The 71796-nt window shown below is 39.0% G+C and overlaps 4 protein-coding genes across 6 annotated transcripts; 1 reads left to right on the forward strand and 3 right to left on the reverse strand.

Annotated features, from left to right (window-relative positions):
• The first annotated feature begins 15333 nt into the window (after positions 1 to 15333).
• LOC115739390 (kinesin-like protein KIN-14R) lies at positions 15334 to 23543 on the forward strand. Of its 2 annotated transcripts, none has more exons than XM_030672443.2 (19): positions 15334 to 15763; positions 17882 to 18180; positions 18280 to 18451; positions 18545 to 18615; positions 18703 to 18886; positions 19179 to 19288; positions 19381 to 19480; positions 19560 to 19646; positions 19715 to 19891; positions 19986 to 20259; positions 20466 to 20627; positions 20724 to 20939; positions 21022 to 21059; positions 21222 to 21385; positions 21557 to 21808; positions 21890 to 21955; positions 22143 to 22220; positions 22418 to 22486; positions 22913 to 23543. In XM_030672443.2, the coding sequence occupies exons 1-19, from the start codon at positions 15553 to 15555 to the stop codon at positions 23366 to 23368; spliced, it is 3186 nt and encodes a 1061-aa protein (XP_030528303.1). In that variant the 5' UTR covers positions 15334 to 15552; the 3' UTR covers positions 23369 to 23543. The 2 variants fall into 2 exon arrangements, with proteins under 2 accessions (XP_030528303.1, XP_030528304.1); XM_030672444.2 differs by having other exon boundaries at positions 15336 to 15763; positions 22146 to 22220.
• A 1655-nt stretch (positions 23544 to 25198) lies between these two features.
• Positions 25199 to 28488, reverse strand: LOC115739391 (protein GET1). Its single transcript, XM_030672445.2, has 7 exons — positions 28236 to 28488; positions 27980 to 28059; positions 27323 to 27393; positions 26427 to 26497; positions 26261 to 26342; positions 26014 to 26063; positions 25199 to 25545 (listed from the first exon to the last, which is right to left on the reverse strand). Exons 1-7 carry the CDS (start codon positions 28341 to 28343, stop codon positions 25477 to 25479), a joined length of 531 nt encoding a protein of 176 aa, XP_030528305.1. The 5' UTR covers positions 28344 to 28488; the 3' UTR covers positions 25199 to 25476.
• Positions 28489 to 41446: 12958 nt separating this feature from the next.
• On the reverse strand, positions 41447 to 43202 carry LOC115739450 (dof zinc finger protein DOF5.7). The gene has a single exon (XM_030672550.2). The coding sequence runs from the start codon at positions 42982 to 42984 to the stop codon at positions 41824 to 41826; it is 1161 nt and encodes a 386-aa protein (XP_030528410.1). The 5' UTR covers positions 42985 to 43202; the 3' UTR covers positions 41447 to 41823.
• Positions 43203 to 63394: 20192 nt separating this feature from the next.
• On the reverse strand, positions 63395 to 69675 carry LOC115739430 (probable mannitol dehydrogenase). 2 transcript variants are annotated; one of them, XR_007196951.1, is made up of 6 exons: positions 69470 to 69675; positions 69231 to 69344; positions 64201 to 64714; positions 63967 to 64120; positions 63574 to 63833; positions 63395 to 63531 (listed from the first exon to the last, which is right to left on the reverse strand). XR_007196951.1 is itself a non-coding variant. In XM_030672522.2 (5 exons), exons 1-5 carry the CDS (start codon positions 69565 to 69567, stop codon positions 63637 to 63639), a joined length of 1077 nt encoding a protein of 358 aa, XP_030528382.1. In that variant the 5' UTR covers positions 69568 to 69675; the 3' UTR covers positions 63395 to 63636. The 2 variants fall into 2 exon arrangements, 1 of the variants encoding a protein (XP_030528382.1); XM_030672522.2 differs by having other exon boundaries at positions 63395 to 63833.
• Between the last annotated feature and the right edge of the window lie 2121 nt (positions 69676 to 71796).

The following is a 71796-nucleotide window of genomic DNA, read 5'->3' on the forward strand; positions in this document are numbered from 1 at the left end:
AATTCTGTCCTTTAATGAGAGCAAAACAAACAATCGAGCAGACCAGAGGGTGATGGCCTGATGGGATATATGCTTGAATGTGAACCACGTGTGAGGGAAAGGATAGGAGTAGGGGAAGCCAGATGGGGGCTACATCACATGTTGTTCACGAGTCGTGTGCTTTCTCTTCTTCGAGGAACACAGATGCCTCCTTATATGTGGTCCACGCCGGCGGAGGCGCCGGGGGAGCACGCCGGCTTGGCGAGGGTGGGCCCTGGGTAGAGGGGTGTGGGGCCGATTTAGGATATTCATTTAGCATATAACATTTGAATTTGTTATTTCCATTATTTCAAGTATTTAAATCTGTTAAGATATTTTATCTTTGATGAAAGAAAATATGTTTTTAATTATTTCAGATTTGCTAGTATTTTGTTATATTCACATTACTTATTTTCCCATTACATTATTAATTAGTGATCTTCAGGAAAATTGCAAAGATAAATAAGATGAGAATGACAATCGGGGTATAAAGTCAATTCACTAGCGGTGAGTTAGAGTAGAATGAAAGGCAAAAACTTTAGTGGCAACTTAGGCTCTGTTTATTTCACGAAAAATATATTTTGTTAAAACATCTTCCTCATTTTTCGGGGTTTAGGTTTATTAGGAAAATGAGTCAACAAAAAATCTACACTTAAATTCAGAAAAATAATTCTCTTTAAAAAGTCGAAAATTATTTTTCAAACTATAATTAAATATAGACGCTTGAACCAAAAACTCTACCTTTGAGCACATGAACCCTAATGCTTGCTTTCAAGCCCTTAATAGTGGCCCCGAGCTAGGGATGGGTACGCTGGGGTCCATCGAAGGTGATCCCATGTCCAAAGAGGCTGGACCCGTAACTCCGGTGCCCTAGCCCGAGTCCATAGAGGTTGGGCTTGAGACCCCAATGGCTATGGCTGGGCCTAGGACTCTGATACCATTGGTCAACTCCCTCATGCAAAGATATCGGACCCAAGACCCTAGTGCTTGTGTCCGAATCTCTAACATCGGCTCCGAGTCCATTGAGTTCGGGCTTAGGTCCACAACCCCGGGCTTGACATCTCACGTCTAGGACCGGGCCCATCAAGGCCGAGATTGTGACCCCGATGCCGGTGCCAATGCCTGGTTCCCCGACTCTCGGCTTGTGTCCATCAAGGCCAGGCCCGGAACCTTAGCGTCCCTTGCGCCCGTGCCCATGTCCATCATGGCCCGATTTGGGACCTTAGTGGCAGTGCTTGGGATGGCGTCCTTGCTCGGGTTCTCGGTGCCCGTGTCGGGGACTCCAGCACCCATGCCTTGGTCTCAATGCCAGGGCCTAGGTCATGGGTCCATCGAGGCAAGGCCTAGGATGCCGACGCTCGCCCATGTTAATCAAGGTCAAGCTCAAGGCCCCAATGCCTACAATCAGGTCCATAGAGATCAACCCCGATACCTCAATACCCGAGTCGGGTCCTAGGCACTTATGCCCACGTCCATCGAGGCCAGGACCTGGACCCCACCTCGAGCACTAGGGACTTGGCCCTGGCCTCGATGGCCCAGGTCCCTAGTGCCCGGGGTGGGGTCCGGGTTCATCGAGGTCGAACTCGAATAATGTATGTCTATCTGGGAAAATCTTACCAAATGACAAAAAATATTTTTTAGTTTATTTTTAGGTTTCAGCCAAACATCAAAAAGATTGAAAAATAATTTTCTGAAAAATATTAACCCAAATTGTCACTTTTTCGCGAAATAACTCGAGCCAATGTTGCTAAAGTCGCAATTTTTGCCTCAGATGGTCCCTTGTCAAAATCAAATGTCATATGCTGGCAAAGGAGCGTTTGTTAACATGTGAGGCTCGTGGAACATGACATTACACAAGAAGTTCGAGAATCATGCAGGTCCATACACGTACCAGATATTCTTGAAAGCAACCCGTCAAAAAATATGGTTTTTGTGAGCTGTAAGGGCAAGAAGTCGGAGTCTTTTAATGCTCCCTTTTCAAGATTTGAAAGATTTCGGGCTTGAGGAAGGTTGTCAGAGTGAGCATCCTTTCCACGTCGATGGAGAGATTTTTTCGGGGAAAATCTCCTCTTATCTTGATTCAAGATTTAGACCTCATTTGTTTTTAAGAAAATGGATCATTCAAAAAATATTTTTTTATATTATTTGAAATAATTAGTTAGTAATTTTTTTCATTATCGATAATTTATATTTAAATATTTTTATAGATAATGAAAATATTTTTCGATTATTCATTTTTGTAAGCGATTAATGCAATCATTTTTAAATAGATATTATCAAATAATTTATTTTCTCCGAAATGAATGCACACTCTCGAGGAAAAACTTGAAGCCATAGAAACGAAAAGGACAGCGATCCATAAATACTGATTTTTGGATCAGCAGAATCCCTAATACTTACACCTGCAAGTCGTGGCGGTCGTCCTCGATCACAAAAGGACAGGAGATGGAAATCGCTTTTGGTCCGATATGCTTTGAGGAAGAATCTCGGCTATCAAATCCGTACAAAATTGCAAAGTGAGAGAATCTTGGAATTGAAAGTAGGAGAGGCATAACCCTTCAGCCACTTAGCAAGTGCTCTTGTCTCACATGGAGGTTCAACTCAATTCAAGAGAAAGGAACAAACAAAAGATAGATGCCTTTTGCCATCTTATCTTTGAAGCAGTCTCAGCAAAGAAAACGGACATAGTAGCTTTTACAAGGAGTTTGGCGAATATCGTACGGTTGTAACATTTTTACAACTACAGCCGCTTACAATAAGTTTTAGTGAGTTACGTTACCCGGCTTAGGTTTAAGGTGCTGCAACAGACATGATATATCCAAACATGTAATTACATAATGTCCGGTTCACAGCACAATTATAGCATAACACAAATCGCGTATAGCTATAGTTGTACCATACACTAGGGGTTATCGATTTTAGGATAGGAAGGTTTAGACTAAGCATGGTGAAACCAACCTTGTCAGAATCGTTTCCTAGTTCCTGGAACCGAGAATCGAACATGTCGACTATTAAACCGACCTACCTTTTTTTCTCTTTATGTTTTGTTTTTCTATTTAGCTGTATCATAACCTTTAATTATGGCCGTATGGCTTACAGAAGGCGCTTCGTCTTTTTCCCTTCATCTCCGCAAACAGCTTCTCTGAACAAGTTCCGTGAGGCTTGCTCCTTCCACCACCAGCCATGACGTGCATGTTCCACTCAGACTTCCTTTGGAGTAAATTTTCTCTTCATTTGTGCAGATATTCTATAGCCAAAACCGGTTCTACCCTAGTTGGTTCCCGAATAGAAGTGACTGATTCGGGGGTAAACCGAACTGATCAAGGCTAGTTTCCAAATTTTTTGCCAAGAAACCGAACCAATTCTGGTGTGAACTGGATGGATAAGGTCGGTTCCGTTTGATTCTTGAGTTGAACCGGCGCAATTACACACTCCTAGGATGAAAAACCTTAACTTTAACTATGTGTGTATTAATTGCATTCTCTTTTTTACGCGAATCCCTCAATTCAAGGATCAATTGGCATCCTTTGAAGCAAGATCCTTCATCAATAAAAGTATCTAAAAACTGCACTTGAATCACATAACCAGCGCCAACCAAAAGCCTCCATTCAATATTATTTTCTCTCTTTTCTACGTTGGAGAAAGTATCATATGACTGTAATATATACACAATATAAAATTCAGACCATGTGAAATGCGAACCGGATCCCACCATACATAACGATCCAAATTGAGTTAGGTATATGCATTATGGTGCATTTATTTCACGAAAAATTTAAGATTTAAAAAATATTTTTCAGAAAATGTTCAGTTATACTGCCTAAAAAAATTAGTAGATAACATTTTTATTATCAACAACGATTTATTCCTAACTATTTTCAAAAATGATAAAAATATTTTTCATTCATTTATTTTTATGAGTGGTATAACCGAATGATTTTTAGAAAATGTTTTCTAAATTTTAAATTTTTCATGAAATAAGCGTGTTGCTGATGAAAATTTTCTTTAATTTCCAAAGTAGTTGCAGCCATGGCGGCGGGGCTCAACTCCCAATCACATCGAAGTGTTTGTTTTTTTCTAATTATAAAAAGGATTGTCAGTTAAACAATAATTAAAATGGAGCGTGAAATGTTCTTTAATATAAATACAATATAGTAACAACGTGCAATTAGTTGGAAAAGGTACACAAAAACAAATTATAAAAACTAGGAGGCGACTGATTAGTATAAAAATAAAAATTCAGGGGAGGCAGAGTGGACATTAATGCTCATTAAAACCCATTTTCAATGATTGCGGGAAATTGACGCCAGGTTTCAGGTGGCGGAGATGGAAAGTTTCCATAACATTGACCGACGGTAGTTCGTCTTGCACTCCAACAAAAGGATAATGGGCATATCCAACGATCTGTCGGTTTGAAAAAGAAACATTTTCTCGGTGTTTAGGTGATAGAAAACTAATTGACTCATTAACGGTGGGCTTGGTTCGGCTTTGAAAATTGACTCCGAAGAAATGCAAATACCTTTAGTCTAATGGACTTTAAAGAAATACAAATGACGTTTGACAACTTTGTGTTAACTAGTGTTTGGCAAAAAAATTGCAAAGGGGCTTTCCTATAATATTTCTTTTTTAAATAAAAAAAGAAAAATCAAATCCTAGGGCTAAGGCCGCCGACGAGCCAAATTTGACTTTCCGGGCGTCCGTAGTCTAGGGTTTGATTATACTTTTTTTTTATTTTGTAATAAAAAAAGAAATAGCTCACCGGCAGCCTTAGCCTATGGTTTGATTTTAGTTTTTTTTTATTTTTAATAAAAAAATAAATAACATGGCAAAGAAGATGAGGGGCAAAATTGAAATTTGAAAGAATTGATGAGGGTTGTTTTGGAAAAAAAAACCCTTGGCCAACATTTGGCTGAATACTGAAAGCTCAATACTTCCCAATGCAAGCTTTCATCCCAAACCCCTTGGGAATAATTCCCAAATGCCCCACATTTTACCCAAGAGACTTTAGCGCTCCAAAGAGCTTTGGGAAAGTTGGACCAAACGCACCCTAAAAACCTTTTCCATGGACTGAAACAACAAGCCATTTTTATCATGAAGTTTTCAATGAAACAAATGTATTATAAATATCTTTTACTTTTAGGCATTTAACTGTATTGAAAAAATTTCCACTCTCGGGAACCGTGATGACATGGATAAATGGACAGGCATAAACCGGACTTTGGCTTTGAGACGGAAGTGTAGAAATATCTAATTAGGAAATCAAGTATAGGGTCCAGAAATATTTGAACTTGGGAACTTTATTCTAATACCATGTTCATTTTTATACTTATAGAAGAATACGTGATTTAATATTAAAATATTATAACTTTGTTTAATGAGGATCACTTAAAATCTTTCAAATAGCACAAATATTGACATGTAGAATCACATATATATATATATATATATTATATTATAAATTCAAATGGAAACATTCATAAGGATGTTTTACTTAGAAAAGCACAAACAAATAGACGTTTCATTCATGAGGCTAAATGGCTCTTTAATTAAAAAGCCTGAAAGCAAGAAAAGAGAAAGCAAAGCTATTGCATAAGCTCCAAGAAATAGGAAAATTATCAGAAAAGTCTTAAATTTATTACAATTATGTTAAATCAGTCATAAATCTTTTTTTTTTTTTTGCCAATTGAGTTTAAACCTTTTGCAATTATGTCAATTCAGTCCAAGTATATAAATTTTGGTCAGAAATTGCCGACATAGACATCGGCCATTTCACTTGGCACGGCTTGCGCTTGTATGGAAATTTTTTATAATATTTTATATGTTTTTACTTTAATTATTTATTTATGTTTGCATCTTTTCTTTTCTTTTCTTCTTTTTTTTCCTTCCTTCTTCCTCTAGCTGGTTGTTGGACCTTGGCGACCAACCGGAGGTGAACGCACACCATCGACCTCTAGCAAAGCTCGCTCCCGTCACTAGCTAGGGTGAGCCTCACTCGCCCCTGGTGAAGCTTGACCTCACCATTGCTGGCCCTTGGCGGTCCTCACCTCTAGTCGGTCGCCAAGGTTTAACGACGGGCTGGAGGAGGAAGAAAGAACGAAAGAAGAAGAAAAAAAAGGAAACAAATGATTTTGAAAAGCATTAAAATATGACTAAAAATTAATCACATCAACGCCGGCCGTATCATGTAGGATAGCCGACGTCTATGTCAATAATGTCCAGTCAAAATTTATCAAATGAACTGAATTGAGACGAATGCAAAAATTTTATAACTGAATTAATAAAAAAAAATTAGGACTTATTTTAGTTGGTCTCCCTCCGAGAAATAGAATCGACATCATTCTTGAAAGAGGTGGGGGGTTTTGTCGAGGTTGGTGGCCTAGTCTTTGATGGGCTGCAGTGATCGATTACTACTCTCTGACATTCAGTCCAATATGGGGCAGAGTACTTATGACTCAATTTGAGCTTTTGCAAGTAATGTGAAACTCTCGTTTTAACGCCAAGAAGGGGATGCTGGTACTTATAGTCTCTCCTCCACCCTCTTTTTTCCATTGGGAAAGAGGTAGTGTTCTTGGATTCCATCTTAAATTAGAAGACAATTTCTTTGGACCAAAAGAGAAGATAAAACACGGGGTGTGCTTTCCTCCGTCTATAACAATATTACAGTATCCCTCTTGTGTAAGTCTTTAACTGATGAGTCGTAAAAATGGACACACTTACCTGTAAATTCAACTGAAAATAAACATGGTTGTTGTCCTAAAATTTGCAACCCGCTAAAGCGGATTTCGCCGAGGGTCTTGATAGGTAATCAAGGACAACGTAGGTTGTATGCGCGGGTTTAGAGGTGCTTCTACAATCCATCGAGCAAACTGTCCCTCGGAGAGGTTGCAGTTGCGCGACGTTAAATTAAAAAAAAAAAAAAAAAAAAAAAGAGTTCGGTCCCCCAATTGAAAATTTGATTTTTTTTTTTCTTTTGGCATGTTACAACAATTTGTGTACAAATTACTACAAAATGCACCTGATTACTGTCTTGTTGGCCGGCATTGTGTCCGCCCCATCTCCGGCGCCCTGCTGGCCGCCACCATCTCCCTCTTTAATCTTGCTGCCACAAGCAAAGCCACCCAAGGAACATATGTGCCTTATATATTGTTGAGATGCACGTATGAGTTGTGTTTAAAAAGTCACATATTGAAAAAGTAGTGCGTTGTGGAGTAGTTTATTTGTCAAATAAACAAAAAGTGCATTTTCCTCGTCCCACATAGGATAGATTCGAAAGTGTGAAACACTTTATTAGTAAAATGCCATTATAGTCTTCTAAATGAAGAAATAGGTCAAGTGGACCAGACCCCACTACACCCGCTTGCTGGTTCGTGATTTCTTTTTCGCTAAGCATTAGCAACGATATCCTAGTTGTCCAGTGGGAAGAGTGGTGTGTGGTGGATTTAGGATATTCATTTAGCATATATTATTGGCATTTGTTATTTCCATAAATTTAGGTATTTAAATCTGTTAAGATAATTTATCTTTGATGGAAGAAAATGTAGAAATCTTTTTTTTTTTGTTTTTTGAGATTTAGCTAGTATTTTGTTATATTTTCATCATTTATCTTCCTATTACAGTACTAAGTAATATTTTTTTAGGCTCGAAGGGGTAACAGTACTTATTTGTTATGCTTTCCGAGAACATCCAATTGCCTGTTTTTAGAAATACAGAAATTCAAGAGATTTCTCTTTGTCTGCTTTGTACGTGTGCGTTCCGGGCGTGTTTGCGAGTTGTCATCAGAATGGAAGATCGTGGGAACTCGAAGTTTGGTAATATCGACTCTGGAGATCATCCTGTCACCAACAAATATCGAGAGGTGTAAGGTTCTTTCAATGAAAAGTAGTCCAAAAAAAATCATAAACCTATAGTACGGCGGTCAAATATAATGTACAAAAATATGTGGTACAAAAATATGTGGGGCCACAGTCGGAGAAGTTGCCATGGAGATTATGATGAGTGTCGCGGTCGTGACTGCTATGGCGATCGTGGTTGTTTGGAAGTTGTGATAAATAAGACGGGAATCCCAATCGGGGGATAAAGTCAATCAGAACCGCAATCACGATCGCTGGGTCTAGGATGCCGGCACCCGCTCGGGTCGGTCAAGGCCGGGCTCGAGGTCCCGGTGCCTGCACTCATGTCCATCGAGGTCGGACTCGGGACCTCGGTGTCCAAGCCGAGCCCTCGACACTCACACATGGGTCCATCAAGGCCAGGCCGAGGTCCCCGGCGCCCGAGTCGGGATCCATTGAGGTCAAACCCGGGTGCTCGTACCCAGCTCCCCACCTGCCTAAGCACAAGTCACCAATGCCTCAATAGCATATGTTTATTTATAAATCAAACGATAGAAAATATTTTTCTGTTCATTTTTAGGTTTTAGTCAAACACCAAAGATTATTGTCGTTTCCCTAGAAAATAATTTCTTAGTGAATATCTTCCAAAAATATCATTTTTTTCGCCAAATAAACGGAGCCTTTATCGAAAAAACGAATGCTATTAAAGTCGCAATTTTTGCCTCAACGTTATTAAGAATGTTGTTCCCTTGTCAACATCAAAGATCGTAAGAACATGTGAGGCTCGTGGAACATGACATTACACAAGAAGTTCGAGAACATGCAAATCCATGCACGTATCAGATGTTCATGAAAGCAACCCGTACTATGGTTTCAGAATGCCGTTTTTCGAGCTGTACGAGAAAGAAGTCGAAGTCTCTGGAATTCCCTTTTCACGATTTGAACGATTTCGAGCTTGAGGAAGAGTCTCAGAGTGAGCATGTTTTCCACATCGACAGAGAGATTTCTTTTTTTTCAGAAAAAAGCTCCTCTCATCTTGATTTAAGATGAGGTTTCATTTGTTTCGTAGAAAATAAATAATTTAAAAATTATTTTTTTATAAATAATTGTGTATATAGCCTTAAATAATTAGTCAATAAAAAATATTCTCATTATCTATAATAATTTATATCTAACCATTTTCGTAAACAATGATAATATTTTTTCGTTCATTCATTTTTATAAGTGACACACATGATCAATTTGAAAAATATATATTTTTCAAATCATTTGATTCCTAAAAAAAAAAAACGCACACTCCCGAGGAAAAACTTGAAGTGATTCAAAAGAAAAGGACAGCAATCGATACAATATTGGTTTCGCTAGAGGATTGCAACAAATTTGTTTGATCAGACATCTAGCATTTTAAAACTCGACGTAGAGTTATTTCCAACAAAAGAAAAATGATGCGAGGTGCCTCAAGCTTGGAAATATGTCTTTTCTTTGATTATTTTAGGATTTTGGAGTTGGAGGTGTTCTTTTTTAATTAAGTTAGCTTAGATCATTCGTATGTTATATAACATTTGAATTTATCTTTTCCATCATTTTTTTTTTATGACCGAGGTTCCGTGCGGCCGGCGAGCTTCGCTCAACACAGCGGTGGAGCATGACTAGTCCTCGGGAGGGGCTAGCGCAGGAGCCCACCACCATGACCCCCCACTTAAGACACCGGCGCCGAGGAGTTTTGAATTCGGGACTTCTCGTGAATTTCCATCATTTTAAGTTTTCTTAATTGGAGAAATTCCCACAATAGCCTTGGAAAATTTCATCTAACATCCAATCAAGTCCACAACTTTCGAAAATATGCAATCAAATTCTAAAAATTTTGATATGTAATCAAGTCACTCGAATAGCAATAACATTTTTTTATTACCTCTTTTGCAGCCAAATTTAGAGAATATGGCAGATAAGGCATCTCTAATTTTGTGACCCTTTTGTCTTTTTGGACGACTTTGTCCCATCGTCCGACTCAACCACAAGTTTTTAGATGCTTCAGCCTAGTCAATGCGACAAGAAGCACCCCATCTCACATCAACTCGATGTACTGCTGTTCTCTTCCTATGAACGTTGAAAAAATAGAAAAGAAAATGTGTGTCACAAGGCATTTGTACTTCGTTCATACAAAAATCATCCACGTGAAAGATAATAATTATGAAATTTATAAATAATTTATCGATGGTTGAGATTTGTTGAAAACACACGTCGAGCTACCGAATAAAAATAATTCAAAATATATATATTTTTAAAAGTGATATATCATATCAGTTAAAATAATTAACCACTGAAATATGCTTTTGTTATGAACAATAATTTACAACTTAACATTTACGTGAATTAATAAAACAATTATTAATTCATTTTGTAAGCAACACAAGTAATTATTTTTACAAAAAAAATTATATTATTCATTATTCGCAAAATAAATACATTATCATTGCCTGTGATTCCCCTTTATTTGCTTTCATATATGTGTGTGCGCGTGGGTATACCTTATTCGATAAGCCCTTTACTAGTTGAAAGATAGCAAGTGCTTTCAAATTATATGTGTGAGGTGGAGAGATAAAAAGGACTAAAATTGACATGGTGCAATTCCCACGTGAGATGTGCGTTCTTCAAAGTCTATGGCTTTATTCAAACAAGCATCTTTTCAGGAAAACGAGTTCAAAGATGCTCTCGAAGTGGTGTGAAACACAAACCTCACAATCCGACAATAGAGAGAAACATCACACGTATGTAGAACTACCCTGGCATCAATCCCTTTCTGTATAGTAATGTCACAAAATTTATTGTCATGGTATTTAAGGCCGGATTGTTGAAACATATATCCATCTCCTCGATTTTGTCCCGATACATCTTGGACGGGATCTAGGTATTGTGTCGCTACGACGAAAATTTTTGAAAGTTAATTGTGGACATATGACGCGAGTTGAAATACGTTAACGGGTGGAGTACCCGTTATTCCTTATGCGGTGATATTCTCGATTCGATGCGCTCCGAATAGGTCCGTAAAAATTAGATTATTAATGGTCATATTCTAAGAGGGATCGATGATTATTAGGTATTTATGCATGACACGACGTGAGTGTGAAAATAGCACAAGGCTGGCTCTATCATTGTGATTGACTCATCATCCATGTGCATCTCCCTCCCAATTTTGAAGTGATGGTGTTCTTCTTCTTTTTTTCAATCGGTACGATGGAGATGTTAAATGATGTCTTGGCGTTGAGCTAATTATTTTTCCATTTATTGAATTCGCGTATCACTCCCCTAGAAGGAAAAAAAAACAATGGGAAAAAGTGAGTTTAATAATAGGCATTAAAGATCTTCCAAACTTAAGGAGGGATAGTTATATCTACAAAAATTACCATGTTCAGTCATCGGTACATTTACTATTAAAATTTTTGTTATCCTCATTTTAACCCAAGTTCCTTTTGCTTTTCCTCGTAAAATTTTCTTCTTTTCCTCTTTCACCCTCCTTCTTCTTTTCAACAATCGCAACTTATGTGCATACCACCATCGCCTAATAGAGAAACCGAGATAACGAGTCCAATTTTTTGTAAGTGTAGTGAACCTTTTATTTCGAAATCGAAAACCTATATGCTTCGAGATATGTTTGGCGATATGGCTCCGCATAAGGCTCTCGATTCTCAAAATAATACGCTAATGATAAATTGAAACAAAAAGAAAAATGATCTTACCCTTCTAAATTTAGAGATCCCAATCTCTACTAGCAGTGGCGAAATGTAACGTTTCCTCGATAGTGTTGTAGACTTTTTGTCCTCAGGGCCCAAAAAGTCAAAAACCCTTCTGCTCTTATGGTCCTAGATAATATGGTTTGTCAAGTCCATCATTTCTTGTCTCCCACCCCCAACCCCACACCCCGTAGGCCCGAACCCATGAGTACAACTTATCATTTTTTGCACGTTTTTCTAACCAAAATAATGGGGTTTCATGCAGAGATTTTCGGTTCTATTTTCCATGTTTCCCCCCAGCATACTCAATGTCGGAGATTGAGCATGAGCAGTAGGTCTAATTTATCTAAGAAGAGCAAAATGTGAGTCCATTTGGCAAAACGCGAAAATGTTTAAAACTCAACTGATACAGCTAAAAGGTAAAGTTGGCAAAAATGCAACAGGTTTTAAGACTTTTTGGACAAATTTCTCCAAAATAATGAGGCTTCTTGTAGAGATTTAAGGTTTCATTTTCCCCTTTTTACCCTTATAAATTCAATGTTATAGGTGATGAGCATGAGCACAAGCATGAGCACGAGCATTAGGTATAATTTATAAGAAGAACAAAAGGTGAGTCCATCTATTTGAGCAAGAATCTGGTCACTACATCCACTAGAACTAAGATTAGAGAAGTTTAGGTTAATCACGGAAAGCAAGTTGATGCATCAATTGGGTTTATCGAACCTTAGAAAAGGTTAATTCGATTGATAAAACCTATTTCAAAACTAGCTCTTGCTCTGTAGGTTTTTGTGCAATTGTCGATGTCTCTTTGTCAATTGAAGACTTATTTAGGGTGCGTTTGTTTCGTGGGAAATGAATAATATGTAATACATTTTCTCTAAAAATGATTGCTTGTATCGTTTACAAAAATTGATGAACGAAAAATATTCTCTAGGTTGAAACATTATCTCAGTAAAATCAACCTTAGATGAATATGGGCTGTGCTTGTATAGGTAAGCTGAACCAAGTGTCTAGTCTAACTTCGAAACGTGAATCCTTTATTCCGTAAGGCGCTCTCCTTGCTGTCTCGACAAGTTCCGACCGTGGATTCATATCTCACTTACATTCATCAATGTACGAAATTGATTGAGACATGGAAAAAGAAGAACTTTTGTGGGGGTAGAGGATCTTTCATCCCTATTTTGTTTCGCAGGCCAACTCCCAAAAGTTGCATAAAATGTTTAGGTCTGGGTTTGTTCTTTGAAGAGTGTCAACTCGGGTTGGGCCATACTTTTTCTATTTTCAAGCCCATCCATTCGGGCTTAGGTGGGCCACAGGATGTCGCCAGGCCCATGGATAGGTCAGATTGATACCTACGAGGCTGTTATAATCTCAATTGAGCATGTTCACCTTTCTTTTCCCTTTTTTTTCTTTTTTTTTTGGTCGGAAACGGTTGTAACCTTTCATTCATAATAAGAAAACCTACAGTAGTTGGTGCTCATATAGTCGCAACATAACAGGTCCCATAGGGGTTGGGGTGGTTTAGCCATCCAGTCGGGAGGGAGCAAATTTTTTCGGTGATACATTTCCTTTTTCACAATTTGTTGTTTTTGAGACGGTTGTTTAATAGAGAATTATTCGAGTCTTTTATGCCCGTGGAAAGGAAACTTTTAAGAAAATGACGGAGACGAAAGAAACTAAGGGTGCGTTTTCCCCCGAAAAATGAATGATCTGAAAAATATTATCATAAGAATTATCGCTTGTATTGCTCACAAAAATAAATGAAAAATAATATTTTCATCGTCCACGAAAATGTTCAAACATAAATTATTGTCAATGATGAAAATAGTTTTGTTGACTAGTTATTTCAAGTGATACAAGTAATCGTTTTCGGGAAGATATTTTTTTTTTAATCATTCATTTTTTTCATGAAACTAGAAGGAAAGGTTGATTGACATGTGCAACAAAGCCAAGTCGAGTCGATACAGTGCGAAACTTGAACTCCACTCAACTCATTAAGTTGAGGCTCAGAACCAGACTCAACTTGATTGAGCATCAAATGTACAACTCGAGCTCGACTCAAATAGAAAATCAAAATAATACTCGAACTCAGCTTGATTATAATAGAGTTATATATGAATTTGAGCTCAAGCTGAATAAGCTTGAATGTTTCCCTTGTATATATGTGATTTTACAGACTCATATGTTTTTTTTTTTTCGCGTAACTCTTAAATATTTCGAAAAAAAAAAAAAACTAGAAGGTCGGTAAGACTCATGAGTTTGTCAAAGTAAGTATTTATGAGCTCGAACTTGACTCAACTAGAGACTCCAATAGTTGGAGCTCGTGCTCAACTCCACACTAGAAAGAGTAGCTCTCGAGTAATCATCAAACTGAGCTTGGGTTGCTCCCAAGTAGCTGAACTCAGATTCACCCCTAGTTGATTCAAACTGACAATATAAAGCTAAATCTAAAATGTTGCTGATTGTGTTAAGTTGTCTAGCCATCTCTAATGGTGCAACGAACAAGCCACTCTTGTAGCTTCTTAGGCTGCGTTTAATTATCGAGAGAAGAATTATGATATGACAGGATAAATTGAGGGAAAAAACTCCCCGAACATAGGATATGGACGTATATAATCCGATCGGGTGTTGGCACACCAAGGATATTATGAGAAAAAAAAAAAGGTCCATTGAAATACTGAAAGTAGAAAAGCACAAAAAAAGAATGAAAAATTTCAAAAAAGAGCATGAAGTGCTCTCGTTTTCTTAAATAAGAATCCGAAGTGAAGTTTGTTTCAAACAATAGCCTAAAGTACTCAAATTGTTTCAAAAAAAGGCATAATCGAAGGGCATTTTTGAGTTCTTTTATTCTTTTAATTTTTTTAATTTTTTGCCTTTTCTTTTCTTTGTTTGTTTCTTTTTTTTTTTCCCCTCCCCTCCCCAGGCCATTTCCGGCCTCGGACGAGGGAGGCCCTCTCTCGAGGCGGCGTCGAGCGAGGGAGACGGTAGCCCTCACCCGGGTTGGAGAGGGTGACCCTCGCTAAATCCGGTGAGGGTGGCCCTCAACCTCGCTTGGGGCAAGGGTAGAGTAACCCTTGCCGATGCGACGGCAGCCCTCACCAAGCGTTGGGCCGAGGGAGTGTAGCTCGACATCGGCTTAGGTGAGGGCGCCTAACGCCGACAATGATCTAGAAAGGGGAGGGGAGGGGAGGGGAGAAAAAGAAAAGAAAAGGCAAAAAGAAAAAACAGAAATGAAAAAAACAGAAAAAAGAATGAAAAAACTCAAAAAGGAAAGGACGAAAATACTCTTTGGTCGGGTCCTTCTTTGAAATAATTTGAGCACTTGTAGCTCTCATTTGAAACGAGCTCCACTTCAAATCATTATTTGAGAAAATGATGACATTTCAGGATCTTTTTTGAAATTTTCCTAGAAAAGAAGGGGGACAAAGCCTAAATCTAATTGTGTGACCCTCCCCAAGGTTCGATATTTTTTCGAAATGAAATTATTTATGATACTTTATTAAAATTATATGCCTCATAATTAGTCATTATGACACGATAGGATTCGTTACGCCTAATTTTGCATATTGATACAAATTATGCCGCCATGACACGAAATACGATTTATAAAATTCAAAACATGCATAAATTGCTAAGTCCCAGATTATAAATCCATCAGTCTAAGCATGATCATATGATAGAAAGAAAACTGGCTCAGCAAAGAGGCCCACACACACGACGACGGCGAAGTCTTCAACCCTATAATGCCGTGGCAACGGTCGAATGAGATTCAAAATTCGAACGCATCGGGATAAGCCCAAGAAAAAGGCAATGGCGTAAAGTGCAGACGCCTCCAGATCTTCACTCCCTTTTCTGGTTCTCCTCCTGAAAACGCTCTCGGCACTGACCCACCTCACGAAACGAGTTTTCCTTCTTCGCACCTCGAGAAACCTGCTTAATCCCTGGACGCTCGCAATCTTTCGGTCGTTCTGGTGATGGAGGACGGTGGGTTTGATGATTGCGGCAAATGCCTGGAGACCCTCGATTCGAAGCCCCCTGCTTTCGACTGGGACAAGGTCGAATCTCTGGACAAGGAAGATCAAGGATCTTCCTTGGAGGGCGGCGACGGCGGTTTGATAGATTCTATGCTCTGCGATCCCGGTTCAAGGCTAATTCGAAGTGGGTTCACGAAGCCAACGTCTCCAGGTTGGCCAATTCTTCGCATTCTGGCGTTCAATTGGGAAAATTTTGGAATGACGCAAGGATATGAGCTCTTTATAGCTAATGACCCGATTGAGTCATTTCTTCGCTTTGGTTGATGGTCTGTCATACTGTTAGGGTTTTTCTTTTGGGTCCTATTTTGGCTTATGTGCACATAAAGGAGATAAGTTAGGCTGTTTACACTCTTAGGATCCTAGCTCTTTGCCAATAAGCCGCGAACCAATTGGAAAGCGAAGTGATGTTACTTCAAGCACTTTCTTTTTTCTGTATCCGTTGTGCAATTGAAGAACAGATGCTTTGAAGAACATATGAATGGCTGTAATAACTGTAGTTCATCTAAGTTCTGTCATGGTCTGTCATGGTAAATTTTAGATTTGCAAGCTGATTACAAACAGATCGGGAGAACAAGTACACATGCATACATACATATGTATATTGTATTATTTTGTATGTTTAGCATTGCGTATGTTTAGTTGGTAATTCATGTCAGTATGTGATTATGTTCCTAGATTGTGTCAATTCATCCTAGCGTCACTTCATAACTTTTTTTTAACTAGCCAACTGATTAACCCGCTATAATAACTTGTTAACTCGTGTCAATATAGGGGTTAAGATTATCATGCCATGTCAAATTCAAACTTCTCTTTATGTTTCGTGTTTGACCTCATGTCATGTGAATGGTTTGTGTCCACTCTCTCTCTCTCTCTCTCTCTCTCTCTCTTAGAGAATGGGTGAGGTAAAGATTTGTGGGTTTAATATCTAGCCGAATCGCAGAATGTTTCATGTTAAGTAGAACATCCAGATTTGATTATCAAGCTCCTCCACTAGGGCATCTTTAAATGAAGTAGAGCCAAGTATCTTTTTGTTAAAATGGCTATATCGCTCTTTACATATACTTTTCTACCAAACCTTACGTGAAATTGAATGAATGGAACCAACTTGATTAATTCATTTATCTGGTTTTGAGCTGGTGAATCAGCAATATGTGTGTATATACTGGTATTATGTTGATGCATCACATAATTTTTAGCAATGCGTACTATTTAGATAAAAGGATGTCATTTCAGTTTTTCTTTATGGTTTCATTAGATGAATATTTTAGATGATAAGTAGATAAGGGAAGAGCAATTTTATGCTGAATGGGTCCACCTTCCATGCATCTTTATGTTGGAAAGGTCATTAAGCAGTTAAAAGTTAAGCTGAATTATTTTATACTTAATATGCAATAAACTCCAAGCATGTAATTATTCGTTTGCTATCTAAAACTGTGCCAAAACTCTACAGTCTATGGTTTCAAGCTTATATTTTCAATTAGTTTAAGAAACCTCAGTTATCCAGGTTTTTTCTAGGTCAAACAAGAATGTCATTAAAATTTTTGAAGCATGCTTACTGAATTTTACATATTGCGTACCGACCGACACAATCACCTCAACTTGCTAGCTGATGTGGATCTTAACCAATATATATGTTCAAGGAGTGATCTACCATCATGGAGAACTAAGGAGTATCAAAATTCAAATTGAAAAGAAAATATAGAAACAAACTGCCACCGAAGTAGATTAAGTGGGATAATCACAGCTCACTCAAGTTAATAGAATTGTATAGAGAGGATCATGAAATAATCTTTTGTGCGTGTTACATGATGTCTTGATTTAGGCCGCATCAAGTTAAACTTTACTTGAAGCTCACATTGCCTGTAACACAAAGATTGTGTTCAGCGTAAATACTATGTGCTCTCTCCATGTGCTATATGTTCTGATTGGTGCCATCTTGGTTTGGTCTGCATCGATTTCCAAGCATATCTCGAGTGGTCCATTGTCATAGTCCTATTTTTTCTTAACAATTGTCTACATTCAATGCCAACTTGGGTGTTCCATATGGTTACTAGATTAAGTTAGGAAGAGAGAAGAGAGCACTCATGTTGAGATTGCAACATTTTGAGTAGACTTAGAGAGGAATAGCTAGTTAGTGATCAATCCCTTTGTAACTTGGCTAATAAATTTTCAATGTAATTTGCTGTTTTATGCTACTCAAATGTTCATTTTAATATGCTTTAGTTGCTGTCTTAAAATGGGCCATTTTGTTTTATGTTGCTTTGATTAGAGGAATATGTGATGTTTCTAAATGCCGGAGGTGAGGCTTCAAATCAAGTAGATTCCTTCATGAAGTTTCATGATGATGCTTTCTACGAAGGAGGCGATGCTTTGCGAACCAATGAAATCATAGTTGATGCTGGTGATTTTCCATTTGTTTATCAATCAGCACGATTTGGAAATTTTAGTTACCACATCAATAATTTTCATCCTGGAGACTATTTTGTTGATCTTCATTTCGTGGAAATTATATTCACCAATGGACCCAAGGGCATGAGGGTTTTCAATGTATTCTTGCAGGAAGAGAAGGTAAGAACTTTAGCGCCCACCATCTGTTTTAACCCTTTCTTTTGTTATTTCTTCTCCCTGAGAAATGCATTTGAAGTATATGCTTTTCCTTAATTGCAGGTCCTTTCTGATTTTGACATCTTCAGTGTTGTTGGAGCCAATAAGGCATTGCAACTCGTTGATTTTAGGGTATCTGTGAAGGAGGATGGCGTAATTGCAATAAAATTTGAAGGGGTTAATGGAAGCCCGTTGGTAAGTGGGATTTGCGTTAGGAAAGCGCCAGAGGTGTCGGGTAATATTTTCTTTCATCCATCTGGACAGTATTGATTTCCATTTTGACTATATTAACCTTATAGTGTTATTTACAATAACAATTTGCTTCCAGGAACTCGGGGGACTTGTGAATGTATAAAGTGCAATAATTGCTTTACCGAGATAGAGATTCCTCTAGAACAGGTGAGACCTTAATCAATTTGGAATATTTAAAATTACAAGCATGTAAAATTTGTGTCATCTGCCCTCAGAATTTTTTTATTCGTGCAGAAGAAGATTATGCAAACAAAGTTAACAGCCAAGTTTGAAAGGGAGATTAAAGATCTCTCCGTGCAGTGCAAGCGCAAAACAGATGAATGTTATCAAGCTTGGATGTCACTAACCACAACAAATGAGCAGTTGGAGAAGGTCAGGATGGAACTTGACATAAGGACATTTGAGAAGCGTAGTTTGGGTAAGTTCATATCGGATCTCGATTATGATAGCCTAATACGCAAGATGGTAAAACGCGATGCGCACATTTCTAGACTAGTGTTTTCTTTTATGAGTGATCTGAAGAATGCCTATGCTCTTGATATTTTATATGAGATGACCTAGCACATCACTGGATAACTAAACATTTGGTAAGGTGCAGCCTTTGGCATCAATCTTTCTTTCTCACTTGATTTAAATTGATACATAAGTTTAAGTAGCTTGTTTATCCATTGTGGAGATATTTACGGGTCTTTGTTTTACTCTCTCATTAGACCAAGTTGTCGAAAAACAAGATGACAATTTGAGGAACTTATCCAGCAAGTACGAGCATGATAAGCAGTTCTGGGCCTTGGTGGTTCATGACCTAGACAAGAAACTAAAGGTAACCAATCAAATTACAAAATATTAATTTGCTAGCATTTACTGGTCAATCTATTGGAAATTCTTAAGTCGGTTAATCGGTTGGTTATGTAGATCATGAAGAGAGAGCACTCTCAGCTTTCTCGAGAGGCACATGAATGTGCTGATTCAATTCCCGAGTTGAACAACATGGTCTCTGGAGTGCAAGCACTGGGTATGTGTGAGAAACGCTGTCTGTTTTTCCATTAACAGCGTCATAATGTGTTCTCCTGAATTATGGAAGCACTTTGCAGTCACACAGTGTGAGGATCTCAAAAGGAAGTACAGTGAAGAACGAACAAAGAGAAGGAAACTTTATAACCAGCTTCAGGAGACAAAAGGTGTTTGAAACATTTTGTACTTTGTACATTTCCTAGAAATATATCTGATGGGGTAGGTAAATTATCAGGAAATATCAGGGTGTTTTGTCGCTGTCGTCCATTAAGTAAGGAGGAGGTATCAACTGGATGTACAACCATTGTGGACTTTGATGCTGCGAAAGACGGAGATCTTGGCATTTTGACAGGTGGTGCCACCAGAAAGACTTTCAAATTTGACAGAGTCTATACACCAAAAGATGACCAAGGTACATTGCTTTTCATTGCCTTAAAACATGATATATAATGCTTTTACCACAATAAGTCATTACTAAGTAATGGGACTAATTTTCTCCATGACAGTTGATGTCTTTGCGGATGCTTCTTCATTGGTACTCTCCGTGTTGGATGGCTACAATGTTTGCATATTTGCTTATGGGCAAACAGGAACAGGGAAGACATTTACAATGGAGGGCACCGAACAAAACCGAGGAGTCAACTACCGGACTCTGGAGCAATTGTTCAGAACAGCTGAGGAAAGGAGTGACACATTTGTCTATAATATATCCGTCAGTGTTCTTGAAGTCTACAATGAGCAGATAAGAGACTTATTGGCTACAGCACCACCATCCAAAAAGTATAATTTTTTTTGCCATGTGCAATATTATAAATAGAATAAGAACTTAACTTTCTTCTGGAGTGAAAAGACCCTAAATATTGAGACTTTGGTTATTTCTTTTTCTGGTGAAATGGAACTTTGGTTTCCACTCAGCATGCAATTGCTCTTGCATATGTTTGGGTGATATCTCATCAGAAAATAACTGTTTACACATGTCTTTCCAGATTGGAGATAAAACAAGCATCTGAGGGATTTCACAATGTTCCTGGGATTGTAGAAGCCAAAGTTGAGAATATTAAGGCTGTCTGGAATGTACTACAGACTGGAAGCAGTGCTAGGGCTGTTGGATCAAATAACGTGAATGAGCATAGTAGTCGATCTCACTGGTACAGAGCTATCATTTTAGATTTTCGTTGCACGGTATTTACGTGACCTTTTTCCTCACTGTCAACTAAAGTTGCTTGACGTCCTCCTTGTTTTAGCATGCTATGCATAATGGTAAGATCAAAGAACTTGATTAGTGGAGAGTGCACGAGGAGCAAGCTCTGGCTTGTAGATTTGGCTGGTAGTGAGAGGCTGGCAAAGACTGATGCACAAGGAGAACGGCTCAAAGAAGCTCAGAGTATCAACAAATCTCTTTCAGCTTTAGGAGATGTCATAGCTGCTTTGGCAAATAAATCCAGTCACATCCCTTACAGGTCTCGTCTCATTTTGAATTGGTTTTATACTTCTCTACTCCTTGCTATCTGTGGTTCTAAAAGTACTAGGGATTTGTTTTAGGAATTCCAAGTTGACACACTTGCTTCAAGATTCGCTAGGTAACTTTGACTGCTCTCTGTCTCCCTCCCTTCCTCCCTCCCTCCCCTTCAAGCCCCATCCCAAACAAAAAGACTCCGTATAGATGATTCAGATTGTTGGACTTTGCCTGTACTCCTTACTAATAGCTCTCTATTGATAAGAGAGTTGTACACGTATGGCAGGTGGTGACTCCAAAACTCTGATGTTTGTGCAAATTAGCCCATCAGATAAGGACTCGGGGGAGACTTTGAGTTCATTGAATTTTGCGACTCGGGTTCGAGGGATTGAGCTGGGTCCTGCTAAGAAGCAAATTGATCCTAATGAGCTTCAAAAGATGAAAGCAATGGTAATCTTCTGAAAACTAGGCTAGAGTTTCTTTTATTATTTTTGGTTCTTCACTAGACATATCAGCACAATAAGACTTCATTGAACGTTACCTTCTTCCCTCTTGTCCTACTATAAACCATAGACCTCGTAAATGTGTTACTCAGAGTCTCCATTACATTTTTTCTGAAAGCTTGACAAAGCGAGGCAGGAGTCCAGATCCAAAGATGAATCTTTGAGGAAGCTAGAGGAGAACCTACAAAGCTTAGAGAATAAGACCAGAAGTAAAGATCAGACTTACAAAGTTCAACAAGAGAGAATCAAAGAACTAGAAGATCAACTTCAGCTAAAGACAGCTTTGCAAAATCAGTCAGAGAAACAAGCCCTACAACTATCGGATAAATTGAAGGGAAGGGAAGAAACGTTCTGTGTTCTCCAACAAAAGGTTGCTCTTTAACTTTGAAATTTACTGCTTTGATTTTCCAATTAACTTATACATAGTTCGATTAATTTATTCTTTGTGAAGGTCAAAGAGCTTGAGACCAAACTTAGAGAGCGAGAACAATCAGAATCTGCAATATTGCAACAAAAGGTTCGGATCCATTTTTTATTGTACATTTGGAGAAGCTTCGCAGGTTTTGGGGATAAACTTTGGATCATATGGAACATATGAATGACAACATACATTCTAAAATCCAGAACAGCCGACTACGTTTCATTACCACTACATTTAGAATGGTCATGTTGAAGCAGTATCTAAGGACCTCTTTGCTTTTTAGCAGGTCAAGAATCTTGAAAGCAAGCTAAAGGAGCATATGCAGGAGTCTGAGCATCATGCACTTATGCTTCAAGAGAAGGTTAGCAGTTCATCTATTATTGAGAAGTGCAAAATCTCTCCAAAACATCTCTCTCTCTCTCTCTCTCTCTCTCTCAAGAGAAGGTTAGCAGTTTGTCTATTATTGAGAAGTGCAAAATCTCTCCAAAACATCTCTGTCTCTCTCTCTCTCTCTCTCCCTTTTAGTAATCTTTTTTCTTTTTCTGCTCCTCGTTCCAGATAACAGAACTGCAGAGAAAATTGAAAGAACAAGAGGATAATTCGGAATCGTTGGTGCTCCATCGGAAGGTAATTGGCTAATGGTGTTGTAATTGATTTCATGCTGCTGTTATAATCAATTTAAAACTCATTCAGAGTCAGTTCTGGGGTCTTATATCATATACTAATTTAATCTTAAAGACAGATTGTGAAAAATATCATCAAGAAAACATTATTTGTTGAAATCTGAATTTTAAACTTAAAGACAGATTGTGAAAACTTCATATTTGTTCGGTATAGCCTCTCCAAGAGCATCTTCAAGCATCTTATCATTCAAATTGGATTATAGTCTAATTGGTTCTACTATTTTGCTACCAACTGTTAGAAAGCCAAAATTAGCGGTACCTATTAACATTACGAGGAAAGTTGATCAACACTTTAGTCTTCCCTTGAGAAGAACTTGAATCTTGAATAGTGACAGACTATTTGGCCCCTTTTTTTTTTGTGGGGATGCAGATCAAGGAGCTTGAGGAGAAGCTGAGGCAAAAGGAGCAAGAAATGCAGGGTAAGTTGATTCAGGATTATGCTGATGGGACAAGGGCAACACCAACAATTGGGAAAACCGGCTTAAATGATGGAAATTTGGTTGAAATTGAGGCTCGTATCCTAAGAAGTACAAACTCAGTGAATCGCCCGGTTAGTCAGGGTTCTGTTCTTGGCTACGAATCTCTTCATGACCGAACTAGGAAAAGGAACTCTAGAAGTGGAGAGACCGAGAACTTTCTACCAAACGCTTCCAGTGACAAGAGAGGTAGAAAATCTGACCCACCTAAAGTCGCCAAAGTAACAAGACCAGCGAAGCCGGCTGCAAATGCCCATGGACCCTTTACCAATACTACCAGGAGATTTAGCAGAGACCAAGTTCAAGGTCCAAAAGAAAAGGACAACAAGAAAAAGATCTGGTCAAGATGAACTCTTTCACTTGTACTAGTGTATGATCCAACAATTGTACTTTTCTTGGGTGCTTTTGAATATATCTCACACATGTATACTAACTACTCCGTGTAGATTTTTAACGCATGAAGTGGAAGCAAATATTAGCCAAGGAAGTGAGCTGTTTGTATACGATCAACATTTTCATACAACATTCGAGTACTCTCTTCTCGGATCAATTATATGGCTTAAGCGTACAAGCCATGCTGGTTGAAACGAATGAAGTACGTAGACCGGAACCACAAGAATCTCCAAATGCTAGTTCTGTTTGCTTCTCCGGGTGCAGCTTGTCATTCACAAGTTAAATGATGTTTTAGCTTTAGACAGAGTTTTATCGTAGCTTCGATAACGAAGTTTCTTCACTGTTGAACAAGGTTGGTATTAACTGTATCTTGGCATCTCTCTCTTCTGTTTTTCTTCCCTTTTAACAAGAATCCCCACTGTTTAACAATGAACCACACATGGCTTCTGTCTTTTCACTCAAAAGTACTGTTTGGTGTTGTTAGATTTCTGCTTTTTTGGTCATGCATCGACTATGTTCGGGCTATTGTGCTGCTCGATAATCCTTGTATAGCTTCAAATTAACATGATGTTTTAAACTAATGAGGGCGGGTGGGGTAGACAGTGTCGTGCTACAGAAAGCTCATGGACGTCGGTACCCACAGACTACAGCGGTATCAGACATAAGGTGAAAATGTTGTAATTCAGATACATCTCGGAATTCACATTATACAAGCATGGACTCTTGGTAAATAAATCTTTGCAAAACTTGATATCATAACACATTCTAAAACTGTTGCGGGCGGCGGTCAAAATGACCAATATTTTGGTAGCAATGAGACAAGCAAGTTTGCCTACACAGACCGTGTTATCTTTACAAAAAATTTCCGAGTACAATCGGTCTATTAACACTTTTTTGGCATATCAATCACCAGAAGTAGAAGACAAGAGAAAAAACACTTGACAGGCTTACTTTATCAAAAGTACATGGGACAGCTTAAAAGACAAAAATCAAGTTGTGGTAATGTGCACATTTTCTTGCTAGTGGAGATTTCTTTTGCCCGAAAGAAAGTTTGATGAGTCAAGTTATCCAGGTATTCCGACAAAAAAAAAAAAAGTTATCCATGTATCAAATTTAGGGAATCAAAATTGAATGAAGAGCTCATATCCTCTGGAATTGTGAAATTAAAACCTAATTCCGAAATACCCATGGAGGAAACTTAGCCAATAACCATTGACCTTAGAGAGTACCTAAAATTTAAGATTCATGTTCTACTCATGCCAAGTATCTCCAACAGCCACGCATTCGATGGAACTCACTAAATCATTATCATATAGTCTCATTTAACGATGGAAAAATTGACAAACAAAAACTTCCACCATCAAATACTTTATTAAACCCGTGATTTATAGCATAAGTCTAATGAAATTTCTTTTGCTGGCTCCTTTTGAATGACTTTCAAATCTTGGTTTTCTAATCTTGCGATTGTCGAAGTTCAATTTCATTCCCATGAAATATCAAACTTTTCAAAATGTACTTATACTACTATTCGTATTCACATATTTTATTTTATGGTTACCCAAATTTAAACAATACTTCAAATGACAGAAAAGCAAAAACAATTTGTTGCTTGATTAAAGTTCATAAGAAGGCGGTTGTCTGCTTTAGTGTTTGTACATACTAAATTGTCTTCTCAGACAGATACCTTTGGTCATACTTGTAAAAATAAGATATGAGTAGGTTCCCACGATAATGCATGCCTATGAAGACTCGCTTTCGCTACGGCTCCGATGGGTTGACAACATACAACACAACACTAACTATACAAGTGGATTCAATTCTACTACAAAGCTTCAGGTGACAAATAAGAAATCGAACTTCTAAAGTCGCTAAATTACATGATCAACGCCAAAACTGCACTAGACATAATGTGCAAAAGAAAAGAGACAGAAATGTGAGGCAAAATGATGCACCAATATAAAAGAATCAGCACAAATTCGGCCTCCTCTCTCCCACCCATAGCGGAAATGATGATCAATTGGAGATCATCAATCAGGGATATAGGCAGCTAGATCCAGTTTATTTATCATTTGAAGTGTTTAACAACGTATCTGCTCACCCTTGTAGATAGTATCAACCAGGGTATGATCCCAACCTGCAATTACATGACATAAAGTTCAAAATAATCAACATTTCCAATCAATTAGTTTGTTAGCACCAGCAGCTGTTCTACAAAAAAACCACCAATCGTAGACCACACATTCGCCTTTGTTCTTTTGCATCAGTATGTTCAATGCTATTTTAAATTATTATCTGCTTAACCAACATTATCAATACCAGCTTTTAAAAAGGAAGGCATGCATCTTATCTTTAGCAACAAGCATTGCATATGCTTATAAACATATCATATTTCTTCGACCTTCCAAAAAAATCACAGAAGGGAAGTAAGGACCATGCAAGCATGTGGTAATACAGTCCACCCGCTACTGGGGGAACCAGTGGCCAGGAAATATCAGCACTGTCTTTAGACCAGAAAATCAAAGAACCTTTCTTCTGGTTTTTGGTACATGATCTGTAAGGAGTAACAAGTGTGCTAGGAAATACTAAATAAAATTGGGCATACCATAACATGGCCACCTAAATGGCTTCCAGCTCCCCATGATAATAGTCTTCCTGAAATAGAAGCAAATAAATTAAAGTAATTATCGATTGAAAGGTAGTAAGCACTCGATTAAAAAAAAAAAATTACAACTATTCATCTTCAAGAAAATATCTGGTCATGGTCTGTGATACAAGGCATTCAGGTGCAAGCAGCAAATGGAAATGCTCTATGAAGCTTTCACATTTTTCAGGTTACAACAAAGAATTACCAAATGGTTGAACTAGCTGCTGAGATATCGTAGCAATAGGAGCTTTCCAAAACCAGCAAATCAGCACAAAATACGTAAACACCTACAGAAGACAACTGCATATATTAACATCGATGACAAAACGGCAGGACAATTATTGTGAATGATGCTATAAATCTTGAACCACCTTTGTATAAAACAGCACTCTCAAATACAAATCATAGGAGTGCTTCATCTCTCTGCTGCGTGATTCTTGAACTGCAAGGCATAAGAAGTTATGAATACACATCACCGTATAAAGCAAAAAATAAAACAATATTTCTAGTGGTCAGGAATGCAATCTGAAGAAGCTGCCAAACTGATCTCTAAGAAATAAGGGCAGAATTAACCTCCAGAATGGTAATTGTATCACAAAGCAAAATCAAGTATAGTCCAAACATCTCTAGTTTTCATTCTGAGGATTAATCCACCCAATGTACACTAGAGCATTAAAAGTGCCAGAACTCAATGGCAATGCTAAGTTCATCATTTAGAACCAAATAATATGAAATTTCTTGAGGAAGGGGGAGAGAGCAAGGAGGAGGAGTACTAAACGAGTTAGTAAGTCAAGTACAGAACGAGCCTTGTCTACAAAGCAGAGCGACCTCAGATTTCTTGATTCTGGCGAAGCTTATAAACTAGATAATAAGCATTCTTCAATAGTCAAAAAAGCTAAAAAGACACCACACCAAAAACTCTAAGTTTTCCACAAACACTGAAAGTTCATTCATTTAAATCTCCCAAAAAAGGACCCATGTACAACCAGCCAAACACCATGAAGATGAAGCAGATGAAATTAACACTAAAAAGCAAAGTAACTATATCACTCTACCGTGATGCAACTATACAATAGATGCAGTGAGATTTGCGCAGAGGAGGAAAATTAAGAAGACGTATTCACCTCGTTCTAGAAATAGAATACCTCAAGATACAGCCAAAATTTAAAAAAACAAAAATGTAAGAAAAGTTTAGACCAGTAGTCCTGAAGCAACCAACATTAAAGCAGAACAATCAAAATATTAAGTCTCGCATTACATAACATACTTTTTGTCAATTCCTTCTCCTTAGCAGCTGCCAATCTTTTAAGCTTTGCAGCTTGTGCAAACGTTGATGGTCTGTAACCAGCAATAATTTGTGTCATTTTCACACGGATTTGCACATGATGTACGGTATTAGATTCCATGCCAAATATAACGCAAAAAACCACAGCATACAATGTCAGCAAGAAAATGGTAAACAAAAAGAAGTTGACCACTTTCACATAAAAGAAAAAAAAACCCATGAGAACGCAAACATAAGCGAAAGAGGAACAATCATCAGAAAGAGATCATACTCTAAAAGAGACACAAACATAAGATGGAAGTCCTACGCTACCCTTTCTATATCGAAAATGTCCATACAAGGAAGCTAAAACATGTTGGTGCTGTGGAAGAGATGACAATCCAGAAGGCCATCACAAATATGTACCAACAAATGTGAATGTAAGAATTAGAAGTAAAAAAAAAAAAAACAGGGCATGACCCACATGATATTCTTCCACTTCTCTTTAGGAAGAGATGATCAATCAAGTAAGGAAAGAGGTAATTCGAGAAAGAAAGATTGCAATTTTCCATACATGCGTCATCAGAAGCAAAAGCTCACATCACCACATCCATCGTTAACAAGAAAAATCGGCAAAACTAAACAATGAGAATCACTCACTGCGACAACGAGCTCGCCTCTTTCAAGAGCTCCCTAATCTCCCTGCGCAGCTGGATCTCCATCTCACTCGCCGATCCTGCCTAAAAACAGGAAAAGAAAGAAAAAAACAAAAAAAACCACGTTGATCAAAATACATCCACTCCCATCACAGCAGTCCCGCTCAATTCTTCCACCCATCGTCGTCAGAGGGGTTCGAATCTAGACAAGAGTGGCTCAACGCGGCCGATCCGCGAACGCCGAACGAGGCAATTTTTACCTTCTTCAGGCGGTCGAACCACCACGAGAGGAAGTGGAAAGCCATGACGACGGCGAAGACGAGAGGAGCGGCGACGGAGCTCCGGCGTTCTAGGGTTTCTTCCGGCATTGTAGTAGCTTCTCCTCCAGAGAAAATTGGGACGAAATTGCGGTTGGGAAGAGATTTCCCCGAAATTGAAGAATTCTTACGGACTGAAAATTGTTGGTAGTAATTTCCGATCCTGCCAAGATAAGGTTAGGATGCTTTTTTAGGTTCTTTTTTTTTTTTTGGCATAAGTTAATTTTTCTCGAAATGCAATTCATTAGCGCCTAATTCCTTAAAAATCCTCAAATTTTAAGTCTAGTCCTAATTTTTTCTCCGAACTTTTTTTATTTCGTAAAAAAATATTTAACTTTCACTTTAATGTTAAATCTCCCAAAAATTCCAAAAATCGCCACTAATTTATTCGAATTATCGACATTAGAAATAGTTATAAGTTCATTATCAAAAGGTGCCTTTCCATCCGGACCATTACCTTATAAAGAACAATACCAGCCTCCAATCAATGGCTACTTTCGTACATATGGACAGATTTAGGATTAGAATAGAAGTTGAGGATTTTTCATGAGATAAAAAAAAGTTCGAGGCAAAATTAGGATTGCACCTAAAGTTGAGAGTTTTTAAAAAAATTAACCCCATTTATTAGGAGAGGTTACCGATACCCACTTAATTTAGTAATTTAAGTAATATAAAAAATTGAACTTACTTACGTGAAAATACAAAATGAGTTACAAAACTAATAACATGGACAAGTTAAAAAACAATCTCATGAAATTGTGAATGTCCTCATTCCAAAATACGAATACCGGCGCGCCGATGCCAAGGGCGGGAGCAACGGCCGGCGGTGTCTCGGTCTATGATTCTCGCCACATGCCCGTCCTTAGAGGTGGCTGGTTCCGTGGAACCGCCGGTTCCGGTTCAGGAACCGGTGATTTCGGTTCCACGAAAAGGTGGAACCGGAACCGGCCCTTGAAAATACCGGTTCCGGTTTTGGGCCGATTCATTCTAGTTCCTTTTTTAATTTTAATTTTTAAAATAATAAATAATAAAATAAACATAATAAATCATAAATTATAAAATATAATCAAATTGTACATTGTAATAAAATGTGGGGAAAAAAGAGAGAGAGGAAGAATGGGCTTAAACTTAATGAATTATCATTAAGTGCATACATATTTTCTTGGGGATAAAAGAATCAAAGTTCATGTAGTTCTTTTACCTTTGATAACCCCAACTTACCTCATCGTCAATCGTCGCTACCCGTTGTGGTACCCGTGGCGGTGGTATATCCACAATCCTCGCTAAAAAATTCGTGTTCTCAATCCAGCCCTTGGTGTCGAAATTTCACCCTCGTTCAATCGTCGACACAAGCTTGAGCTTCCATAGACTCCGGGCTTAATCTTGAACGGCGAGAGTCCAAAACTAATTCTCCAGCGCTAAATGCTTGTTCAACTGCAATCATTGAAGAAGGGGTTGCTAATATCTGGCGAGCGATGAGGGCGAGAATTGGGTAATCGATTTGGTGACTCTTCCACCACTTTAGGATTTCGAAATCTGTATTATGTTCTGCATCACGAAACTCAAATTGAGTGGTTAAATATTTTTCTAATTCAGAAATACTACCCGTCGCCTCTTTTTGTTTTTGTTTTTGCCTACTCTTGAGCATATTATATTATCTACTAAGTAAACTACCACCTTCGCTACGTGAGACAGTAGATTGTAAAGATCCGTAATCACTTAAATCGTATCTACTACAAAATTATCTATATAATACTACTATAGATTCTTTAACATCTCATTGTATATTTGAAATATCTATTGAATCTTCCAAATGTAAACAATCATGATAATACACATTCAAATAATCTAGTAAACCGTCTAATTTAATACGTGGATAAAAAACAATACCAACTAAATAGACAATAGGAATTTGTAAATAATAATGTAACCATTTTTCTTGCATTACTAAAATAGTTCGAGCTAATTTAGTATCATTTTCATATTCACTCAAAACACTATCAATATTAATGCACTCTATTAAAAATCAATGCGTAGTAGGATAATAAATACCGGATAAAGTTTTAGTAGCATCACTAAAAATTTTCAAAAAATCTAAAATTTTTTTGCAAACGTCCCAATGTTGCGGAAGTAAAGTAATTTCGGGAATATTTTGTGAAATAAACATACATAATAAATCTTTGTAATCAAAAGTTTGCCGAAGCAACTCGTAGGTAGAATTCCAACGAGTCGGAATATCTTTTGGAAATCTTCTTACCATTCTCCCATGTTGTTTACAAAATTTTCCCCATGATTTTATAAAATGGGGACGACTCCATAAAAAATTAATTGCACCCTTTATTGGGGCGAGAGAAGTGTCAATAGTTCGTAAACCATCTTGTACACATAAATTTAAAACATGGCAAGCACATCTAATGTGAAAAAATTGTCCGCCAAAATTGAGTTTGCAAATATTTTCTAATTCGGGAATAGAAGTGGTATTTGCGGTGGCATTATCAAAATCAATTGAAAATACTTTATTTATCAAATTCTATTCTTCTAAAACTTGCCTAATTATTCTATAAATATTATGAGCCGAATATCTTTCATCAAAAAATCGAAATGCAATAAGTCTTTTTTGAATGGTCCAATCGTCACCTATCCAATGACACGTGACACCCATATAAGAATGAATTTGCCAAGGATCACTCCAAATATCGCTACCTATATGCACACGTCCATTGAATTCCGCAAAAAATTTTGCTAAAGATTTTTTTCCTTTTTTATAAAGATGAAAAGCTTCGCGTTTAAGAGTACTTTTTGGAATAGTTGGTGCTTGCGGAACTAATGCAGTATTTATTAAATATTTCAAATTAAAATTTTCACCAAGATTAAACGGAGCATGATCAAAGGCAACATATTCAGCTAATGTTTGTTTATAAAGTGCATCGGTGTAACGGAATAAAGGATGAGGATTAGGAGTGGCGTACCCGGAAATTTGTTGTTACGTATTGTCCGTCCCCGCTTGCGTTGGATGTTTTTTCATCAGATGCCGATGGAATGTTCCATAGCCGTCTCCTTTCGTAAATTTTTATGTTTGCGAACAATATTTACATTTTATATTATACTTACCTTCGCCTTCATCATGTACCTTGTCGAAGTGTAGCCACAAGTCGGATATACTATCTCGGCCCTTCCGTTCCGGTTCATTTGCCGTTGATATTTCTTCGACACCAGTAGGAGGATGAAGACTTTCTTGTGTTGGGATGTGCTCGACGTTCGGAATCGGGACATAGTTGTTATTATTGTCGTTGTCTTCCTAACATGCATACTCATGAGGATCATATTCGGGAATGAGATACTCGGAATCTCCCATAGTCATCTTGTCCTTTTCAAGATTTCCGCTTCCACTTGCCATTTTTGAGAGAATTGATCGGAAATCCGATTGAGAGAATTGAGGCAAGATTGAGAGAATTGAGAGAATTTAAGCGAATTGAGAGGATTTGAGAGAATTGTTGAAAGGATTTGTGAGAAAAATGAAAGGGAGATGATAAATATTTATAAGCAAGAATTAAAAATAATTTATTTTTTTTTAATCAATCGCCAATTGGCCGTTTGTTGGGGGGGAGGGGGGGCCCGTGGGGCAGAGAGCCGTTGGGCTCTTTACCCCAAAGGCCCATTTTTTTTTTTAAATAATGGGTCGGAACCGGCCCCGAACCGGCCGTTCCTGGCCGGTTCCCACAATTATGGAACCGTGGGCCCGGTCAACGGGCCCGTTCCGGGCCTGTCAACAGGCCGGTTCCGGGCCCATGGTTCAAAATGGCCATGTCTACCCGTCGGACAGTGTTTGGTGGCTAAAACGAGGTTTGTGTGTTTTTATTTATTTATCATTTTTTTTTGGTTTGCCGAATTAGTCGATTTTCATTTATTAAAGTACTATATGTCATAGATCAAATGTAGCACATGGGCCTATTTTAGGCCTAAGAGACCCAAGCCCATGAAGCTAATCTCATCGGCCCATTCATTAATTCTGCGGCGGCTGGTGCTCAATAAAAGAAGAGGAAACGAAACAAATAGAGAAGGAAGAGGAAAAGATCGGACATAAGAAGAAAAAGACGAGGAAGAAGAGAAGCCGAAAAAGGATTGGACGATGTTCGAACCGCGACTCCAAATTGACTTTCATAAAATTCTACCGTTCCACCATGCTCTAAAGTTTGTTTGTACTATTATCTTGTCGAGCTTAGTTTGGTTAGCCGCCGGAGAAATACAATATAGTTTGATTTTTTTTTTTGAAAGTATTTCGGTTAGCTAGTGAGAAGCTAATATTCTTTTGAGATAAGCGCATCGGAGATCCTAGAACTTGTCATAAAAGTGTAATGGAGTCCTAAAATAGGACATGAGATTCCGAGCGCGAATCTTTTTTGCCCTTTTTTCACTCTCCAATTTGCATATTTCCTCATCCTACGCCAAGGCCAAAGTGCAGCTTGCGCGTGAGGCGGGATGTCAGAATACCTGAATATATAAATCACGTCTCCATCCAACAGTTCAAGATTTTAAAAAGGTCGAGAGTGGTCCCGCGAAATCTCATAAGATCGGGGTGGTGGGTGGCCGACTCGGTTGGGCCAGTCGAGGAAGCAAGCCTCCAGAGGAGTTACGCTGGCTCGAGGAGCAGCCTAGAGTTTTCCCTGAATCGATCATGAGCTTCTTGCATTGAGAAGAGTTAGCATTGGACAGCTCGACACTTTTTCTTCCAGCGACCTCCTTCACGTTAATCATGTTCATCTCTCTCTGTCTCTGTCTCTCTCTGTGTCTGCCAACACACAAGAGTCCAAGTAAATGGGGCAGTGAAGAAAAGGGAGGAGGACACGAGGATAATGCATGCGCCCTATGGCCATGGCGGTTTGTTTTCGCACGTAAGATCAGATGGCAACAGGAGGAGGAGACCCAAAAAAATCTTTCGGAAGGAAGGAATTTATGCGGAACAGAAAGGAAAGAGAAAAAGAAAAAAGTGCCTTTGAACCGCATGCTTTGTGCTGCATAAGGAGGGGGCCATCCATTATATTTCAGGAAAAGCACCAGCAAACCTAGAACATGTTATACCCTTGTTTTGTTCCAACAAACCCTAGAATTTGTGAAAAAAGTGGTTTCGCTTTTGTAGGGGAGGTTGCCCTGGGAAGAAAAAAAAAAACCCACTTTTGTTGAAACCTACAATTACAAATGGTGCCGTTGGGATTCATGAGAATTTCACCCCGTTAGGGCTTCGTTCGTGACACGGAAGATGAATGATTTAGAACACATTTTCCTAAAAATGATTGCTCATATCGTTCGAAATAATTAGTCGATGAAATTTTTTTTTTTCATTGTTGATAACAATTTATATCTAAACCTTTTCGTGGACGATAAAAGTATTTCTGGTTGATTCATTATCGCAAGCGAAACAAGCGATCATTTTTAGGAAAAATACTTTCCGAATCAATCATTTTTCGAGAAACAAAGGTGCCCTAAATCATATGAAATAGTATGTTATCTCTCTTGTTGGTTCGAGATTTTTCAAAATTTTGTATATTGCGATAGCTCATAGATAAATTGTGTTTAACCCACTTTTCAATTGGCGCAATGAAGCTGGTCTTACAAAAAATTGGAAATGCCTACTTTAATTCAGACCTCTTGTGATGCCCGGCAATCCCTAAGGATGTGTAAGATATCCTCTCGAATGTCTTTACAAAAACCATTGTAATCGTGATTAGTGGGGCTCTTTTGAAGAGAATTCTTTAGTTAAGATAAGAATACATGGAAAAGAGAACTATATAAGTTATATTTATTCGAAGACTATATAAAGATAATAACATGATGTTAGGGAGAAATATCAAATAAGTTCTGAACATATTGCAATCATACCAATTCAATCCTAAATTTTTCTTTTTAACTAAATCATTTGCATTTGTGTCAATTCAGTCCATTTGGGTGGCCGGCACGAATGTGGACCTTTTTAAATAATATTTTAATAATATTATTTTTTTTATGATTGTTTTTCTTTATTTGGTTTTCCTAACGCTAGGGCCGAGACACCCTCTCTGGCCCCGGGCAAGGGTGTCGTAACCCTTGCCTGGGCTAGGCAACGGCTGTGATGCCATCGCCGGCCCTTAGGGTTTGGAATAAAATAATGTAAAGAAACGAAGAAATAAAAAAATCATAAAAATAAAAATTATTTAAATAGTATTTAAAAAATATCCAGTTAATGCCAGCCACCCAAATGGATTGAATTGGCATAAATGCAAAAGGTTTATGATTGGATTGACAAAAAAGAAGAAGTTTAGGACTGAATTGGCACAATTACAATACATTATAACTTTTTTGATAATTTTCCCCATGATATTACAATATCACTTGTAATCAATCTGGAACATGCATAATTAGGAGATACATACATGCATAATCCCGAGAAATATAGAAAATGAAAATAGCTATATAATTGACCACAAAAAAAAAGTACATGTATAGAATCTCTTATATATATCTCTACCATTTTTTCCTTAAACTTAAGGTGACATACAATGCAGTAAATTGGAGTTTAGAGAAGAATTACTTTGGTATCTTCCGGTGCACGCTAAGTGTCAATAGGTTGACATGATTACAGTGCAAGCTATGCGACAACAGATTAACGTGGCCGTATTGCAGGCTACACATCGTGGCTCTGTGACAGGCTACGTGATAACAGGTTGATATGGTAGGAGACATGACAATAGGCTGACGTGGCAAGAGACGAGACAACAGGCTGACGCGGTGAGCCATACCCTAAATAAATAAGGGTTGATACCAACAAAAAATCTAAATTAGTACAATATGATAAATTTACTCTGAATTAATTTTTTGACTATAAAAAACTCCAAACTAATACACTTGTAACATATTAAGCACTAACGCTTTCTAGGGGCCTCCGTGTTGTGTTAGGCATCGACGCGTGATCGATACGTAGTGAACGAGTGTCAGACATCCGATACTTGGTCAGCACTTTGGACACTGGCAGCGACATGCGAGTCCAGCATCCCGACACGCCATTTCGACACACACGAGGTCAATTTTAAGCATTTTCAATAAAACTTAGGATTCAAAATGTAAATTTGTCAAAAATATGTATACTTAAGTTATATACCCAGTCACCCCAAAATTGATATACCCAATCAACCCCAGAAAAACATAATCATGAATCCCTAACGAAAAAAGAAAAAGAAATTGACCTATGATATTTATATATATATATGATAATTTATCATGTACATATAAAAATATACATGTAATACACAATGTGTCGAAATTTTTTATTTTTTGAGAAATGACGTGTCAGTGTGTGGTGTGTCGCGTGTCACGTTTGGTTCGGTGCTACTTAACCTCCGGCAAATTTACCTTCCGTTAATTTCCGTTAAATTTTACCGTCAAATTACCAAGTTAAATAATACGTGATAGCCGACATGTACTAGTTTAGGATTTTTAACCCTCCATTTGTTAGAGTTGTACCAGTTTGGGATTTTTCATTGCAATAATCCAATTTAACAAAAACTAATGAACGGTAAATTTATCACAAATGTATCGGTTTGAGATTTTTGATGGTCAAAAAATTAATTTTGAGTAAATTTGTCACGTATATACTACTTTGGGGTTTTTTGTGGCATGAACCTGTAGATAACGTTGTACTACGAGAGCCCTATGAAAAACAAAACTCAAGAAAAAGATCTATAAAGCTGAGCTAGCACCGTAAAGGGCATCACATCCTATGGATCATAACGCTGGATTAGGAACAGAACACATGGCACAGATCAAGATGAGTCATGGACATCATCTTTCTATTTTGCAAGAAGTTCTGCTCATCCGGTGCAGTATTGACAGTTAGTTGGGCTGCTGAATTTTTCCCAGGGATGCTGATTGCACGGGGGCCAAATTATCAAGTCTTGTTTTTTTCAGATACCGTTGTTCTTTTTTCCAATTTCTTGGGTGTATGAGCAAATCATTAAGTCCTGTTTCTACTCCAAGTACAAAAGTATAGGCCTAGATTTTCAAAGTGGGAACCTTTTATGTCTTTGGTAAACTCACTAATGGGATAATTATGTTAGGTTGACGCTATTTTCACCTCTAATAACTTTAGACACATCCGTAAATTCAAATGGTTCAAAATAGCCTTCATTGGGACCTCTTTTAAGGTAAGATAGATAAAAGAGAAAAAAAAAACATACTTTTAATGTAAATCAACCAATCTAATGAATTTTATCGAAACTTCCACATATTGTTGCTTCTTCTTCTTTTGCGTTCTAATCAAAGAAGTTTGTTCCTTTTTACGAGAATCATCTAAGATTAAGCATTTTGATAAGAATAACTCTTACTATGACATCATTAGTGCTAATATTGATAAAGGAGGAAAAATATGTCTCTAATGCGGATGAATAAATCTAATGATTCTAGTCAACCTTTTATAAACAATTGTTTCTTCTTCTTTTGTGTTCAAATCCGAAAAAGTTCACATCTTAATTTGTTTTTACGAGAATCATGTAAGGTAATAGTATTTTAATAAATTCAGTTATCTGGATACTAATTTGAAAGAATATTGATAAAGTACATTTATTTGCAATGTCTTTCGATAGATCAATCTCTAATAACTCTTTGTAATATATTATTTTTCTGGTCAAGTTTTTGTTAGAGGAATTCTTTGGTATAAGTTGTGAAACTCTCTATGGTTATAACTTCATATTTAAGATATGGCAATTAATAAAGATTGCAAATAAGGCTCAAACTCATTTCGAAAAATCATTTATAGTAATCAGCTTGAGCATGTAGTAAGAAGAAGAGAGGAAATGAAACTTGTATAAAAGCGAACGGAAAATGGCATGGAGTGGTGGAATAAAACATCATCGTATTAATTACTATAGACAGCCTTGTATTTTCATGATAATATATGGCTTTTGCCTTAAAAAAAAGTAAATTTTATACTTTCAATTTTGGATTTTGATTAATTAGTTCTCTTAAGACTATTTTACGAAAAGTCCTCTCAGACTTAGACACGTTTTCCATCCAATAGCTTGTTCTCCTTCTATGGGGCCTTTCCAGGCTGTTAGACGTCCTGTTGACGACACTATTTGCATTTGACCCTGCTATATAAAAGCTGTTCTACATATTTAAATGACATATCAGTAGCCCTTGATAATTTTGTCAAATTCAAAACATCACATAGGTTTTTCTCAATAATTTCTCATTAGGCTGCTTAATAAGTGGTTGCAAAAATTATTTGGTAAAACCCTTCTAGGTATACATACTTATTCAAACCTTATTAGACTTTTAGGTCGATTTCGAGATTTTCCTAAGGATTGAAACCTAATCTGATCAATAGATCGTTCGGGAAAGTAAATTCCAATCCAACATGTCCAGTAACAACCACCATTTCAAGCTTGAATTCTCATCTTATTGCTAAATTTTAGAATTTTACGGGAAAATTCTAATAAGGGCCCGAAATAGGTCTTGTTTCAAATAAAGGCCTGAAGTGGCATGACAGTTTCAAATAAAGGTCTCAAGTGGTCATGACCGTATCAAATAAGGGCATGATCTCCGGTTGATTAAATATTCTGACCGACTAAGGAAATTTTTATTAAAATGCAATTTTAACCTAATTTTTAGTTAAATTAAATTTAAAAAAGAAATATTGGTGGGCCTCCCGCCCCACCGGTGGAGGGACAACGGCGATGGGCATATGGTCGGCGGGGTCACGGGTCGTCACCGAGGCCCCGGCGTCCACAGATGGGAGGGCTGCCTCTTGCTTGTGTTTCTATTTTTTTTTTTCCTTTTTTAAATATTTATTTTTTTTACGAATTTTTTAAAAAAAGAAAGAAAAAAATTTAAAAAGTAAATGACGAAAATGCCCCTAGCCAACCAGCAAGTCGGGTTTTTTTTTTTAGACTGATATGATTACTTCAAGTCCGTATCCGAAATAATGTCCACTTCACGACCTTATCTCAAATAATGAGGGCACTTCAGGCCCTAATTTGGAACAAGTCTACTTCATACCCTATTTGAGAAAATGAGAGCACTTTAGACTCTTATTTGAAATTTTTCCAAATTTTACGATGGTCTATAGTAATTTGTTGTAATCTTTATTTGTATAATTTTTTAGGTTCTCTCATTGGAGATAAACAATATGAAAGTTTTTAACATATCATCTTGTTTGCAAAATTCATTATGTATTTAATATTAGATATTTCTTTATTTCAAGAAACTACGGCGACTTGCGTGTGTCCAAGACATTTTTTTTCTTTTTTGGCCAAAGATGCCTAATGTAGTTTTTTTTTTTTTTGGGTCCTATTCCTAATTCTCCTCTCTCTAACCTTTGCTCCATCTTTTTACAAAGCGCGAGAGTCGAATCCTACAGCTATGATATTAGCATCCCTACCCCCTCAATTCCTTCACCAACACGGTTGCATGCCTATTGGCGATGTCTGATAGAGTTAATGAGCCAAGTTTATGATCATTTTATTTCAAAACTCATAAAGTACATGAGACTAATTTGGGAAATAAAAAAAATAATAACCGAATGCGCATGGAAAGAGGGTCAAAAGTCCCAAACCTTTCTTTTTTTCCCTCCCTAATTTCCCATGCGCATAACCATAAACCAAGAAAAGTGCTGTGTCAGTTATAAGGAGAGGGATTTTTAGACCAAGTGTGGCAGCAGGTACTTTGATACCGATAAGCCCCATCTGTCTAGATCCTTTTACACATGGTAAAGAAGAATCTTACATCAATATATAAAAAGCTTAACTTTGAATCGAAACATAGGGCAACAAAAATATGAGATTTCGTGTAATTTGACTTATTTATGAGGGCTCGTGGGTTACAATTATCGTATCCCGCATGTCGTGTCGCCGCTAAGTCAACCATGATAGAGCTTCTTACGTGATCAAGCACATGAAAACTTAAAACTTGTCGTGAAATTATCCTATTCACATGCTAAAGAACATTTACTATGAACATGGCTGTCCATAGTCTCTTTCTTTTTTCTTCTTCTTTTTTGAATTTGAGAAAACGACACATATGGTCCATGAACTTTGGTTCAATATGCAATGTGATCCTTGAACCTTTAATTTGTCTATTATGATCCTTGAACTTTAGCCTAATATTCAATGTGATCCCTGAACTTTTAATTTGTTCGATGTAGTACTTGAACTTTTGGTACATGTTCAATTTTGTCCTTAGACCGTATGAAAAATGTTCAATGTCGTTCCCGATCTTAAATTAATAGGGGGATTACACTGAATATTTTTATATAGTTCATGAACTACTTTGGACATGTACCAAAAGTTTAGGGACCGCATTAAATAAGTTTAAAATTCAAGAACCATATTAAACATTAAGCTAAAGTTCAGATATCACATTGAATAAATTAAAAATTCATGAATCATACTGCGCATTAGATAAAAATTTAAGACTTATTTGTGTCTTATCCCTTTCAATTTCTTAGCAGAGAGGCATGATTCGTGAATAATAAAAGCAGCAGGAATGATTGCCATCCCTTTTCTCAAACAACAATCATAGGGTCAATTGTTCCCGCATGAATTGTTATAAGGAACAATATTTGACCTAAACAAAAGAGATTTATTACAAAAAGCAGTCCCTTTTCTTCGCTTTTTCCTCTTGTGTCCAACAGAAACTGGTCGTGAAATCAAAACCCAGTAAAGAAAAAGCAAGGGAAAAAAAAAAAAAAACAAAAGTTGTAATGAGAGATCAACCCAATCCAATATATAGGGGAAGCAAGATGGGTGGACCGAATTAAGAATTGCCCGACCAAACTAAATCGGCCGGTTTGATCCGGTTCCCGGCTCCATAAAATTAGAACCGATGATTTTCGGTCTTGGAACGATTATTTTTTAAATATAAACCTGATAATTCATTGGTTATTTTTTTCTTAAAAATAATCTTAATTTTAATTAATATATTAAAATTAAAGTTAGTATTTCTCACTCTTATTAATAATTCACCGATGATTTTTGCTTCTATTGGACTAATCGGATCGGACTGATCTTAGGACCATCTGATTGATTCCCGATCTCAAAAATTGAGAATCCGATCAGGTTTTCGATTCTTGAGTGGGATCGGATCAAATTAGGAATCAATCCATCCTACAATTCAGCACGAGGGCTCACTCCCCAAAGTACGAACCCAGTCCTCTATCAGTGTATCTCATGCATATCCATTCAAAACGTTGACAGTTTTTTATTCAAAACACTTTCAAACCACCACTTTTCCCGACACCACCGGATCGCACCACGCTGAAACTAATTATTGCTAGAGAGAGAGAGAGAGAGAGAGAGAGTTGTGATTCTGCTATATAGGCTATACAGGTGAAGGTGTAGAGACCAGACCCACCTGATGTACTAGTCTGCTAGTTTCATATATAGACATTATCAGTTGCTCATAAGGGACCAGACACAGACAGACTGCAAGAGAAAAGGCAAGAGAGAGAGAGAGAGAGAGAGAGAGAGAGAGAGTTCTGATTCTGCATAAAGATGTAAATTTTTGCAGACGAAGGAGGGCATGGAAGAACTCAAAGATGTGTTCCAGTGCAGCTACAGACACGCTTCACGGCTTCAGTCTGTCCCAAGAAAAAACAAGAATGAAAAATCTCATCCCAGATCCCAAAGCGATCGTGGGGAGAGGGGCCGAAGTTAGAGATCCGCAAGTCTTCTTCATCTTCAAAAGTGTTATCATGAAAAAAGGGAAACGGGCGAGGACTACTGCTTTTTGGTCCCATAATGTCATGTAAAGCGAAACATTTTGTTCCACAATCGGTGAATAGAGGTACAGTTCTTGAATTCGAACTATCTGTCGCTGCACGCGTTCGTCGTTCAACTGCCGTCGTTCGATAAGATAGTAGATTTTGCTGTACCAAGGCGATATCGGAATGTACATGAAAATCTTGTGTACCAATTCTCGAACTTTATCAAGAAAACCTTGCCCAGATGGTAATTCATTTGAATGCAAATTTTGGTGAGATGAGAGATAGGACATGTCAAGAGATCAATCGAATGCTCATGTAGACATAAAGAGACTAACATTCCAATGGAAAGGAGATCTTTTGCCCATTTCCACTTTGGTTAAATCATGCAGATAAGAAGAATGAAACGGGAAATTAACGGTACTTACAGAAGCAAGCAACACAAAGCATGAACAAAGGGGGGAAAAAAACTATAGAATATGACCGTGAACCTCTACACAGCATCGGTTACAAATTAGAGAATACTAAAACCTAATGATTAGCATCTTAACAAATACACACAGTTAATACAAAAGGAAATAATCAAAAAGCATGCCATTTCTAGTTTTTTTTTTTTTTTGGGCTACTGTTACATGTGGAATTCGTTTGAACCCGACAAGTTAAACACAAGAACAGACATGGAAAACCCAACATTTCTGATTAATTTCTTTGTTTCTGAAGCTATATTTTTCAGCTTCTAAATTATGGAACTTACCCTCTTTTTTTTTTTAATATAAAAATTCTGTGTCTCTCTAACATCCTCAGCTAGGGCAAAGCAGTGTATTGAAACCCTTGACCTGATCCTTTGCTGTTCCAGTTGCCGGTATTGTTGTTGTTGTTGTTGTCGTTGCCGTTACTGCTGCTGTTGGTCGGGCTCGGTGTTGTAACCGATGCGTACGCGTTCCCAAAGAACCACTCCGTCACCGACGAGCCTTCCTTCCTCGAGCTACCGGCAGCGTCCAGGTTCTGGAACAAGACAGGCTGTCGCAAGTTCTGCGGCTGATCCTCCAAAGTTGCGGCGGCAGAGAGGTTGATCGATGAGACGGCGTCACCGCCTCCGTTGTCAGCCTTGGCATTGCGGTGGTTGTTATCGTCTCCACCGAACAGCATAGCCAGCCTCTGCTGCTGCAGCTTCCAGTGCAGATCCTGGTTGATCGAGCTCAGCGACTCGATGGAGGTCGCGAGATTGCTGTCGACCTTCATCGAACTGCCTGGCTCCTGAAGCACACCGGAGGTACCAAACCCCGGAGCAGCCGTGATGAAGGGAGGGAGCGCGTGATAATTGTTGAACCCGAGAAGAGAGCCGCTGGAACCCGCCATCGGGTCTAGAGAGAAACAAGTGCTAGCACTGGAAGTAGCGGCGGCGGCGGCCGCCGCCGTGTCGATGGCCGATGCATCCGAAAACGAGGAGAACTGGCTATAAATTCCAGGGGCTGGTGGGTTGTGATTCTGAACCGCCTTAGAGAAATTAGGAAGCCCACCGAGCTGGAAATCCATGGCCGGGGACAACCCGTGGAAGAGCTTGAAGCCGCCGAGCTCTGGGTGGGGTTGGGCCGGCGCCGCCACGGAGTAGTACTCCTTAGGGTCGGCCGCCCCGCCGGGGAAGAGCCTGCACGAGGCGGAGGAGGGCTTGAGCTTCTTGTTCTTGCGGCATCCGCCGCCGATCGGGACGTTGCGGAGGGCGCCGCCCTTGGTCCAGTAGCGGCGGCAGGTCTTGCAGAAGTGGCGGGGCTGGGTGAGGCTGTAGTTGTTGTAGTAGCAGAACTTGGTGTTGGACGAGTCGCACCTCGGGCACTTCAGGGCTTGCTCCGGCGGCTTCCCCGACGACGAGGACGACGCGGCCTTGCGCGAGCCGGAGCTCGGGGTGGCCTCGTCCTTACCCTCCATCGGAGGTGGCTTGGGCGGAGTGGTACCGGGTTGAGTCATTTAGCACTGAGAGAGAGAGAGAGAGAGAGAGAGAGAGAGAGAGAGAACTTAGTTAGGGTGGATGAGTGGTGTGTTGGATTTCCCTTGGGAGAGGGAAAGAGGGAGGGAATTGAATGGTTTCATGGATGGAGTTGATGAGAAATCAGTAGAGAAGGAGGAGGAGGAAGAAGATGAGCTCCTGTGAACTTCATCAAAGAGAGAGTTGTCTCTTGGGTGGCATAGGATTAGCCAGGGCTAGAAATAGGAAATTATATATATATATATATGTATATATATATATATATATAGAGATAAAAGAAGTCTTTATTTTTATTTATTGAGAAAAGAAGGGTGATCGATTTGAAACTGAATCGGCAGTGCGAAAGGGATCTGCGACTAGCTTTAATAATTGGGCCTTCTGTGGATGCACAGACAAATTTTAAACCAAGGGAGACAAAAAGTGAAGGTGATCTAATTTGTATTAGAGCTCCCCCCACCTCTCTCTCTCTCTCTCTTTATATATTTCTTGTGGATTTCATTTATCAGGTTTAATTTATTTCAAGTAACAAGTAAAAAACTTATTTTTAGTAAGGAATATGCTTATGTGATAGTTTCCTATGTACCACAAGATTGATAGCGTGTTGTAAGCCACATAAATTAAAGAAAAAAATAAGTAAAAATTATTGTGGGTTTTATTCCTTTAAGAATTTGTGACCTATAATATGTTATTATTCTCATAGTCACCCAAAAGCTGTTATATTAACAAAGTCATTCTAATAAATCATGTTCATCAACAATAAAGAGTACCTAATTTATAGTAACTTAAAACTTTCCTATTTTTCAAATGGAAAATGAATTTACTTGCGTAGCAAAGTATAGCTATTATCGGTAACGTTATGTATTTTGGGGTACATTACATTTTATTCAATACTAAAGCGGGTCTATTTATTGGTAAAAATTATTTGTTCACAGTAAACTTTACTTATTCATGGTTAATCTTCTAAAAATTCATATGAACATAGTATATTGAATTTGCTTGATTAGCACTACTTACCATCAAAATAACCAATTCTAAGGCTCTATTTGTTTTGTGAAAAATGAATTATTTGGAAAGTATTTTCCTAAAAATAATTGCTTGTATTGTTTACACAAATAAATGAATGATAAATGTTTTCATCATCTACGAAAATGTCTAAACATAAATTGTTTTCGATAATGAAAATATTTTCCATTGATTAATAATTTTAAAACATACAATCGAATGTTTTTTGAAATATATTTTTCAAATCATTCATTTTTCGCGAAACGAACATAACCTTAGTAAAAGCAAGTTGTGTTTTTGCAAATGAAAGTTACTAGGTAAATACTAGTTGTTTGTGGCTACTGCAATTTTTTTCTTATAAAAGCATGTTCTTTTTGGTAAATGCAGCATGACCTTGGTAAACAGTAACTGTTCTTCAATTAGATATAGGCGTTTGTTTGGGGTTTTTCATGCATATAGGAAAATATTTACCTTGAATGAATAGGATTATCACAAATGGTTTACCAACGAACAAATAAAATTTACCAGTACTTCTTGTAAACATAACTTGTTGTCGGTAAGTGTAAACTATTGTCAATAAATGAGAGTTACATTATTGGCCACTATGTTGTGGGTACACTCCAAAGGTGACATCAGTGGGCATTCCACATGGCACTCGCTGGAGGACTATCTTGAAAATTTGTGCGAAGGTCTAAGAATAAATTGTTATACTTAAAAGTCTAGGGCTATATCCATATTGACATATGTATAAAAATTTTATGACTGATATGAATAGTTTTCTCAACTTTAGCAAAACCCATCTCGTCAAAATCACATTTGAAGATGACTAAGCATGAGAAGGGCATTCACACATCATGGATGGATGTTGCAACATCACGTCTATTGGCATGAAAGTAACACCCTAAACACAAAGCGGATTCAAAACTTGTTTAATAACCCATAAGCGTTTAAATGGGTTATACAAACTTAATAAGTCAGCATAATGGGTTTACAAAATAAAGAGATCAAAATTAATGGGTTTTATAAATAGATCCATTTTGAACCCATTTACAAGGTACTTAACACAATTCATTTAAGAGGCATGTACCCTTTCTTTTTTTCTTTTTTTTTCCTACAAAGCTAGCAAGGGCACCGAAGGACCCTCACCTGTGACCCTTGCCCTCTACCAGCAAGGGTCGGGCCGCCCTCATCGGTCTTAGAAGAAAATAAAGAACAAATGTAAAATAGAATAAAACAATATATTTTTTAAAAGAAATAAAAATGAAAAAAAATCAGTTTTTAAATTACAAAAAAAGGAAAATCATATGTTTTTAAATTATAAAAGTTGTCCACAATAATTTAGTATGGTAATGTAATATTTGCAAAAATAGATAAGAAATAAGTTTTCTTAAATTGGATTAAATATAGAAATTATTTAGTAATATGTGTCGGATCGGATATGAATCAGGTCGGTTATAGATCAAAAAATTGCACCACGAATAAAATAAGCGATAAATGAATTAATGGATCAATTTAGATAAGATTATTCATGACTCTATTTAAATTCGATTCCATCTATCTGTTTAATAAGTCCAAACACAACATAAATCCCGAATGGCGTATCCAGAGAAGGTCAAGAAATAAAAAGAAAGATGAAAATGGGAAGGAAGGCCGAGTTCTGATGTGATGGGGGATGTGATGTGATGGAATATACATGGTAAACGTGAGACTAAAAGCACAGAAGTAGCAGCAGGTGCAGCAGTTGGTACGTTCGTTAAGCGATAGAGAGAGAGAGAACTCACAGAAGCAGCGGCAGTGTCTGTAGAAGCGGTGGTTGGGGCTGAAGCAGAAGCAGAAGCAGAAGCAGAGAGCCAAGGCAGGGCGAAACAGGGCGCAGCAGAAATCTGCAGAGGCTCGGTCTCTGCCAGTTTCCGCAGCCGCAGGGGCAGGCTTTGTCTGTTCATTCACTCTCGAGTCCTTTAGGCCTGCCTCCCCCGCCCAGACCCTTTTTTATGTCCTGGGCTTACTGTCTCTTCAAGAACAGAGTCCGGATTCCTTTTTTGTCATTTTGTGTCCTATTCACATATGGGGAGTCAATCTAATGTATGGGACAATTCGATGACAGAACCGATCACAGACTCATGACGCGAGATAAATTCGTTGGAGAATTACTGTCAAAATTATTTGACGTGAAATCGCGCTTCTTATGATGCGATGAAATTTTGATCACTTCAATCGGAACGAAATATTGGAATTACGTATAGAAGAGATGGAAGCATTCGGAGCTTCGGCGCTCCAAAAGGGAGGTTTGAACAGCCTCACTTCCTCCGAGTCTCGGATTTATATCCAACCCCCCATGTGCATGCCTTTGATCGTTGTTCTATTACAGGCAACTGTTTCTTCCTAGGATCCTCACTTATCTCATAACGTAGTAAGAAGCTATTATTGTTTTGGCTACGGATGTCAGAAGACATAGTAGTTCGTCATAGTAGTGGTATATAGTGTATTATGACGACCGTTTTTCTTGTGTGATACCATGTACTCCATGGTATATTTCGTCTTATTTTCACTTCATTTACTCATAAAATCGTTAAAATTTTTACCGAGCATTTGAGTTTGAGGAGGGTCTTAGGCATAATTATATATTTTTCTCGATTGTGTACATCCCCTTTTCCCTTGATTATCTATCTATTTGATTGATTGTTCTTGATTTTCTAATCATATGGTATGAATATCCTGTTACCTTAAATAGTCTCATTGTACAGTTTGTAGATATGTATTATATTTCACATTGTGGAATATATAGAAGTTACTCAATCGCAGACTTTATCTACGGATACATAAATTTAAAACAACTAAGTCTTATGCTCTTTAGTTGTCTCTTGTTGCCATCTTCAAATAGTTAGACCCGAGGTTTGATGTAATGTTGTTGGGGCTAAGGGAAAGTTGAATTAATAGAAAAATGTATTATTCTATATATTCTAAACAAAGAGTACAAGAGCCTATTTATAGCTTTACAGAATAACTAAGAGAAGTAACAATATACTATTACATCGGACACAATCAATTAAGATGAATCAAGGATATCTTCCGATATCCGTCAATGATATCTATCATCCAGTTTATCTCCTAATATCTGTCAATAATCTCTAACATCCTTCAAACTCTAGGTGGCTTAGAATAAGTCAACTAGAGTTTGGAGAAGAGGTCCAAATAGCGCCATGGTACATGTGCCTTAGTGAAAATATCATCGGTCGGGTCAACATATGAAGTAGAGACAAGTTGTACATTGTCATTACGCAAATGATTCCATATGAAATAACAATCGATTTCAACGTGTTTGGTGCGCTCATGAAAAATATCATTGTGTGCTATTTGCATAGCACTCTGATTGCCACGTATAGCCATTACAACCATAACGGTTCCGATATGGTATAAGCAAAAGCGCGATCATGTACTTTCGTACTAGAGCGAGCGATAGTAGTCTATTTCTTACTACACCATGAAATAAGGGAATTACCAAGAAAAAGGCAATAGCCTATAGTGGAGCAACGATTCTAAAGGTCATCGGCCCAGTTAGCATTAGAATAAGTTGTCAACTCCAAGGTCGAATGAGCATATAGTGAAGACCATGAAATAGGGTACCCTTGACGTAGTGAAGAATCCGGAGGGTCGCAACAAAATTAGTCGTTTGTGGCTTGTCATGAAACGATTGACAACATGAACAGCATAAGCCATGTCAGCATAAGTAATAGTGAGATATATAAGATCGCCTACCAACTATCGTTAGAGCGTGGGATTTGAAAGAGGAGTCCTATCTTTGGCGTCAAACTTGGCAGTGGTCTCAATAGGAGTAGGAGCGACGTTATTATTAGTGTTTCCTGCTCAAGAAAGAAGAGCAATGGCATATTTGGCTTGAGAAAGATAATAACCGGAAGGGTCCGAAGTAACCTCCAAGCCTAAAAAATACTTGAGTTGCCCAAGATCTTTCATTCAAATTGTTGACTGAGATATTGCTTGAGTTTTGAAATACCAATATGATCATCGCTAGTAATAACCATGATGTCCTCATACAAGAGCAGCATAATATACCCACCAATTGAGTGTTGAACAAAGAGAGCATGGTCATAGGGGTTGGATTTGAAGCCGAGAGATTCCATGGTTGAACTAAACTTGGAATACCATGCATAATGTGCTTTTTTCAAGCTATATAATGCATGACGTAATTGACAAATTTTGTTTGAAGAATGAGAGATCCAGGGGGAGGCACCATATCTTCAGTTAAATCTCCATTCAAGAATCCATTTTTAATATCCATTTGGAACAAACGCCAACGCTTAACCGGGACAATAACAATAAGATCAAGGGGACGAAGTAAAGCATGCAATAGGAGCAAAAGTCTCTTTATAGTCAATTCCATATTCCGGAGTAGAACCTTTTGCCACTAGCCTAGCTTTATAATGGTCCACAGTACCATATGCTTTTGTTTTAATCTTGTATACCCATCTTCAACCGACAATGGACTTACCAAGAGGCAAATCAACCAAATCTCATATATGAGATTTGTTTAAGGCATGCAACTCATTTGCCATTGCTTGCTGCCATAGAGAATTAGCACTAGCTTCTCTATATGTGCAAGGTTAAAAAAGCGAAGCAATGGTAGAGAAATAATGGTAATCAAAAAGTCGAACAAAGGGTTGGCTTACTCGTGTGGAACGATAGACAGAAGTAGATGAAATGGCTGAAGGCGTAGGAACCTCCGTTGGAGCAGACTTGTCATAAGCTGCCCGGATGGGATTGGCAGACGGTCTTGCATCAAGATGAGCATAAGGCAACTGTGGAGAGGAAGATTCACATAATGGTAGTGCGGGATCTTCCGGGAATAAATCCACCGAAGGATCGGTAAAGAAAGGGGCATGAGTATTATAAGATTCAAAGGGATGAAGAGATGAGAACATTTTATGTTTTCAAAATGAAACATGACGAGACACATGAACACGGTTAGAGAGAGGGTCCCAACCTATATACACCTTGTTCTCAATTACATACCCAAGGAAACAAAATAAACTAGCACAGAGTCCTAGCTTTGTGCGTTCATGGAGAAGGTGTACAAAACAAGCACTACCAAAGACTCAAAGATGATTGTAATAGGGAATTTTTCCATATAAGTACTCACAAGGAGAAATGTTATTTATGACAGGGGATGGGGTACGATTAATAGTATAAATAGCAGTGAGACAAGCTTCCCCCCAAAAATTTTCTGGACAAAATGGAGAGATTAAAAGTGTTATTGTAACATCTAAGATATGTCAATGTTTACGTTCCGTGCTGCCATTTTGGTGGGAAGTGCCTGGACACGATCGATTAATAATAACACCATGTTGGGAGAGAATTCTAATAAATTTTGTGTCTCCATATTCCATAGCAATAGCCTTACGGAAAACCTTGATATCTTTGAAAAATGGTGTTTTTATCATGGCTACAAAATCACTGTAGATAGGAGTGAGCTCGGATTGATTTTTGATATAATAAAGCCAGGTATAACAAAAGTAATCATCAACAAATATGACAAAATATCGAGAGCCTCCCATGGTGGGTGTTGGAGAAGGTCCCCAAATGTCAGAGTGAATAATATCAAAGGGAGCATAAGAGACGGATTCACTAAAATCAAATGGCAATGCATGATGTTTTCCCAATTGGCAAGGTAAGCAATCAAAATGTTTGTCATCAACATAGCCTAAATGACCACTTGAAATCAAGGATTTTAATCTAAGGAAGAAGGGTGACCTAATCGAGAATGCCAAGTTTCGGATGATGCTGTGATAGCACAACCAGCAAATGAGTTGGGAGTATTTAAAGAAATCAGCTCAAATAAGCATCCCACTCCACGGCCAGTTCAAATGGTCCGTCCCGTCCTTGGAACCCGCACATGATAACCATGAGAAGAGAAGTAGACATCAAAGCTAAGTTCACATAATTATCCAACTAAAATCAAATTTAGAGAAAGTTTGGGAACCACGAAAGTATTAGGTAAGGACCATGTGGATGTAGAGATATTTCTAATATGGCTGACTTGCATTAGAGAATTATCATTTGTGTGAATAGTAGGAGAATGTGATGGAAATGATTTGATCGAAACAAATTAGAATTTGTTGTCATATGATTGCAGCAAGCACAATCAAAATACTATGAAGTAGAATTACTTGAAACTACAGACATCGCAGAAGGGACAAATGAGTTAGAAGTGCCATATTCTTGAAGACTAAAACACAAATCCTCAAGTGAGAGAGTGACAGGCAATCCATTGAAAGGAGTCTCTAAAGTAGTAGGATGTGCATGTGAACCTTGACTTCAAGGTTAATTGTTCTGCCTCGTAGGTTGATTAGGTCATAGGTGATAGCAAATGGATGCCATATGACCACGTCGAGAACAATGCTCACAAAATTTGTCCATTATATGCACTTTACCGTGTTAAACATAGTAGCCTATATAGTAAATATGAAGAAACTAGTACTTGGAGAGCCGATATGGATAAAATAATGCCATGAATGAACTTAGCACACCGGTGAGGAAGCAACAAAAAACCGATCAGAAGACAATTGAACCGATCCGAAAAGTAACGGATCCGGCCCGACCGATGTGATCCGAATCGGTCAACGCCGGTTAATGGTCAGTTAACGGTCAGCGATCAATCAACAATTAGTCAACTACTGTAGATGACATGGCGATGACTTTAGCGGAGCGAAGGATGTCCGGTGCGTGCGGGAGCTTGTGGCTGTAGAGGCGTGTGGATCTCATGGTTAGAACATTCTGGCGGCGCATGTGGGAGTGTCCCATAGTTTTTGGCGGTGCAAATTGATTAGGTGGCTCCCTGGAGAGTGGTGTATAATGGTTTGATGTTTGATTTTTGAAATATGTAGCGGAAGGTGTCTAAATCGCCACTAAACCGTGGCGGGCTCCTCGGCTCCATGACGCGGCGGCACATGGTGGCGAGTGTGGAGGTTTCCGGCGTCCGTTCGCGACCAAATTTTAGGGTATGATTTGTATGAGGGCTATTTGCAAAATGAGCGGTGGAAGTGTGCTGAACAATAACTGAAGGCTTCGATCTTGGTAGAGAATGGGAGTGATGCGGTCGACATGGTCGTCGTCGTGACGATCACCGTGAAGAAATGCGGCTGATGTAGCTGGCGTTACTAGATAGACTCGATGGGCGATTCCTCGGAAAAGAATGTCTCCGATACCAAATTAAAGTAATAGAAAATGTATTATTTTATATAGTCTAAACAAAGAGTACAAGAGTTTATATATAGTCTTTACAAAATGACGAAGAAATGTAACTATATATTATAATGCTAGACATAATCAATTAGGATTAATCAATGATATCTCTCAATATCTATCAATATTGTCTAATGGGGAATTTCCAGTTCAGGGGCTGGAGTTCACCTATTCGAATATCATTATATGCGTGCACATTACTTTAGGTCAGGCCATGCACAAATTATAAGCACGGACTTAAAATCGGTTCGTGGAGCTTACGGAATGATTTATGAGCCGCTAGATAGCTAGGTTTTCAAATCTGTGCCCTTAGATTATATATATATATACAAAAAAGGAATGTCCCTTGAGGAAAGCTCAATCCCAACAGGCAGTCCACGAGTTCAACTTCAAAGACCTCCATTGAAATGGAAATTCACGCCCAAGAAGATAAAAATAAAACAAAAATGGCAATACAAAACGGTCGTGGTCGCCCTTTTCGTATACATGATGCTTGTTGGGACTATGGGGAACAGAACCGACAATCCAGAGTTAAATAAGCCACTGGGAAGTCTGAAATAAACAATCAAGGATCACGTTCTCTACATACACACGAGATATAGTTTCCAAGTAGGAAAATTTTGCGTGCGGTACATCCTTCGTCATCAATGTTTAAATAGTGATCAGACAACAAGTATATTTTGACCCAACAAAAGAAAAAGAAAAAGAAAAAGAAAAAAAACAGAACGAGTATTATGTTAAGGGCCATTTTAGAAGCAAACACCATTAGTTGTTTAAATATGTTCGGTTTGTTTTGCGAAAATTAGACATTTTTAGATTTTTTTTTTTCAGAAAATGATCATAATTTTCGGTGTTTGACTCAAATTTGAAAATGAATTAGAAATTATTCTTTATTGTTTGGAAAGGAAAACTTGCATTTATTTTCTTAAATGAACATGCGCTATTTGATGCTAGTGATTTGGGCACAGATAATCGGGAAATCTGGCATGGTCACCCCAGTGCCGAGCCCAGCCTCCGAAAACCCCAAGACTTGGGTCCTTGACGCTCCCCGACACAAGCCTGGGTCCATTGAGGCCAAGCCCAAATCCCGGAAATCAAAACGTGAGCATCAAGCTCTCAGACCCGGCCTCGATGGTCTCGCGCTCGAATGCTAGGGACTTGGGCACGAGCACCGGGGTCGTGGGCCCAGCCATCGTGTACATAGGCCAGCCTCCATGGACCCGAGCGCAAGTGCCGAGGAGCTAGGCACATGTATCGAGGTCTTACGCCCGGCCTATATGGAATCGTATGCAAGCACCGAGGATATGAGCATGGGCGATGATGTCTTGGGCTTGACCTTTGTGGATCGTGGCATCGGTGCTAGGGTTCGGGGCCCGGCCTCGATAGACTCGGGCTCACACATTGGATACCAAAGCCCAAGTGTTGGGGACTTGAGCACAAGCACCGGGGTCTTGGGCCCGGTCTTCATGGAACCGAGCACAGGCACCAAGGTCTTGAGCCCGACATCCGTGGACTCGAGTCTAGCCTCATGGATCGAGCCCGAGAGCTTGGGTGTTGGGCAAGGACACTAGGTTAACCTCTGTGGTCCCGTGCACGAGGATAGTGTCCCAAGCTCGACCTTTGTGTACCTTTGTCCACGCGTCCGGGAACCCGAGTTTCGGGTTTGGCCTTGTAAAATGTGGTACCACAACTAACTGTTCTCACACTTATCCTCATGGGCTAGACTTTAACCTAAGATATAGCGTGGAAATATTTAATAAAAGAGACAAACAATGAACTTGGAAAGAGTTCAACTTCAAACGTTTTATCTCACTTTTCACTCTTTTCAAAGAAAAAGTAATCAAATAAGTTAGGGGTGCCATTAAGTTATCCTCTGCAATTTTAATTAGGGGTGAGTCGAGCGGGGTGGATAGGTTCCGGACCTAGACTCTAAAACCGATCATGTTATAATCGGTTTTAAATTTTTGAAACCCGAAACCTACATTGTTTGTCTTGGAACCTATTTTAGAACCTATCATTTTTTTTTTTCGGTCCGGTTTCAAGGTCTACCCAAGAACCTGTTTTGTTTATTTTATTTGTTGATTTAATTTTTTCCAACAAAATAATGAGTAACAATGAAACGATTCAAAGTTAAATTTGAATAAGAAAACTCACTATCCACCAAAAGCGACAACCCATAATATGAGCAATAGAAATTACAATCAACAAAAAACAGAGGAGGTGAGATGAGCCGGACTAGGTCTTTCTTCTTCTTCCTTTTTTTTTTTTTTTTTGTAACAATAGCTAAAAACATGTTCCAAAATCGGCCTATTTCCTAGGTCCTTGGAATTGAGAATCGGCCCGATTTCAACAGGTTCCCGAACTAGTTTGAACGGGAACTAGTTCCCAAATCTATTTTTCGAGTGGTCCAATTCGAGTTCCGGATAAATCCGATCCGGTTGTACACCCTAGTTTTGATCCACCACCTAATACTTCTACTCGTGAATTAACCAACGACTTCTCTTTTAAGTGACTCTCAAATAAATGATACCATTTTATTTTTATATTTACATATTTGTTGCCTGAAACCATTGAATCAAATTAGTTTAAATATTGGTATATTATCAAACTTCAGAGACAAGGAAACAAAAGCAAACATATCTATTCTAACTGCTGAGTATTTTTTTTTTGGCCAACACATCAACTAATATCTATGACATAGAAAAGCCACCGAGAAGGTCGGTCGACCGGTCTGGGATTTGATTTGCAAGCAGAAGATCACAGATTCGACTCCCCAGTCTATCCCCGGTCTTAAGAAATCCCGATCAGTGCTAATTGGGAAATGTTCCAACGTATGTACGTGCCAATCCCAAGTCAATGTCAACGAAGTCGACCCATCAAGTCGTACAATAATGTGAATTGAATGCAGAACGCATTAATTTGAGAAGACACAGGACATCCTATGCCTTTTGCGTGAGTTATAGCGAAAACAATTTGTTCATTGCGTGAACGCTGATGTAATTTTTGACCAAATTCGGAGTACGTGGGGTCTTCTGTAATGTGGGCCACCCACTAGTTTTGTTCGAGGCTCTTTCCTTTTAGGTGGTGAAATTTATCTCCCTCGATTGGCTCAAAAGCTGGATTTGAATGTCCAGATATATTTTATCTTATCACGTGTTTGACAGTTATTTAAGATAAAATGGGATATATGAAGACAAAATCTATCTCCCTCGATTGGATCAAAATCTGGATTTGAATGTCCGCCATGCCCCATCCGCCTCTCCGTCATGCCCAGCCACCTCTTTGGCAGCGGCAGGCAGCTTCTCTGGCAGAGCTTGTGTTGTGATTTGCAGGAATGCATTACTATACAGTAGACCTTCCGGAACAAACAAATGATTGTAAAGGAAGTGCAAGATGAATCGGTTGACCTCCAAATCAGGAAAGAAAACGTCAGCTCCGGACCTTCTTCAGATACTTTCAGAATCAGTTGCTTAAGGAAAGCTCCTTGGCCATCTTTCCATCTGGGAACATTACCGTATGCTAGCAACATCAAATTGCTCACGGTCACGGTTTGTATATCTAGTGAAAGACTATACAAACAAAACTGTTTTACACATACATCAATTCAATTATATATCTGTCAATTGTGCTTATTGATGCTAAACATTTTGATGATTTTCTAACATGGACTCCGGCCGTATGGCTTACGCTCACGTTGACAGTTTTTGTAGTAGTTTGAAAAAAAAAATTGATTTTCTTCATCATTTTGTTCTTTTCTTTTCTTTTCTTGTTCTTTCTTCCGCTGGTCCCTAGACCTCGGCGATGGCAAGTGACCGGCCATAGGAGAGGAATGGCGAGGTCGAGCCTTGCCCGATCCTGACGAGGGCAAGCCTCGGCGAGGTCGGCCCTCACTTGTGGCTAGTCGCTGGCCATCACCGAGGCCCTAATCGGCCCTCACCTGTGGCCAATCCCCGGCCATCACCGAGGCCCTAAAGAGGACAGAGAGCCATTTAAAGATTGCTGTTAAAGATTCCAGTTCTAACACACGACCCTATTCCCAAATGAGTCTAGAAATGGACAGCAATCTTCATCCGTGGCACATAGCCCTCGCTTTCGTCCCCCATCTTTGGGATAGACAAACACGGGGGAAGGGGAGAGGGAGGGAGGAACGCGTGAGGGGAGGAGATGGCTGGATTCCCGTGAGACCAGAACCGAAGACGAGACGTCACGGCGCTCGACTCGTTACACGCCAACTCGCTCAACTCGCTCCGTTCAAAAATCACAAGGGCGTTACGAAGGAAGGATGCCTCGTGGGTCACGGGCCTCCTCATCTTCTGACGTCGTTCACCCCTCCTCCCCCATCATATTCGCATTCGTCCACACCCTCCATTCATGGGGAGTTCGTCCTCCGTCGTTCCACAACTTGGTCCGATGTGGACCACAAAATTTTATTTAGTTTGATGTTTAACTTCTGGGTGATGATTTAGAACCGATTTGGCCGCCACTTTTGTATCCGATTCGTGCAAGCAAGTCAACGTGTCGCGACATAGGTTCTAAGGATGTCCCCCAATTCAAGATTCGAGCAATTCCTTCTTTTCTCGCCCCAATGAAAGTAGGGTTTTTGCGTGAGACGCTCAAATCACCCCGACAGATTGAGCAAATCCTTCGATAGACTTCCCAGAAGAGTCCCAACACATGCACGAGATGGCACCGAGCAATCCAAGATAAAAGAGATATGATCAATCAGTACATATCCAAATTAGAATCGCCTCAAAGTCGTGTATAATTATCAAGCTCGATTAGAAATGAAAAATTCAAGATATTACAAGGCAAGTGGTGATCATCTAGGTCAAATGAAAAGTCGGTCTATTTGGTCATAGATTTCTGACATCGAAAGCCCTTATGGCGACACAATTGTTAACTAGACCTTGAAGTTGCAATTATTAAACAACGTTAGCAATCCTTAAACTTTGATATGAACCTAGATATTTGTAATTTCCAATGATATCGTTTATCTCAATAAGATCAAGCTATCGATTGACCAATAACATTGATTTGCTTAATAGCCAATCATACGACTTCACCCATTGGACAAAGTTGGTTTCAGGTTTGAAACGTCCCCCCTAAAAAAAAAAAAAAAAAAAAATAGAATTCATCTTAGAATTTTCTTGTCTAATTTGGCGTCCATTAAGATCGAAAAAAATCGCCATTTAAACATTAGGATCTTTGCACTCAAGTATGTTTGGTCGAAAAAGGAGTACCTATTCTATTCTCATCCTCATGGAGATTTCCGGATTTAATACGATCTACAGTTAAAGAATTTCTCCTTATTAGGGCACACATGGCAATATTCAAGAAACCAACTTCCGCTCTCGAGCAGAAGTTGATTTTTATACTTCGGAAGAAAAGTAAATTTTTTTTACTTCTTCAAGTGGCTCTAAATCTACTTCTGGAGCAAAAAAAAAAATGTTATAGAAGTAGAAAAAAAAGTTGGGTAATCAGACGAATTTTTGCTCCGTAAATGCACTATCAAATGGATTTTTGCTCTTTTCATAAAAAAAAAAAAGGATTTTTGCTCTAAATTGTACTCCAGAAGTGTTGTCAAGTGCACCCTTAGGTAGCGGGAGTTCCATTCCATATCCAAAAATTTTGGTTCAAGACAAGTGTCAATTCGTTTTTCTTCAATGAAATTGGAGTAAGAATCATATAAAATGATGCTTTCATCACGTTCTGTCTTATTTATTTATTTATTTAAATAATAGATAAGGTTGTGTATCCAGCTTGCTTTCACATAACCTCCATCGGTCTATTTTTCTCGGCAATCTTAAAACCACATTCCTCCACATTGATATGGTGCATTTAGGATTTTACTTTCAGGCTCCGTCTATTTCGCAAAAAATAAATTATTTGGATACTATTTTCTTTAAAATGATCCATTATATCGCTCAAAATAATTAGTCAATAATTTTTTTTTACTACTGAAAACTATTTATGTCTGAAAATATTTTCGTGAGAGATAAAATACTTTTCGTTCATTCATTTTTATGGGCGGTATAAGCGTTACAAATCACTTGTTTTTTGCAAAAAAATAGACACTTTAAATGCTCTCGACAATGCTTAGAGAAGCAACTTCACATGCCATCTAGACGAACACGTTATTGGTTTTCATGATATTCCTTTTGAAGGGAATGTAAAGCGAATCTTCGATTGGGTTTTGTTGGTAGGGCCGCCAGCCTCCCTCTCTCTACAGCACTTTTCCGATGGGCAGAGAAGGAACTTTCTCTCTCTCCCTCCCCCTCTCCTCTCCCTCTCATTCTCCCTTTTTCATATCTTTATATCCTCGTCTTCTTTTAAATTTTTTTTTTCGTTTTTCTCGTGGACGATCCCATCGACTTTCTCCATATAGAGAGTTGTCCAATAAGCTCAAAAGTTCAGAGCGCGAGTATCTCAAAAGAGTATGCTATTCCGGATCTACACGCTCTCTTCGATTTCGATACTTACTCCATATAGTCGAGTGCGGTTATTTTACTAATTCAGCAATCGGTTTTCTGAAAATTATTTTGTGATCAATTGATATCTGTTTTGCAGGTCTTCTTTTCCGATCTAGAATTAGATTTAAGTTTGGGTGCTCTTCTATTTTGACTTAGAAATAGATCCGGAATTTTCGAGGCATTATCTGTTCTTTTCAATATGTTGGGGATATTGTTATTGTCTCTATGGTGATAGTGCTAGGGACGCCGAACTTAGGCACGCATTCTTTTTTGGCAAAGCTGTAATTATTGGAGATGGAAATTTTAACGTGTGCTCATCACTGAAATTTCTAGAAGAGTTACTATTACTTTCCTTCTACGGGAAAATAATGATGAAAATTTGAAATATAATAATAATAATAATAATAATTGTTCCTGGAACGTAAATGTGTTTGGTAAATGCATATAATTTTTGTTTCTGAGAATAATTGTTCTTTCCAATTTTTGTCATTTAAGTCAAATAATTACGTAGATACTTTGTGAAATTTCATCCCACATTTCGAATTAATCGCAGATTAATTCATATTGATTCTCTCATATAATATATTGTATAATGAAATGTAAAAATAAATATCAAGAATCATCACAAGTCATTTTCGCCATTTATTGTGAGGTTTCATTCAACTCTTTTGAGCAAACAGATAACCAACACGAGCAACACCCTCGTTTCTACAAGAAAAATGCATTGCACTATCCTGTATTGGTGTGAGTTTTTGGTTTAAGGAAATCAAATCTTAGTCTTAATTCATCCCGAACTTAAGAACGAGAGCTTGCTAAGTGTTCACTTTGGTTATTTTGTCTTTTTCGAGAATCTTCTAAAACTCGATTAAGTCTAAAGTACATAAACCTACGCAAATCACAATCAATGAAATCAAGTGCACAATCAAGGAATCATAACATTGATGAATTGCATCATAAAACCATAACGAAGCCCTAAGGGCTTAGAAAAATGTGGTTCGGGTTCAATTTCAAAGGTGCTTATGATTTTTCTAAAAAAGAACAAAATCTATGAAATTTGGGAAATTTATGCCCAAATTTATGAAAATGAGGTCAAAATAGCCTAATCTAAGCTTCTTCTATTTTTAGGGATTTTCTAAATTTTTTGTATTTTTTAGAAAATTTCCAATTTTTTTCGAAATTTTTTATTTCTATTTTATTTTATTTTTATTTTATTATTTTTTAAAATAGGACCTCGTTGTTCTGCTTTAGGTTGAGGAAAAAGTGACTTCATTCTATTTTGTGATTATCAAAAGTAATTCTTTTTTCCAGAACTAAGTGTTTTTTGTTTTTGTTTTTGCTCTAAAACCGATTCTAGTTCTCTAAAACCGATTCTGAGAATAGAATCATAATTATTTATATTATCAAACAAGGTTCTCATCTTTTTCTGTTCTAGGGAATATAATCAGAGAACCAGAATGGTTTGTTATGTAGGCCCCTAATATTTTTATGGTGTTCAGTAGCTCATAGCAAACCCGGGTTGTGGGTTTAATTTAGATTTAGTTCAAGGCTTTGGGGGACTGGGTCTTGATCGGACTGGACTCATGTGTTGGTCGGGCCATTTCTGAGAGCGGGCTCAGGTTGGTCGGGCCATTTCTGCCTCCACCTGGGCAGCCTGGCCTGGGTCCCTATTCTCAGGAAATTAAATGTAATAGTTTAATGGGTACAAAATACAAGAAATAAAAAAAAAATTAGAAATTAAAAAAAATACAAAATTGGTTAGGAAAATTCTACCTCCTTTCCAGGAAATTCTATCTCCGCCTGTCGTGGCACATGATTAGAGTAGCAGATGGAGCATTTGAGTAGTTCAGCAAACAGAAGTATACGTTCGCATGCAGAGCCAACATCTGTTGGTGAACAACCATCATGACCAACTTTTAGACTAGGTTGGGGCATAGTCCTATGATCACCAAAAAATTTTGTTTGTGATGGACTTAAAGTTGAATTCCATTGCAATAGCTTCCTTTCAGTTGGAGTGGTAACTTGAGAAAAAGAGGCAAATGGAAAATAATGCTCATAAAAAATAACATGTTGAGATGTACAAACACGACTGGCAGATTGATGAAGACAATGATACCCATTGTGCTTTTCATTGTATCCCAAAATATGCACGGCAAAGTGCGCTCGTCAAATTTGTCCATCATATAGTTGTGTAAATATGGATAACAAGGAGAGAAACACTCAGAGTGATGAGCAATCATGGTCCATCTTGAAAAAGACCGAGCATGGACTTCGATTGCCCAGAGTACTTGAAGGAAGCCGATTTATCAAATAATTCGTTGTTGTAAATGCTTCTACCAAATAGTTGAGTGGCATAGATGCCTCAAATAATGTAGCATGCCCAAGTTCGACAACGTGATGTTTCCTCTCAGCAACAACATTTTTCTAGGGTGTAACTAGGCAAGAGAGATGTTGTTATGTGCTACATTCACAAAGATGCATGAGAAAATTATTGCTCTTGAATTCACTTCCTCCATTTGAAAATCTTTAATTTTCCTATCAAGCTGATTTTCAACTCATTTCAAAGAAATCTGACTTTTGTTGCAATGGATACAACCGCCACTCTCGAGAAAATCATCAATGAATACCACATATATCAAAATTTTTGCATAGAAGGAATTAGGCTCAGTCCCCAAATATCACAATGTATTTTCTCTAATTGATGGAAACATTGAGAATCATACAAAAAAAAAAAAAATGAAAATCTTGAACTTTCACTATTTTGACAACTTGTACATAAAGTGCTAGTGGGTCTATTCACTAAAATCAAAACATCAAACCGCAAAAGTTGTAAATACAACTATTTGGACGGCCTAATCGGCTATGTCATGTAAGTTCATGTACAACTTTGTTTCTCTAAGAAAATAATGCCGTGGAATGCTAGTCCTAATGGTATATAATCACCGATGATTAGTTCCCGTAAAAAATACCGGATGTGTCCTGGAGTCATTGATAGAAAATCAAAGGGTGGTAAGCTCAAAATATTGTGGAATGACCAAAACATTATTAAGTGAAAATTGACCAGCCTCATTGTCAAATTAATCAATCCCAATAGGAGTAATAGGCAGTGATGCACCCATCTCAATTATCACATTATCATGGCCATGGTAAGAAACTACTTTCACAAGGTTACTAGGATTATCTGTTATATGAATACTAACACTAGTGTCCGAATGTCATTTTTCATCTCATAAGTTTGAGATAATATTAATACTTTGATCAGTGTTGTCGAAACAATACTGGCAATTTAATGCATCACGCCCTTCTTCTTATAGATCTTAGATGTGGGACGACACTCTTAAGTTTAAATTTGGTAGTGCACCAACTGTTTTGGTTTGCTAAGTAGTACAATAGTTTCCTGAAAAGTGCCGACCATTCTTGTTTGTCTAAGAAAAGCCACAATCCCTAAAATTAAATGTGGGTCCTCCGTCGCTTCGTCCGAGGTGGTTTTTGTAGCCATTGCTGTGCGCTTATTTCGTAACACATAATTTTGAAGTTGTGCAACCACTTCAACATGAGACAGAAGAGAAGGCCTGAATGTTGTCATTTTGAAAGACTCATAGCTATCATAAAGTCATTGAAGTAAGTTAAAGAATTTATGTAGCATTCAACATAGGTTTACCAATGTAACACGGTTGACCGCAAATAGATTTAAAGTCACGAAGATACACAGATAAATGCTTATTTTCTTTCCTGATTTGTTGAAGTTGTCCAAGGAGGTCAAGTGCATGAGTCACCAAGCTTTGCTTGAAATGATCAATGAGAGCTTTTCATACTTAGGCCCTGTTTGGTTCAAGATTTGGCCAAGGGACTTTGAGAAAATGCAAATACCTTTGGGCTAAAGGCCTTTTTCAAAATGCAAGTAGTGTTTGGTAAAGTGTATTTTAAAAACACATTTAAAAAGCAACTTTGACGAAAATGTTGTTTGGTAAAAAATGAACTTTGCAAAATATTTTTTCTTTTCGAAAAAAAGCGGCAATGGTGGTGGCGGCGACCGCGGCGGCGGCGACCGGCAGCCAGGCGGCGACCGGCACAAGGGCGGCGACCGGCGGCGGCGGGGCGGCGGCGGCGACGGGCGGCGGCGGGCGGCGACCGGGCGGCGGCGGGCCGGCGACCGACGGCGGCGATGGGCGACCGACGGCGGCGGGCGGCGGGCGACCGACGGCGGCGGCGGCGGCGGGCGACCGACGGCGGCGGCGGCGGCGGGCGACCGACGGCGGCGGCGGCGGGCGGCGGCGGCGACCGACGGCGGCGGGCGGCGGCGGCGGCGACCGGCGACCGACGGCGGCGGCGGCGACCGACGGCGGCGGCGGCGGCGACCGGCGGCGGCGGCGGCGACCGGCGACCGACGGCGGCGGCGGCGACCGGCGGCGGCGGCGGCGGCGGCGGGCGGCGGGCGACCGGCGGCGATCGGGCGGCGGCGGGGCGGCCGCGACCGACGGCAGGGCGGCGGCATGCGACCGACGGCGGCGGCGACCGACGGCGGCGGCGGCGGCGACCGGCGACCCACGGCGACCGGCGGCGGCGGTAAGTAAAGGTGAAAAAATTAAAATAATAAAAAAATTAGTTGCATTTCGCCAAAGTCCTTTAGCCCAAAGTACCTCTGGAGGTACTTTGGGCTAAGGGACTTTGGAGAGCATTTGAGATGCAACCGCATCTTCCCAAAGTGAGTCAAAAAATGAACCAAACACCATTTGCATTTGGCCAAGGGACTTTAGAGCCCCAATGCTCATTTGCAATCTTGAACCAAACAGGCCCTTATTTTGTTGTTTGAAGTCCAATGGCATGTCCGAGAACCTCTTTTGAGGGGAGTGCCCACGGTCCAAGGCTTTATGAGGCAGTCACTATGCACACATGATGCATGTTTTGAATTGTTGACTTTAGTTGCAATTTTAGATGCCCAAATCTGTGATGGCGCAACTATCTTTCCGGTAAGGAAACCAAGTAGGTTTTGACTTTTAATCAGAGACAAATACATGTGTTTCCCAAAGTAAAAAATTATTTTCCTTCAACTTCAATTTAACAGAATTTGCCATATTGATGATTGAAGAAAATGTAAATCTTGGATTTAAAGAAGGAGGTGACATGATTGTATCAATGTTTTTTTTTTTTTTTTTAAACTAGAAGAGGTCAGTGTGGCCTTGCACAGCTCTGATAGCATAAAGAAAACAAAGAATTGAGCCAATTCAGCGTGTTTTTCATTGATAAATTGTACATTATAAATAGAGATGTCACCACATATAATTACAGTGACAGCTAATGATCAAAGATAACGATTCGATTTACATGGAAAGTAAATAAAAGACCAACCAGAAAAAATCTCCAAATGATCAACCACTGGATACTCTGCTTGTATATAATTTTCATGTTGATTTGTAGAAGATTCACTATAACCATTCTGATTTTTGGCTCTTCGATTAGTTACTTCAATACAATCGACTTCCCTTTTGGTTGCTATTTTTGGACCTAATAGCTAACACAGCACGATTCGAGGAAAAAGTGGTCACGAGATCAAAACTCGAGATTCATGCTGCAGGATTCAACCCAGAACTGAAGGGATAACCTAAATTGAAAAAGCCAAGTAATTAAGAAGGCGTATTAGGAACTTGGAACAAACAAGAGAGTAGAACCAAAATGTTCATCTAATACCAATGAATTCTGACTGCAGAGAATTACACGCATACGGATAATCATGCATGTTCAATGCACCTGTCAAACTATATAATCTTGCTGAATATTAGTATTATGCTTCAAGATCAGTGACAAGCAAACTTAGCCAGACATTCGACGTCAAATCTGCCAGTCAAATTTATTTGGGCACCGACGCCATCATAGGAAACCTAATCGGAGTCTTCAGGAACCTCACACTTATTTTAAGGTGTTGCCAATATCTATCACAAACCGGTACTTGACATCGCCCTTGGCAAGGCGGTCCACTGCCGTGTTCAAATAGTCGATCGAAATGACCTCGATGTCGGCGGCGACCTTGTGTTTCGCTGCGAAATCAATCATCTCTTGAGTTTCCTTGATTCCACCAATGCAACTCCCAGCCACAATCTTCCTCCCTAGAACCCCGACCGAGAAGTATAATATGTCAGCTTGTGTTTAGCTAAACACGGCATTCGGCGGTTTTATCAAAACGTATCAGTTGTAATAGTTGAATTAATACATTATTCTTGCGGCAAAGGAGATTCTTACCCATGAGCAAGGGAAAGACGGGTAACTCGAGAGGCCGATCAGGAGCACCGACGAGGATAAGCTTTCCGTTATGTTTGAGCAAACCAATCAAAGGCAACATCGGGTGCACGGCGGAAACAGTGTCGATTATGCCGTCCATTGTTCCCATTGCAGCCTATTGACCAAAAAAGTTCCAGCATAAACTCAAATCACATAACATAGGAAGCAATAGCAATACCACGATCCAGAAGTCACCTGAACTTGATTGATGTCGCTGCTCACAAGGAATGCATCGGCACCGTGGCGCTGGAGCGCTTCCTCCCTCTTCCTGGGAGAGGAGCTGATCACGGTCACCTTGACCCCCATCGCCTTCGCAAATTTCACTGCAACATGGCCCAGTCCACCGAGACCCACCACGCCCAAGTGTGTCCCCGGGCGGTCGAGCCCAAAGAACCTCATTGGGCTATAAACAGTGATCCCGGCACAAAGCAAAGGAGCACCGGCATCGAGGGGCATGTTCTGCGGAAATTTGATGGCGAAGTGCTCGTCCACCACCATCATGTTGGAGTATCCTCCGTAGGTCATCGTCCCGTCATGGTATATGCTACCATAAGTCTGTATCATTTTGGGGCAGTAATTCTCGAGATGGACGTAGCAACTATCGCAGGAGCCGCACGATCCAACCAGGCAGCCCACTCCCACTTTGTCTCCCACCTTGAACTTCTCGACCTTGCTTCCGACCTCCACGACTTCGCCCACAACCTCGTGCCTGCATTTCAAATAGATTAACATGTATATGAAGTACACAGAAATCAAAATCTTAAAGTTTTACACACGAAAAATTTCTGTAAGACTTTGTGATCAATGTGCATCTGGTGTTTTTAACATTTTATGTCTCACTAAAGACTGTCATGCATCTAGCTGCAGCGCCTATATTGAGTTTAACAGGTGAAGATGAACAGCAGGAGTTGGACTCACTGTTGAATTGGGGGATGAAGAAGGTGCAGTTAACTTCGTCTTAGCAAGAGAGACTAGTTCTTCCATCGTTCTCGCTTTGCTTATACTAATCGTAACCTAATCGATGGAACAAAAATCATAATCAAGGGTCTTAGTGGGTTTTGACCGGCTAATTGGCCCACGACACTGTTCTTGTTCACCGCGGGGCTGGAAAGGCATATTCCGTGGCGGTTTTCGACCTAGGGGTGCCCAGCGAGAAAGGCTGGTTGCAGTTCTCTCCTCAGCACCAAGCCGCATACGTGCAGCACGACTCTATCCTTTCTCGCCACAGTGCAATATAGTCGAGTAGCTTGCGCCGCGTGAGGGGGTGGCACATACGCGGCTCGAGGAGGCGCCTGATCAAGAGTGTGGGATTCGTCGCAAGTGTGTTAGGACGAATTAGGATGGTTGGGCAGGTCATCCATTTCTAGGTATAGGTTGTGGTAAGATAGAGGTATATCTGTAAGATTTACAGGAAAAAGAACAAAGCTAATTACAATGCTTCTCACAGACGCTGTCACTATCGAGCTAAGAAGGAACTGAAGAGGCGATTCTTACAATAACATCCATGATGACTGCCCTAGATTAAGAAGAATGAAAAATCAGATTAAAAGAAACAGTGTCGTGAAGATCAGCAGGGTGGCTAGAGAAGACTATGCTTCAAGGATAATCAGAATAAAGTAAATTATCATTGGAGAAGGGAGAGGTTGTGATATTTTCAGGCTACCCGATAGATGGCACACCGTCACCAACATGTCAATTCAGTCTTAAAAGTTACCTAAATTAACTTTAGTACGTTTGATGATTTGGATAATGGACGCAGCGTAGCTCCGCCGCGACGTCGTACGAGCAGAGAAAATGAAGAAGCTATAATTCAATCAAGGCGGAAGGCCCAATTAAGTTTACAGGCAAACACTACATTTCTTGATCGATGTTTAGTTCAGCTTTGGAGAAATGTCTTTGAGAGAATGCAGATATCTTTGAGCCAAAAGGGATTTCCAAAATGCAAGTAGTGTTTGAGAAAGTGTATTTTAAAAACATATTGAAAAGCAACTTTGACATAAATGCCATTTGATAAAAAGCTATTTTTACACGTACTAGTGACGACTGAAAATGGAAACAAATGGCAACGCTACAAACTCTTTCGCAGTCAATCACATGCCGCGCACAGAGAGAGGGGGGGAAGAGATGTAACATTTTGTGGGACAAAAAAAAAATATGGAAGACATGCAATCCGTTTTATTACAAGGGTCGATTGAAACCAATACAAAAACACGCATGAAAAAGGTCCCAAAACCTTTCATGTTCGCGAGGGCCGATCGTTAGCCGGTGCTGCCCCACCCCGACCCCCCTACCTCCCGTCTCATCGCGAGGGGCCCGGGTGTAGAGGTGGCCAAATGGACCCGTGGGCCCGGAACCGGTGTGGAACCGGCCCGTTGACTGGGCCCACGGTTCCAACCCGGAACCGGAACCGGCCCTCAAGGGCCGGTTCCGGTTTGTAGATTGTTGGAACCCGTTCGGAATCGCCGGTTCTGGGCCTATTCCAACCTGGTTTAAAAAAAGAAGAAGAAGGAGGCCGGGTGAAAAGAGCAATTGGGCCTTGGAATTGGCGGTTCTGAACCGGAACCAGAACCGGCCCGGAACCGGAACCGCCGGATCCTGAACCGGAACCGGCGGTTCCGTGGAACCGGCCACCTCTACCCGGGTGTGAGGGCCTCGAAGGAGAAAAGAAAAATGAAAAGAATGGAAGTGTTTTGTCCGCACGTTGCGTCCTTCGCACGTGTGGACCAGCAATCGAAAGAGGGGATTTCATTTTCAGTATAAAGGTCGGGGCCGAACCCTAGGCCATTAAAAAGGGGGAAGGTGTGATTCCCGCCCAAAAAAGAAAGAAAAAGGCACACCATACAAACACTCTCTCTCTCTCTCAGTCTCAAAACTCTCTAAGTAAACATCAAGGAGGAGGAGGAGGAGCCGCATCTTATTCAGCTTTTTCGGAGTCGACGTAGCATAGGGGTGATCGGTTCTCGATCCGGTTCGGTTCTCCTCAAGAATCGAAAAACCGGACCGGTGGTCTTTCAAGGCAAAGCCGATAACTTTTTGCAAGATTGTTTTCAAAATGCACGCGATTCCAAAATGCACGTGGGATTCAAGCAAAAGTGATTTCCCTTCGGGTAAAAAACGGCTCAAGAGCCAGCTGGGCAAGATCAAGATGGGGATTTTGTCTGGGGACTAAAAAGGAAAAATTGAGAAAACTCCATGCGCATGGAGTTTTCTTGATCAAAATATAAAACAAAACATTCGATCGGTACGGTCTGAGCGGTCCGATCCTGGTAGACCTTAGAATCGAGAACCGGATCGCTCCCTTTAAAATTGGGAACCGGCCCACCGGTCCCAGTCCGATCCGGGCGGTCCGATTTGCTCACCCCATTGTGGAAGGCTTTATTTTGAAATTAACTTCACCATCACCACCAACACCATATTTAAATTATATTCCCTTAGTCTTGCCAACTCGAAGACCTTGTGCAGTATATGGTATGTGATTGAAAGCGAAAGACTCCGTAGCGTTGCTGTTTGTTTTCATTTTCAGTCGTCACTAGTACGTGTAAAAATAGCTTTTGTGAGATGATTTACTTTTCTCGAAACGAACGGAATATTAATTTTTCGCCCATCCATTTTTTTTTTCCTGGTTCCAGACTCATCCTAAGCTGCACCACAAACTTGACCTATGGCCAACGTGAGGTACTCCTCCATGTCGTTGTCATGGATGTCCTCGAGTCTCGTCCCAACAACGAGGACGAGGACGAGGACGAGGACGACCACTTTTTCCCCTCTGGTCGGCCTTGTCGGGCCACAATTTTTGCGTGAATTCTGAGGCAACGAAAGCTAAAAGTTGAAAACACTCTCTGGAAAAAGAGTGAGAGTCCCTTCCTACTCTGTCACTTCAAGGCAAAAAATGGACACGGCGTGATAAAAGGAAGGATTCTCGTGTCGCCATGTCCTGATCTTCGTGGCCAGATCCATGTCATACATTTGGCCTCTTATATGGCACCGTCCAATGTACGAAATCTTTCTCCGCAAGTTCATGATCACTTGGCCTAATTGTCTAAAATACCCTTTTGATGTTGTCCAAATTTCTAGAAAAAACCCTCAAACTTTAAATCTAATATAAATCTGTCCCGGATTTTTCTTTATCTATAAAAATAACCAAAATTTAGATCCCATTTCAAATCTACCCCAATTTTTTTTCTATTATTTAAGAGAAAAATCATCGATTTTTACTCTAATCTCAAATCTGCCCACTTAGCCCCATGTCCAAAAAACCGCAATTAATCGTCTCTAATTTTCGTGTGATTTCATTTTGAAGATAACTTTTCGTGTCATCTTGCTGATGTAGATTTATTATCGGCGTGGAAATCCCACGTCAAAGTTGGGATTGGATCATGGAGGTAGAGTTGAGAATAAATTGAAATGTTGTATTCTTTCTAAACAAAACAAAATTTAGAATAGATTTGGGATTGGACCTAAAGTATGATTTTTTATGAGACAAAATGAAGTTAAGGGAAAATTTGGGATTGAACTTAAAAGTTTGTAATTTTTCTGAAACAAAAAGAGGTTTGGGCATAATTGAGATTAGAACTACAATTCGACTTCAGTAAGACTTCTATGAAAATACAGAAAAAGATTCAATTCCTATTAAGTACTATGATAATCTATACCCACATAGCAAATAATTACACCGAAACAGAGTAGCTAATACATTAATTTATCTTGATGTGAATAAAAGGACGTTTCATACGAAAATTGGCCAAATAAAATGAAACTAGTTTGTTTACGCATAATATTATGCTAGAATCGATTATCTTTCCTTCGAATAAATGACATTTCTTTTTTCTTTGTGGAACGATGCTAGATGACGAAGGATCCGACCAGTCATGTTGCATTTACGCTTGAATTTTTTTCTTATACCAGAAGGATCCGACCAGTCTCCACGATCTTGACAGAGTCCTCAGGCGTGAAGAGCGCAACAGTTACCCACAGAAGCAAACTCTGCATATCTTATTGTGTGTTTATTTATTTTTTAAAAATATTTTAATGTATTCTTAATTCAAAAGATTAAGGACATAATAGCCCTAGGAATCTACGTGATTAAAACTTCACTTAAATAAGTGAAAAACTAGTCAACATGGAACTTCACGACAAAAATTAAAATAATAATTTCAAGTACGAGGAACAGGGGAGAAAAGAAAAAAAAAACAGAGGAGAATAAAGAAAAGGGAAGAAAGATTTACCCAGGAACAAGAGGATAGGTGGAGAATCCCCACTCGTTCCTCAAGCTGTGGAGGTCGCTGTGGCAGATCCCGCAGAACAACACCTTGAACTTCACGTCTTTCTCGCCCGTTGCCCTATCAAATAAATGGATCACTCAGTTTCTTGTTAAAGCTGAAGACAGAGCGAGCTATGGCGATTCCGCCGTGTGAGAATGACCCACCAAGGAAGAGAGAGAAAACAGGGGAAAAGGGAGAGAGACCTGCGGGAGAATTTGAAGGGAGAGAGGAGGCCGGAGGGGTCTCTTGCGGCCCAGCCGAGAGCCTCCTGTGGGTGCTCTTGCTCTGGCGACTTCGCCATTTTTTTTCCCCTGATGCAATGCGAAGATTTTCTCTTCTCCTTCTTCTTCTTCCTTTTTTTTTTTTTTTTCTGGGATACGAGAAGGAAAATGCGGCGGTGATGGAGGGGAATACGTTGGCCTGTTCAGAGATTATATAGGAGAGGAGAGGAGAGTCGGGAGTGGGAGCACTCTTTGCACGCGGACTCTGTTTTGCAGACGTGTTTAGCCATGTTCAGTAAAAATATCCTAAACTTAAAAAGAAAAAAGAGGAAAATGCCCAGAAATATTGTAAATTTCGTAGAAATTCTATCAATGATACTATGGACAAAAAAAGGCACGATCTTGAGCTAGACGCGGCTCGATTACAATAGTGTTACAAATGTGACTCGAGCTCGAGTTTGATAAGATTGAATATCTACCCAACATTGTACACGAAGAATTGGACAAGATACTCATGTATTTAATGTACGAGGTAGAAAAAAATTCATAGAAAGACATTAGCTAGAGTGGATTCAATTGAATAACTTTCCCGAATTACGGCCTTTATATATGGAAAGAATAAATTTCTGTACGCAAAGAAAGATAAAATGAGTTTGCCAACTTTGAAAAATCTTGATGCATCTGCCAAGAGTACAATAATTGCTTGAGTGGCCTTGACATGATTGATAGTAATTTTTGGAATTGCTTTGGTGTAGAGAGATATTTTCTCCAATACGGCCCGACAAGAGAGGTGGTCCGTCGCGAATGCCTATCTTGGACCTAATCGAATAAATCATGGTTGTGCAAACGTTTTGTTAGTGCATCTGCAAGTTGATCATAGCCTATTGTTCAAAATTTTTTTTTTTTACAGTAAAGAATCCTCAAACACCCATACTCCTATGATAGTTACTGGCCTCTCTTTAAATAACATCATGATGGTTATGTTGTGTGCAACTACCCCTCAAGTTAACATCCATGAATTATCCCGCTTGATTGCTTCAATTTGACTCTCTGCTCCTTGGCTACAATTTAATGGGCTATGTAGGTAGAGTCATATTGTGTCCATCTAATGGTATTACTATTGATGGCAAAACAACTGCCAATCCGTTATGTTCTCATTGGGTATGCCAAAATCAACTGTTGCTTCATGCAATCATAGCTTTCACTTCGAATTTAATCTTGCCTCACATTGCTTTTGTTAAAACAGCACACAAGGCTCGGAACAAACTTTCATATCTCTTTGCCAACAAGACACGTTCTCGTGTCATGAGTCTCAAGAAGCTTTAATCCTCACCAAACGAGAGACTCAATTAGCGGCTGAATATTTACAAGTCATCAAACGAATTGCTTTGTTGTTTAGAGATATTTTCTCCAATAATAGTGTGTTATTGGTTTTAAGTATTTTTGCGTCTTAATTTTTCGAAAAGAATAACAAGAGCTTGCTTCGATGGACCAGACTTTCAAGCTAAGCACTGGCGAGCTCGAGCTCTAGTGCTAAGCATGATGTTAAAGGGCTTCATCCAACGTCTTGTCTTGATCTCGAAATTTCTTGGATGTAAAGTAAAGAGCGAGTATTTCCTCTCCTTGGGGAAGAAAAAGATACAAGGGGAGCGAGGGGCGCAAATCGTGTGGGCACTGGCACCTCAACTTATGAAAAATACGAGGATAACACAGGCTCAAGCTCAACTCAAAGTCTGATGAGTTCACCTCGAGCAACGACCGCAAGCTAATCTATCTCGTGAAACACGACGGCTCAAATGGTTTTGATCCAGCGACATCGGTACGAATTGACAGAAGGAATTGACTCATGGACGAGGTGAGAGGCGCATCATCATGGTTCGCACAGCCGATGAAAGCAGCGGACATGGGTAGGTTCCATCAATGCGGTTGAGATGTTAACCTTGCCTTGTACTACAATCCATACTACAGTATCGTTCCCCTGATGTTGACCTAAGGGGATTAGCTACAATTTCAAATGCAACAGCCGTAGAAACCAAACGGATTGCGAAAATTTAGAGAATTTAATATGGGAGAGAACTCGAGCATGCAAATATGAGAGTAGTATTCAAAAAGCTTTTGCTAAGGCTTTACACAAAGAAAACACAAGCTTAATGGGAAAAATATACTTTTAGTGCTAAAAGTTATGTATAGAGATCATTTTAGTGTCAAAAGTTTCAATCGGATCACTTTAGTGCTAAATTTTCAGAAAAAAGATCACTTAAATTCTAACTCCGATATATTTCGCCGGAAATCCAACGTGGTACTTTTTT

This window comes from Rhodamnia argentea, chromosome 11 (assembly GCF_020921035.1).
Source record: "Rhodamnia argentea isolate NSW1041297 chromosome 11, ASM2092103v1, whole genome shotgun sequence".
NCBI lineage: Eukaryota > Viridiplantae > Streptophyta > Magnoliopsida > Myrtales > Myrtaceae > Rhodamnia > Rhodamnia argentea.

Coding starts and splice junctions, on each gene's coding strand:
- LOC115739390 (XM_030672443.2), top strand. CDS start 15,553: ATGGAGGACGGTGGGTTTGATGATTGCGGCAAATGCCTGGAGACCCTC. Junction 20,260..20,465: donor ACAGCACCACCATCCAAAAA/GTATAATTTTTT, acceptor ATGTCTTTCCAG/ATTGGAGATAAAACAAGCAT. Junction 20,628..20,723: donor CATAGTAGTCGATCTCACTG/GTACAGAGCTAT, acceptor TCCTTGTTTTAG/CATGCTATGCATAATGGTAA.
- LOC115739450 (XM_030672550.2), bottom strand. CDS start 42,984: ATGACTCAACCCGGTACCACTCCGCCCAAGCCACCTCCGATGGAGGGT.
- LOC115739430 (XM_030672522.2), bottom strand. CDS start 69,567: ATGGCGAAGTCGCCAGAGCAAGAGCACCCACAGGAGGCTCTCGGCTGG. Junction 64,121..64,200: donor GCGACATCAATCAAGTTCAG/GTGACTTCTGGA, acceptor TTTGGTCAATAG/GCTGCAATGGGAACAATGGA. Junction 63,834..63,966: donor CGTCTTTCCCTTGCTCATGG/GTAAGAATCTCC, acceptor TCGGGGTTCTAG/GGAGGAAGATTGTGGCTGGG.
- LOC115739391 (XM_030672445.2), bottom strand. CDS start 28,343: ATGCCGGAAGAAACCCTAGAACGCCGGAGCTCCGTCGCCGCTCCTCTC. Junction 28,060..28,235: donor GGTTCGACCGCCTGAAGAAG/GTAAAAATTGCC, acceptor TCCTGTTTTTAG/GCAGGATCGGCGAGTGAGAT. Junction 26,343..26,426: donor GAGTGCTGTTTTATACAAAG/GTGGTTCAAGAT, acceptor TGTCTTCTGTAG/GTGTTTACGTATTTTGTGCT.